This window comes from Chiloscyllium plagiosum, unplaced genomic scaffold, assembly GCF_037043375.1.
Source record: "Chiloscyllium plagiosum isolate Xiang-an unplaced genomic scaffold, Cpla_swu_hap1 HiC_scaffold_42, whole genome shotgun sequence".
Classification (NCBI taxonomy): domain Eukaryota; kingdom Metazoa; phylum Chordata; class Chondrichthyes; order Orectolobiformes; family Hemiscylliidae; genus Chiloscyllium; species Chiloscyllium plagiosum.
In genome coordinates this window covers 93,691,696-93,763,784 of record NW_028270180.1, presented here as the reverse complement: position 1 = coordinate 93,763,784, position 72,089 = coordinate 93,691,696, and positions in this window count along the sequence as shown.

Below are 72,089 nucleotides of genomic sequence, written 5' to 3'. Positions count from 1 at the left end.
TGGAGTGTGGGAAGAAACCCACGCAGGCGCAGGGAGAATGTGCAAACTACGCACAGGAATCAAATGTGGACCACTGATGCTGTGAGGCAGCAGTTCTAACCACTGAGCCACGGTGCCGCCCTAAAAGGGGATGGAGAACGCAGCTAGCAACCCTGCAATCTCTCGCATGTAAAGCGAGTACTCTCCCATTTGAGATAACTCCCACAGGCTGCTTCGGTTAAAACCAGCAACGAATCATTTTCTTCTGGTCTTAGGCTGCCAATAACCATTCTTCTCGACACATTCCCAACTTCTCAGTGGGAGATTTTGGCTGCAGAAAATACCTCACAATTCATGTTGCTCGCGCAGCTCTCCAGCGAAACCAAACACCTGACAACTCATGAACAGAAGCAGAACTGACAAAGAGAACCTATTTTCAGACACACGGGCTCATGAATGCTGTCTGTCAGGCAGAGCGAGTCGTCTGGGTCATGAGCTGCTCACACAAATTGCAGCGAGGCAATTCCAAATGGTGCTTTCAACGTACTGGCGCCTTAGTGCACCAATACTTCCAGGAAAGTGCTCAAGTAACATGAATCAGAACTGACTAAGAATGAACCATGAAAAGTGAAGATTACCAATTACAGTCTCGATTAGATGAGGTTAACAATTGGGCTGATGTCTCCACCGGATCGAGAGGACCAATCACCAGCCTCTCACATCAGGACAGAAATTAAGGAAATTAGGGAAAAGTAACCAAGTTTCACATCGCAATTTCCCTCCTTTTCGCAACAACAACAGAAAACTGCGAGCAGATTCAATGTAGAACCTAATTTCACATAAACAGGGAAATAAATATCTCCATTCACCTTCAGAGAAACGGTGAAAAATGCAAATTGTCTGGAATATGAAAGATTGCCGCAGCCTGTTTTTGAGTCGCATATTATGCTGGTGGCCTTTCGAGCTGGAGGGGAACGTGACAACTACAGCAGAAGGGGAAAACATGGGCACTGACATGTTGGTTGTTTTCTGCTGTGCCACATCACACCCAGGTTAGAAGAAATGACTGCTTTTTTTTCTGTTCAACTTTAACAAAACTCATCCCTGCAAAACGTTGCCAGCTTAATCCATTAGCACACGTGGCCGCGCAGGGATGCAAACACAAGACTTCTTAAGAAGTGGAATCTGAAATCAGAATCTCGGGTTGCTCAGCCACGCGAGCACACAGGCCAAAACCGGAAACCTAAGAGCATGTACCTGATGATACCCTGCAGCATACTCACAGCAACTCACCAGTTCTGCAGAATAAGCGGTGGGAAGGAATTGCTCTATCTGAGCGGTCGTGCTTGTTGTTCTCATCAGCAAATCTGGCTTTGAATTTGCTTGCCCATACCTTCTACCATGCTGAAACGGAATGCAATTCCGATTAGTCGCTGTGTGAAACTTTGTTCATTTTCTCTCCTCAGATAATGTGATCACTGGAGATGATGAATCAGCTATTACAAGGGGGCATAGCTTTAAATTAAGGGGGGGGGGTAGGTATAGGACAGATGTTAGGGGTAGGTTCTTTACTCAGCGAGTCGTGAGTTCATGGAATGCCCTGCCAGTAGCAGTGGTGGATTCTCCCTCATTATGGGCATTTAAGCGGGCATTGGATAGGCATATGGAGGATAGTGGGCTAGTGTAGGTTAGGTGGGCTTGGATCAGCGCAACATCGAGGGCAGAAGGGCCTGTACTGCGCTGTATTCTTCTATGTTCTTTGTTCTATAATTCTGCTCCTGCCAGAAACGCCGACTCTCCTGCATCTCGGATGAACTGAAAAACTGGTTTAGCACTGGAATCCGAGAATGGCAGAACACGTAGCAAGAGTATTCGAAACCCAGAGCCAATAAGAGTTCCAACTTTCCTATTCTTTCTCCATAATAGTGCACTATCCAGCAGAGCCATGAGCAACTGCCACCTGGCTGCAAGCTGAGTTGGAAACCTATGTGGGAATCAAGGACATGCGACTCACTTATTGTCGGTAAATCAAACAGTTCTCACTTTGAGGTGTACAAAAATTAGTTTCTATACATATTCAGGGAAGGTCAAAGACGATCTGAGGTGTCAAAGAGGTGGTCACTGTTCGTGATTGCTCTTTGTTCGAGTTGTGAAAAGGTTTCCCGCTTTAGTCGCATTCACGTTTCTTGTTGATGACTGAATCAGACAGAAGGTTTTTCACCGGAGCTGCACTTGACTTGCATTCCTCTCCCTCGCTGTCATACTTTCCTGGAACTCTGTGAGAACAAGAAAACAAAATACATACTGTGTCATTCGGCAGCCTGTCTGTGATTTCCTCATTTTCAGTTACAACATGGCTTAGACTTCAGGCCACACGGTAATATTAGTAACAGTATGAGAACAAGAGTCGATAGTTCGTCTGTGCCTGTAAATCTTTTCATTCCTGTTGTTGACTGAATGAACTGTATCCGTGTCTGCTGCTTCGAAACTCGAATATGTGAACTGCTCCAAACTATGATTGAGGATTTCTGGTTTCGGTTGACGCACGTTGAGAAACGCCAGACAGCGTTCAAATGAAGCTTTCAGAGCACATTTTCGGATGCATTTGACAGAGACTAACATCATGAATCCAGTGTTCGCTGTGACAGAAGGAAATGAATGTCCTCCTTGTTACTGATCCAGGCCACCTTCGCATGTCGAGCAAATGCGGTACTGTTGTTACAGAAAAGATCAGTGCCCGGTAACTGTGTCCTTAAAGAGGACATGATTGAAAAAAAATAAAGAATACGATGTTGAAATATCCAGGAAATATTGGCTGGAAAGGCGCAGACAATTTTCCCTGCAGCGCCAAGACAGAGGAACATATGTAACGGCACTCTTAAACAGGATGGCCAGCAGTGATATAGACATCGCCACATATGAAGGACCACTGCGAATAGAAATTTGAAAATGAATTTCACGCAGCAGGTATTCTGAATTATCTTCTTTTCACCGCTACAGTAGTATTGGGCGAGTAAATTCAAAACAAGGTTTGCTGATGAGAATACAATAAAGCCCCATCGATCATGATATGAAAGACTGTCGTCCGGAAAGAGGGAACAACAATGTTTCTTCTAAGCTTTGTACTGGGCCACGTTCGCACAAACTAATACTGCTACTCTCCAGAAAAGATCAGGGCCCGCGGCATGCACTCTTAGAAATGGTGACCATCAGTGCTGGAAACTCCCTGCATATTCAGAAAAGGAAGACACATATCGAATAAAAGCGTAGATGGCAATTAATTGGACTTGTATTCCCTTTCACCACAACAGCTAGAATGTGCGGGGATATGCAGAGTAAGGTTTACTGACCAGGTCAGAAAGCAATTACCTCCACATATCTTGACACACAAGCCTATCTTTCTTTCTGTCCGTTTTTTTTTTTGAAGCGCCGATCATTTCCGTAGGAGATGTAGGTGATTGCTGCTCCCCCGCAGGATCACAGTGGGGCCAGAGACCCGATCGAGCTGCTCAGAACAGTTCGTGTTTGCCGATAATCACTGAAACTGAGATTGATGTCACGTCGACATGGTGTAACAGCTGCCAACACATGTAGAGGGTTTTGGGACGGATTAGGACCCACTCTGGGAAAAAGACTGGATCCTAAGACTGGGGAGTAAGTGTTCAGGTAGAGGACTGGTGAATGGGGCCAAGAACGATATTAGCCAAGATCGAATGGCGGAACAGATTAGATATTCTGAAAGCGCTAACCGCTCCGATGTCTTCCAATCTCTGGCCGTCTGGTATCTAAGGAAATAGAAACAGAGTTATTTGTTCAGTTGGAAGTCCTGGGCAAAGTGAGAGATAGAACAAGCATGATACAGTTTTAGAGACTGGGAAATTGTTTGGAGAGGAAGCAATAAAAGTGAAGCTGAACATAATGTTTGAAGTCAGGACATATTCAATAAAAAGGAAGTTTGTAGAAAGGTAGAGGGACATGGAGATGGAAAAAGAAGTGTCACCAGTCCCGAAATCTCATTCGGTTTTCATTTTCAAGATGTGACCGGACCTGCTGAGATTTTCCAGCAAATTCATTTGTTGATTCTGAAACAGAAGATGGGAGTGATCCTGGACCAATCAGCTCTCCCACGTTCTGGGAATATTTGACTTGCCCGTTCGATCAGATCACGTCTGTCCCACACTGAAACCTCAGAATCCTTCCCCACCCCCATCCTCGTTACTGGCAATAAACTATTCATTACATAAACTTACATGAGCACACAACAAGAACAATTGCAAAACATTCAGGGATAGCTCCGTTCCGTTCCATCAGCACATTCTAAATCAGTTAATTTTTGTTCAGGACCCATGAGACATTAAGCCGTCTCTGTCAGACCACTAACAAATGGCCATTCGCGTTCTGTGTCTTTGAACACTTTGGTCGGTGCATGGATGTCGTGGAATCTCACGTTGTAAAATGGACATCATTCATCGCACTTTCAGCTGCACTGATAAAGTTGACTCTGGCGCTTCCAGTAAAGTGCAGACAGTTTTCACTCAGTAACCGAAATGTGATCAAAGCAGGAGGACATATGTTTCAGCGAAAGCAACAAGAATCCTTCACCAGCGTTGGCTTGCAATTCCGCATGTGGAACGAAGAGCTGGAACTCTATTAAACAGTGAAAACGACTATTATGGGGCTTGGATGCACGACTCTCTGATTACACACCTCACATTTCACCGAACTGAGATATCCAGGCTTGGGACACGATGAATTAGTTGGCTATTTTATTCTGAGCAGAATTCACCTGGCACAACAATTTGTAAAGATCCAGCTCATTCCTCCCAATTACAAATAACATCATTCACATTTTTCACTTTCGTTATTTCTTCAAAACATTACAATCTATTTAACACTTGTACCGGCATTTAAGATTCAACCCGAATATTTTCACATGAAGTGATTTCCAGTCACTCTGTCAGACGCAATCAGTCGGAAAATTACCTTAGAAAACCCAATCATTTCTGTTTACAGTATTGGGAATTTCCCATCTGCTGACAAGGCAGAGTCCTCACAATCAACATTTTCTTTTTTCATCCTGCCTAAAACGTTTACCACTTCTTATTTTCAAGATAGGAGTTTTGTTTATAACACGTTCCAATAACAGGAACAACCTTCCAATCTCCTGAAGCCGTTTCTAATTTGAAATGGAAGTTTTGTTCCTTTCCCACGGGAAGAGCAGTTAATGAGAAAGGAGTTTCCACGAGCTGTGTCCCAGGGTTTAGCAGGAAGCCCTGATTGAAGCTGCAGTGGCCACTTTTAGTTGGCATCGGGCGATTGGAGAACATGGTGTCGTATTTTGCTGCGTGTAAACATCTTGCTCCCCGTGGACTCGGGGTGAATCATGGATGAGTTTTCGGAATAACACTGCCTTCCAGTCTCTGGCCATCTGCTATCTAAGGAAATAGAAACAGAGTTATTTGGTCAGTTCGATGTCCTGGGCAATGTGAAAGATGGAACAGTTCTGATACAAAATTGGAGACTGGGAAAATGGTTGGAGAGGAAGTAATAAATGAGAATCTGAATAGAAAATTGGAAGTCAGGAGACATTCAATAAAAAGGAAGAGTGTGCAAAAGCAGGTGGAAAAGAAGTGCCACTAGTCCCGAAGTCTTAAATCGATTTATATTTCCAAGATGCTAACAGATCTGCTGAGATTTTCCAGTAATTTCATTTGTTGGTTTAGAAACAGAAGATGACAGTGATCCTGAACCAAACAGTTCTCCCGTGCTCTTGGGATACTTGACTTACTGTGTCTATGTCCCACACTGAAACCTCACGATCCTTCCGCACCTCCACCCTCGTTACTGATAATATACTGTTCATTACGTTAAACACAAGAAGAACAATTGCAAAACGTTGAGGGAGAGTTCCCTTCGGTTTCCATCAGAACAATCTGAATCACTGAAGATTGGTTCAGGACCCATGTGACATTGATCCGTCACTTTCAGACCCCTAGCAAGTGGCCATTCGCTTTCCGTGCCTTTGAACACTTTGGGTGGTGCACGGTTGGTTTGGAACCTCACGTTTTGAAACGGACATCATTCATTGTATTTTCGGCTGCACTGATAAAGTTGTCTCTGGCGCCTCCAGTAAAACGGAAACAGTGTTCACTCAGAAACCGACGTGTGATCAAAAGCAGGTGGACAATGAAAGCAGCAAGAACATTCCCCTGCGAAGGGTTGCAATACTGCACGTGGAACGAAGAGCCGGAATTGTATTAAGCAGTGAAAGAGCCCATTGTGAGACTTGCACCCACCACCCTCAGATTAAGCATCTCACACTGCACCGACTGAGCTAACCAAGCACAGTGCACTGTGGATTAGTTTGCTATTACATTGCGAGCATAATTCATCAGCAATTTGTTAGGGTCCAGTTCATTCCTCTTAATCACAAAAATATCATTCACACCTTTCACTTCAGTTATTCCTTCAAAGCATTACAATCTATTCAGCACTTGTCCCGGGATTTAAGGTTCAGCCTTAATACCTTCATATTTTTACCCTCATCTTTATGTCGCTGATGTGATTTCCAATCACTCTGGCAGACAGTAAATCAGTTGGGAAATTACCTAAGGAAACCCAATCATTTCCGTTTACAGTGTTGGGCATTTCCCATCTGCTGACGAGACAGAGTCGTCTCAATCAACACTTTCTTTGTTCTTTCTACCTAAAACCTTTACCACTTCTCATTTTCAAGTCAGGAGTTTTATTTATAACATGTTCCAACGACTGGAACGACATTCCAATGTCCTGAAGCCCTTTCCAATTTAAAGTGAAAGGTTTTCTCCTTTCACACGGAAAGAGCTGTTAATAAGGAAGGAGTTTCCACGAGTTGTTTCCCATGGCTTGGCAGAAAGTCGCTGATTGAAGCTGCAGTGGCCGCTTTCTGTTGGCATCCGGAACTTGGAGGAAGTGATGTCGTATTCTGCTGCGTGTAAACGTCTCACTCCCTGCGGACTTGTGGTGAATCATGGATGAAATTTCCCAGTTACAATGTCAATATATGGTCGGGGTAAATGCTTGTGATGAAATATTTGACGCTTATTCCCTGGGTGGGCTCGAACCACCAACATTTCAGCCAACTGCGCTGACCATTTGAGATACAGAAACTGGCAACGCAGATATCCAAAAGCAATGTTATCGACGGGATATGAGGATACGTCGGACAGCAGGAACTTGCGTTGTTTTCAGAGACGGCCGCTGATTTTATCACCGAGAGGGTAAGCAGACTGAGGAGCTGCAAACACTCAAATTAAGAGGCATCCACGCATGCGCACTGCGCTCACATACATCTCCACATAGTATTTGAAGCCACGATTCGATAGAAACTGAAGCTTAAAATCCAGCATATTAGACCGCTCGACCACGCTCCCACACAAAAGCCATCACTCAGATTTGTTTTGACTAGTGTTTCAGCATCGATTCACTTCAGGCACTTAGACCTCGCAAATTTTGTAATGAAATTGGCGTAATTTAAGAAGAAAGACCAAAGAAAATATACAGACAAGGAACAGGCCCTTCATCCATTCAAGCCTGAGCCGATCCAAATCTACTGTTTAAATCTGTCACCCAATTCCTAAGCATCTGTATCCCTCTGCTCCCCAACTACTCATACATCTGTCCAGACGCATCTTAAATGTATCTACCGTGATTACCGCTCCCGTCTCTGATGAGAACGCGTTCCAGACACCCAACACCCGCTATGTCAAGTAATTGCCGCGTGTATCCTTCTTAAACTTTTCACCTCTCACCTTGAAAGCGTGATCTCTCGGTATTTAATCCTTCAACTGGGAAATAAAACTTTTCTCTATCTACCCTGTCTGTACCTTCATGATTTTGTAAACCTCAAAAAGGTCCCCCTCAAATACCTTTTTTCTAATGAAAACATACCTAACCTACTCAACCTCTCTTCCTAGATTGCACCTTCCATACGAGGCAACAGCCGCTTAAACCTTTTACGCGCCCTCTCCAAAGCGTCCTCATCCTTTTGGTAATGTGGCGACAAGAAATTTACACAGTATTCTAAGTGTGGCCAGACCAATGTTTTGTTCAATTTTAACATGACTTGCCAGCCATTTTATTCAATACCCCATCCAATGAAGCCAAGCATACTATATGCCTGCTTGTCTACTCTATCCACGTGTGCAGCAACCTTCAGTGTATAATGGACCTGCACTCACAGATCTCTCTGTCCATCAACTTCCCAAAGCTCTTCCGTTCATTGTATAACCCCAGCTAGAATTAGACTGACCGAAATGCGTCACCTCACAGTTGTCTGTTTTGAACTCCAGCTGCCACTTTTCCGCCCAACTTTCCAGTATATCTCTATCCTCCTGTATTCTTTAACAGTCACTTATACTTGCTGCTAGTCCAGAAAACTTCGTGTTATCTGCAAACTTTCTGATCATTCCATCAGTGCTCTCTTCCAGATCATTTATGTATATCACAAACAACAGTTGCCTCAACACTGACCCCTGTGGAGCACTACTGGTCATCTTTCTCCATTTCCAGAAACTCCATTCAACTGCCATTCTCTGTCTCCTATTGCTCAACTAATTCTTTATCCACCTGTCTAGAACACCCTGCACACCATGTTACTTTACGTTCTGTATTTGGTTACCATGGGGAACCTTATCTAACTCCATACTGTAGTGCATGTATATGACAACAACAGCCTTTCCTTCATCTATCAACTTGGGCACTTCCCCGAAAAAACTCTGAGCCTCTCACTGATATGCACATTATTTTCTAAATATGAATAGATCCTATCCCTCAGTACCTTCTCCAGCAACCTTCCCAACACTGATGTTAGGCCCATTGTTCTGTAGTTATCCGGAATGTCACTACTATCCTTCTTGTACAGGGGACAATATGAGCAACGTTCCAGTCGGCCCGAACCTCACCTGTCATGAAGGATGCCACCAAGATATCTGTCAGGGCCCCAGCTATTTCCTCTCTCACCTCACTCAGGAACCAGGGATAGATCCCATCCGTTCCTGGGGATTTGTCCACATTAATTACCCCTAGCCTGCCCAACACAGCTTCCCTACTTATGGCAACATGTTCCAGACTAATCAAATGTTTTACTCTAGACTCATCATTCATCATGTTCCTCTCCTCAGTGAACACTGGTGCAAAATAATCATTCAGAATCTTACCCACTCTCTCAGATTCGACATACAGCCTTCCTTCATTTTCCTTCAGTGGACCAATCCTTTCTCTGGTTATCCGTTTGCTTCTTATATATGAATAATAGGCTTTAGGATTCTCCTCAATTGTGCTAGCGTGAAGTTGTTCCATGACCCCTTTTAACCCCCTAGATTCCTCGTTTAAGACTTGTCCTACTCTTCCCATGTTCCTCCAGGGACTATTATGTTCTTGGCTGCCGAGGCGTTATGTATGCTTCCCTGTTCCTCTTGGCGAGTCGTACAATTGTCCTGTCATCAACATTTCACGAATATTGCCTTCCAAATCCTTTGCTTTCAACGGGACATGCCTATCCTGCACTATATTTAACCTATCTTTGAAATCCTGCCACATATGAACTGTGGACTTTCCTACAAATAGCTGTGTCCAATCCACATTTCCGACCTCCTGCATAATTTTGATATAATTAGCTTTGGCCCAGTTTAGTACTCTTTCCTCATGACCACTCTCATCTTTGTCAATGAGTATTCTAACACTGACAGAATATTGGACACTTCCCAAAGACATCAGCCATGGCAACTGTTATCACCAGTCCTGGCTTATTCCCCGATATCAGTTCCAATATGGCCTATTCCCTCGTCGGACTATTGATATACCACTCCAAAAATCTTACCTGGAGGCTTCTTACAAATGGTATCCCACCCAGACCTCTGACGCTAAGAGTATCCCGGTCAATGTTGGGAAAACAGAAATCTTCAATCAACACTAAATAATTGCCTCTACGTCTTTCCATGATCTGTTTAACTATTTTTTCTTACACCTCACGCTCACTTTCATACAGCCCCAAAAATTTAATCTCACCCTTCTTATTTCACTGCTCCATCCATAGTGTCTCATGACCCAAGCCCTACATGGTGTCCTCCTTTCGCACAGCCATGATATCAACCCTGACCAGCAATGCAACTCCTTCCCCTTTTTTCCCTCCCTGTCCCGTCTGAAGCGTCTATATCCTAGAACATGTGGTTGCCAACCATGCCCTTCCTTCAACTAAATCTCTGTGATCGCAATAACGTCATATTCCCAGGCACCAACCAAAGCCCTAAGTTCATCTGTCTATACTCCATGAATTAAAGTAGATGCATTTCAGGCCACCAGTTCTTTTGCATTCATCTGTTCTTTGCCTACTCTTCCCATTATTAATGCTATCTTCCTGATTCTTAGCGTTTCCAGTTTCCACCGCACTGCCGACTTGCTTAATCGTGTGGTTCCCAGCCCTCTGCCACATTAGTATAAAACCTCCCCAACAGCAGTAGCAAACACTCCCGAAAGGACATTCGATCCCGTCTGGTTCAGATGTAGATCGTCAATTTTCTTATAGTTCCACATACCCCAGAACTGGTCGCAAAATCCAACAAATCTGAAACCCGCCATGCAGCACCATTCCTCAAGTCACGTGTTCATCGTGCCTTTTTTTATTCATTTCTACGCTGGTAGTCACATGGCACCGGCAGTAATCCCGAGATTACTACCTATGAGGTCCTCCTCTTTAATTTCTCTCCTAGCTCCCTGAATTCTCCCTGCAGATCCTCATCTCGTTTTTTTTTTCGTTGGTGCCTGTATGCACCAAGACAACTGGCTGTTCACGGTCCCCTTTTCGAATACTCTTCAGCCGATGGGCGACATCCCTGGCCTGAGCACCTGGGAGGCAACATAACTCTTCAGAATTGGTGATGTTCCACAGTGAGTCCACCCGCAGCTCCAGAGTGACCACGCGTTCAAACAAGTGCTGCAGTTGGACACACTTCTTGCAAGTGTAAGTTTAGAAAACCTTTACAAGGATTTGCAAGGTTTGCACTGCTTGGACATGAGAACGAAACTGAATAGGCTTCGTCAGATTCCCAGGAGCTTCAGTGCTGAGATATGGCCTCACAGAAGCTTATAAAATCATGAGGAAGACAGACAAAGTAAATAGTCAGGGAGCACTTTTTCACAAGACACGCGAGTTCAAATCTACATAGCAAACATTTAATGCGAAAGAGGAAACATTTAAAAGGGATGTGAGGGACACATGTTTTTCACACAGAACTTTTGTTTGTGTGGAATAAATTGCCACATTTAGTGGCAGAGTCTGGTGCACTCACAACATTTCAAAGGCATCTGAATGGGTGTATAGACAGGAAGACCGCGGAGAGATAAGGCAAAAATATTGGCAGATATGTATGCATTAATTTCGGTTATCTATTCAGCAAAGGCAAGTTGGATCGCGGGATTTGTTTCCATGCTCGACAACTTTGAGATGCTCCAGCCACCGGCAACGGTTTGAATACACCATTTGCAAAAAAACGCATGATGTTTCTTACTCAGTCAGCCAGTTTGGCTATTTAGTTTGGAGGGTGGATGGGCCCAACCGATCCAGAGATGAACGTTTTCCGGATATTTGCTTCAAATGACCATTCTTCTTGACACTTTCCCAAGTTCGCCATCAAAGATTTTGGCTGAAGAAAAATACCTCCCATATCGCATTACCCACTTTGCTCTCCAGCGAATCCAAAAACTGACAGCTCTTAACGTGGAACAGAATCAAAACTGAAAAGGCAGTACCATGATCAGACACACCGAAGCTTAAGTGCTGTCTGTGAGGCACTGTGAGTCGTCTCTGACATGAACTGCTCGCACAAGTAACAGCGAGGCAATTCCAAATCTACTGGAGATTTAGTTTATTGCCAAGTCTCAGAAAGTGCTCAAGTATCACATATAAAAAAAGAACAACAACGAACCATTAAAAGTGAACATTTCCAATTATATCCATGATTAAATTAGGCCATCAATGCGCCGGTGCCCCATCTGATCGACAGTGCCAATCACCTTTCTCCCTCACCAGGACAGTAATGAAGGAAATGAAGGTATAGCAACGTTTCACATCGCGATTGCCTACCTTTTCGACACAGCATTAAAAAACGGCGAACAGATTCAATGCAGGATCTTCTTTCGAAATAACGGTGAAATAACTATGTCTATTCACTTTCAGAGTAAACGGGGAACAACACAAGTTGTCTGGAATATGAATAACCAACATAGACTACTTGGGTCCCAGATTCTACTGATGCACAGACTTTCATATGAAAAGGTACCTTGGGTGATTGCCCTATACCCAGAAATCTTCTGGCTGCCTTCTGTTTGCCCTGTCACATTAAACTTGTGCTGTTCTAATCGAACTTGTAGTTCTTGCCATTTGTCCGTATTGCAACTAGGGATAGCTGGTCGTGGCAACTCGTGACTGCCACACAAATTCTTTGCCAAAATTGGATTGTCCCGCAACGTGATTCGCAGTGCACGAACTTCGCAGCGAGGATATGCCACGCGGCAAGTTAAAAAGCATGCTTACATCTATTAAAGTAAGTTTCTGGGAACTGACAACCAGATTCCTCCTTACACTCGGAATTATGACAACACATAAACCACCAGCCTCTCTCAGAAACAAGTGACCAATGCCCATCTTGTGCCGGACAAACATAGTTGACAAGATTGCACGCAGGGACTGCACAGAAAACTATAGAGGAGAAGCAGACAGACGACCATCGAGCTGCATTCATGCAGTTCTGTTACCCTGTAAACCCCATGCACAGCTGTTCCTTGTAGGTACACACAGGGCACTGAGTGTCTCTGACTCCAGGACTTGGAACTCGGATTATATGACCGTCTGCAGCACTGGTTACTTCCTTGTGTGAGGTAACTCCCGATGGAACATATGTAAAACATGATAGCTCATTGAGAAATACATCCGAAATAGTACCCAAGACCCGTATTTCTGTTGTGCTTCAGGTCCAAGAACACTCAGATCAATAGCTCCCTTGATTACCTCTGCTGGTCATGTTTGCAAAGAGATCTAGCAAATTGCCAAGTTTGATTTTCCTTTAAATCAACAATTTTGACTCAGTTTGGCTGCAAATATCTTTTCCTAACTTTGTGCTTTTCTTCTTTTACATTGGTGTCTCGCACCTTACAATTGACAGCAGAGTTAGGAGAGGAGATGGAAGCATTTAGCCCATCAAGTCAGCGACAGATTACAATGAGATCATGGCTGATTTGGTTAATGCTCAACTCTGCTTTTTAGTCAGTACTCATAGCCGACTGGTTAAGGTGATAGGTTAAAAATCCATTCAGGTTTCCCCGCGTAGGTCCGAATCCAGCTGACTCCGCGATGAATGACTTGCTGCTGGGCGGATTTTCTCTCAATGTTCAAAAAACCTATTTTGCAAACCAGGCCGGTAATTTAATTAGACGTTGGAACTCGGGTTCTTCATCAGAAATGTTCCATATTTAAAACATTATCTCTGTTTCTCTTTCCAGCTACACTGCTCGACACATCGGGTTTCTGTAGTTGTTATTGAACGTCCTAAGCAGAAGTGCTGCTTTTCATTAGATTCCTTTAATCCCTGTCCTCTGTTCACGGACTCGGGTCAGTGGCAACACTTCCTCCTGCTCGTCAAAGTGCTCATCCCCCACCGCTCCCTCTCCCATCATTATAAGCAACCGCAGGAAATTGCCACTTAACCATCTTTGTTCCAAAGTGAAACTCACCAGCCTCGGGAATCTCTCCACCAAACGGGACTTCTCATCACTGGACATGGTGCAGACCAGAGGTTTCCGAAGCTTTACTGTGAAAATATTGTCAATTGGCAGTTGGAAAAATGTTAAGGAGCCAAACCAATCCAGGCACCAGCTTTGGGAATCTTTAGAAACTCTTTGGGAAGTGCAATCAGTGGAGAATGCAGAGGGTGAACTGTCGGACCGAGCAGAGGCCAGAATATTGACTCTGATGTTGTCGGGACAGGAACTGGTCTGAGACATTGAAAAAATTCTCACTCCTGTACATAGGGAATAGAAACTTCATCTGGACTCTGCGACAATGAAAATCTCTGGAACACACAAGGCACTGAGAGGCAAAAGAGGAGATTATCCCTGATGGAGGTGAGCTGGTTCCCAGTGACATGGGTGTGTCTGTCTTGTGGGTATCAGACTGTTAAAATGTCTCCATAATGAATGGTTCAGTCTTTCATTTGGAAAAGTAAAACTGATAGAGGACAGTAGTAGTTCAGGGAATGGCACATTGAATTTGGAATTCAGTCACGGACTGCTTTTGAGGATCGTCGAATTTGTTAGGTTGGAAGTTTCAGCGCATTCGACTGTTAACTGAAACGTCCTTGTGGAACATAGTAAAGAATCTTTCCGTTGAATTAGCAGGATCTAGTATTGACTGATGGGGCCACAGCAGGCGGCAGGACGTGGTAACACGAAATAAAAATGCGCTGAGCTCAAACACAAGAAGCATGCTCTTTCGGTATGGTGGATCAACAATACAGCATTTTAAAAATGTTTAAGCAACGATCCTTCAATGTACAGGACATGCAACGCCAGGATGTGACACCATACTAGTCTCGTTATTACCAGGCGCTTTAACTAATTCATCAACGGTGTCAGCGCAGAAGATGCTGTTCATATCCATATGTGTATTTAATTAGCTGTTCAATCACAGTAACTTGGACATTTGTTACTTTATTAAAGTTGCTCCATAAGAATTTAAACTAATCTCTGCTAATACAGAAAAGGAACGTTCACACCTGGACATTCTCCAGTGCAAATGCACAGAAAGAGCCAATCGCGTATTGCGTTCATTTAAAACTGATATATTCATCTGTTTAAGCCGACAGGATAAAGAAGATACGTTCATCCTCTCGGGGACCATTAACCACGTTAATATGCACAGAGGGAATACAACGCCAAGATAACAGTATCATTGTGGTGAATTGATCAGCAGTGTTGTGTAAGTCAGTGTAAACAGTGGCCAGTATAGGTTGACCCATTTATGCCAACAGTGAGCCTTGCATCACCACTTCCTCTCTCACCTACAGCCTCACGCCCTCCAGTCATCATGGCCTTTCACTTTACTCAAACGCCCTGCTCCACTACTCCCTTCTCCCGATCGCTTGCGGCCGTCCACGTAGAATCTGCAGATGTTTGAAACTCATTCGTGGCGTATAGACGTCACTCAATGGCATTGGATTCACTGCTCATCCCTGATTACTGCAGTGATTGAGTTGATGAGCTACTGTACAGAAACTTGAGCGAACTTAACATAGAGGTACAGCCAAGATGCTGTTAGCGAGAGAGTTCCAGGATTCAGGAATAGCCAGATACTTCCAACTCAGAAAGGCGAGATCCCTGATAGGTGATTTGCGGTCACAGTTTTGTCTTGTTTCTGCTGCTATTGTCCTTAGAGATAGATGTAAACAATCACAGGATTGATTCTGGCAACCAAAATAAAAACCCTGCATCTACTGTCGTTTGTGGAAGTGAGTTTCAAGCCTGTCCCAAATATTGTGTGTCGAAGTGCTCACTAACATCTGTCCTGAATACTCTGAACCTCATTTTCAGACTCATTGCAGAATCCACAGCGAACTGAAACAGTTTATCGCTTCATTTTAGTGTCATGCATTACTTCTCTCAGGTCACCACTTAACATTCAAAGTTGTCGCAAAAACAGGCTTCATTTGTATATCAGAAACAGAAATGGCTCAGCATGTCTGTGGGATAGCAAGAGTTAATGTTTCACTTCCGTTTACCATTCTTTGCAACTGACTTGCCTGATTTCTTATCATACCTACAAACGGTATGAAACCGGAACGGATGACAGAACACAGAGATTAGGAAGTTCTGCATTTGCAGTGACATCGGGAGTCTCTATCACTGGAGAATTGTAAGGAGACTACTGCTCAGTGAACTGATATCGCACTTCCTGTATCTAAATAAGGAAACATGTCAGTGAATTGGAGACTTTATTGTTCAAAAGTTAAAACCAAAGAGCAGATCAGCAGCAGACTAAAACAAGTGAAATTGTCATAATGCCTTATAAGGAACGCCAATGAAGACCAGGATAGTGAGGATCACCTTCTCCACATGTTTGAATTGTTTGATGCAGTTTCCTGTGTGACGTTTTCTCTCCCTTCAGGCAACTGACAAGCTCCTTGTTTGAAAATCTGAGTTGATGCATCACCAAAAGTGTTGCATTGTACTGTGTGTAAGCAGCTTGTGTAGACTGAGACTGTAGCATTGCTCACTTTTTTTTTTGTTTTTTATTCAAATTTCTGAGAAATGAAGAAGCTTAATAACAACCTTAATCCCAGTTTTGGAGAAGCATTGCTCATCAGTAAATGATAATCAGCTCACGTGAAGATATTCCAGAATTGATATCAGAGACCTAATTCAAACCCTGCAACGATAGATGCCATGAATTCTAAGTTGAAATTCTATGTCTAATGCCTTTGACCCATTACAACTTACCATGGAAAAATCCCTTCCGATTCGCCTCAACCCCTTACGGAAGTAAAGCTGCTATTCTTATTTGCTCCAAGATACATGTGACTCCAGACGCACAGAAACTGGATTGGTTGTTGCAGGTCAGTTATCGAAACTCCAGGACCTCACTTCAGGAATTATTCAAGGTTCTGTTCGTTAATAAATGTCCAGAGTTCAGCCGCATTCTTAACTCCTCAACCCCTGAAGCATTCCATTTCACAATGCAGCAGAATTCTGGCAATGTGAAGGCCTGGGCAGACAAGTGAAATGAATTTCACGCATCCTGATTAAAATAATCTAATCAACACTTCTGGAAATTCAATGGTGTTGCCATTACCTAGTCTTCAACGATCAACAATCTGGGAGTTACTATTAACCCCAAAATGAACTGTCCTCCCTACATAAATAATACAAGAGTAGGCCAGATGGCAAGAAAACTGCCATCAGTCATGGGCTTTCTGACTCCAATCGCTTCTCTAATACCGAGAAGGCTCACGTCAAGTGTGTGATGGAATACTCCCCGATTGACTGAACAAATATATCGACAACATACCTCAAGATGTTGGACAGCGCCATTATGAAACATTCGTACAAAAGGATAATGCTGCGGACATTTAATAACTGAAATGAAAGCAGAAAGTGCTGGAGAAGTTCAGCAACTCTAACAGCATACTTGGAGAGAAATACAGTTAACTTTTGAGGCCAAAATGACTCTTCTTCAGAACAGTACTGAAGAGAGGACATGCAGGACAAGAAAAGTTACTTCTCTGACACTTTTCACAGTTGCTCACAGGTCGGCTGAGTTTCTTCAGAACCTTCCATTCCATGGCAATTGAGCCCGTTCGATTGGCACTTGATGTATAATTTCAATCCATTCACCACTGTCGCAGCTTTTTGATTCAACAACAATTTCCATTTGACAGCACACTCCAACTCTAGTACTACTATCGTCCTAAAGACGAAGGAAGTAAACGAATGGGAAAATCATTATCTGTGTGTTCCCTTCCAAGCTACTAAACATCACAATTGGATAGGTATTCCTTCAGTCAGTCCTTCACTGTCCCAGTGGATCAGAGGGTTGCTCTCCTCCCCCACTTCAAAACATCCAAATAGTTTCATGAACTGTTCAAATAAACTTTGTCAAACTCAATTGTTAGAAGGAGAAAGTGAGGTCTGCAGATGCTGGAGATCAGAACTGAAAATGTGTTGCTGGAAAAGCGCAGCAGGTCAGGCAGCATCCAGGGAAAAGGAGAATCGACGTTTCGGGCATAAGCCCTTCTTCAGGAATGAGGAAAGTTTGTCCAGCAGGCTAAGATAAAAGGTAGGGAGGAGGGACTTGGGGGAGGGGCGTCGGAAATGTGATAGGTGGAAAGAGGTCAAGGTGAGGGTGATAGGTCAGACTGGGGTGGGGGCGGAGAGGTCAGGAAGAAGATTGCAGGTTAGGAAGGCGGTTCTGAATTCGATGGATTTGACTGAGACAAGGTGGGGGGAGGGGAAATGAGGAAACTGGTGAAATCCGAGTTCATCCCTTGTGGTTGGAGGGTTCCTAGGCAGAAGATGAGGCATTCTTCCTCCAACCGTCGTTTTGTTGTGGTCTGGCGATGGAGGAGTCCAAAGACCTGCATATCCTTGGTGGAGTGGGAGGGGGAGTTGAAATGTTGAGCCACAGGGTGGTTGGGTTGGTTGGTCCGGGTGTCCCAGAGGTGTTCTCTGAAACGCTCCGCAAGAAGCCGGCCTGTCTCCCCAATATAGAGGAGGCCACATCGAGTGAAGAGGATGCAATAGATGATGTGTGTGGAGGTGCAGGTGAATCTCTGGCGGATATGGAAGTTTCCTTTGGGGCCTTGGAGGGAGGTGAGGGGGGAGGTGTGGGCGCAAGTCTTGTAACTGGAAAACCGCTCCACAACAAAAACACCAGAGGAAGGGTAACCAGTTCCGAAACATTAACTCTCATGTTCCTCCACAGATGTCCGCAGACCAGCGAAACACCTGCCCCCTTCCCCACGATGCCCCAGTCCCGTTCACCCACCCCGTCCAGTAACCCTTGCCCTTGCTCCTGGTTTACAGCATTCCCAGTTCTTCTGATTTTTATTTCGCTTGAATCGCATGTCGCGACTCAAATTATCAGTAAGCCAATATTGAACAAAGTGATTAAGGTAGAGAGACAATAACAACTTGTCACGGTGATGGTGTGAAAACAGAACAATAAGGAAGATTTCACAGATACAGAACAGTGTGGTGGGTCACATGTGGTGTGACATTAACCGAATATCATGGTTGATGCCATCACAACAACGAAAGCAGTTGGCGATCCAATTCTCTTTGGCGATTTTGCATTGTTGTGCATCTCGAAAGCCGCCTTGGCCGACATTTAGTCGAAGATTGAAAACTAAATGTCCTTGATTGCTGAACTCTTCCCCGACTGGGTGTGAATAATCCTGTCTGGCAATTGTTATGCCGTTACCATTCATCCACTGGCACACCATCTGCATGGTCTCGCCAATATACCATTACTGGGTATCTTGTGGTATCATTGCCTGCTGCATGTGACAAACAACATTGCCCGAGTCACATGAGTACCTGTCGTGTACGTGGTACCAACGGGTGATGGTAGTGTCCATGTCTTGCAAAGGTTGCGAAGGCATGGTGCTGTGGTGTTGTGGTTAATGCTATGTAGTTTACTGTAAACGGTCGTATGCTATAATTTTGCTGGGTGTTTGAAGGTGAGAATTGAAGTCATGGGGATGTTCTTAGTGAGATGCTCATTATCATCGGTGACATGCTGAATCCTGTGAAGAACGTGCTGAACTCCAGGAAAGTACTCACGATGAAAGATACTCTATTAGTCGCATCCTCTGTCTGTCTTCTGACGAGTTCACAGCAGATTTTCACTGTGGCACACCGGAACTGGCGATCAATCAGTTCAACATGTACCCCATCATCATGACGATATCCTTCAAAATCTTTAGGTGTCTGTCGCATTATTCCTCATTTGAGCGTTTCCTGTGCAGGTGAAGCGCTTGTCCTTACGGTATGGCTTCTTTAATATATTTAGGCTGGAAGCTGGAGAAGTGCAGTATCGTGCAGTTATCCTTGGGCTTGCGGTGGAGTGAGATGCTGAGGTGTTATTTCATAATTTTGGTTTGTGGTGGGTAAGGTTGTATCATCCTTATAAATGGAATAGGCATTCAGTTAAAACCACGAACAGAAATACCAGGAGAATCTCAGCAGATCTTACAGCGTCTATTCAGAGAGAATCAGAGACAAATATTTCAAAACTTCATCAGAACTCGGTAATCTCCCACAGGCACTGCCAAACTGGTTAGTTTCGACAGCTGTTTCTGTTTTTGCTTCAGATTCCCAGAATCCACAGTTCTTTACATTAACCATTAAAGCAATGCAGAAACTTTTTTTTTATCGTTCGTCATCCCAAAGGTTTCTGTTTGAAAACATTTTCCTGACCCCATTAGAAACACGAAACGGTGCTGCACAGAAAACAGATGCATTATGAACATCAATCGCTGTCGCCCTGGCGCTATTGAACCAGTAACATTTCAGTTAACAGTCGCATGAGCTGATACGTCCAACCTAACACATTGGACGATCTTCGAAAGCTTTCTGTGATTGACCTCCCACTTCAGGCTGCCATTCCCAGAACGACAACTGTCCTCTATCAGTTTTACTTTTCCGAAATAACGACTGAGACATTCATAATTGCGACATGGGAACAGTTTGATCCCATCCACGACAGACACACCCATGTCACTGGGAACCAGCTCTGCTCCAATCGGGAACATCTCTCTCCGAACCTTTCAGTATCTTGTGTGGAATCGAGTATTTTCATTGTCCCAGTGTCCATATAAGGTTTGTATTGCTCATGTCCACGACCGAGAATTGCTTCAATGTCTCCAATCAGTTCTTGTCCTGAGAACATCAGAATCAATGTCCCGTCCACTTAAAGAACGCGAAGTTGTCCTGACTGTTTCCGATCAGTCTGACAATTCACCCTTCTTCATTCTCCTCTGAGTCCTTTTCCCAAAGAGTTTCTGATGATTCACAAAGCTGGAGACTGGGTGACGTGTTTTGACTTCTTAACATTTTTTCACCTGACAAGTGACAATATTTTCCCAAATTCTGTTCACAATCGTCTGTATTTTACCATGCCCAGGGATGAGAAGTCCCGTTTTGTGGAGGGATTCCCGATGTTGGTGAGTTTTGCTTTGGAGCAAAGATGGTTTGTCAGCAATTTCCTGCGGCTATTTACAATGATAGGAAAAGTAGTGATGGGGATTGTCTCTTCGACGAGCGGGGGAAAGTGTTGCCACTGACCAGAGTTAGTGAACGGAGGACTGCGGTAAAAGGAATCTATTCAAAAGCAGCACTTCTGCACAGTACATTCAAAGAATACTGCAAAATCTCGATGGGTCTGGCAGTAACTGTGAAAAGAGAAACGGAGATAATGTTTCAAGTGTGTTGCATTTTTGATTAATAACTTGAGTTTGCTAAGTCTAATCAACTGACTGGTCTTGTTTGTTGAGACGAGATTTCTGAACTGTGAGTGAAAACTCGTCCAGCATGACATCACTGAAAACTGAACCAGCAGAATTCGAACCTGTGGAGGGAAGCCCCAATGGATTTCTAATCCATCACCTGTATCACGCGGCCATGACTACACACGTGCAATGCTGTCTTAGTATGTCTTATGTAACGGAAAGTTCCAACCTGAAACACCAGGATTTGGCTTTTCCTGGTACCCCAGTATTCGCTGTCAGACTCTCTTGCTTTCGAAAGGAGGAGGATGCTGGGGTGCCAAGAAAAGCCAAATCCTGGTGTTTCAGGTTGGAACTTTCCATTACATAAGACATCCTAAGACAGCATTGCGCGCATGTAGTCATGGCCGCATCAATTTGAATTGCACACATATTGATGAGAGATAAAGTGGATGGGTCGGATCCATTTTCATGCGCAGAGAGGTGAATAAACACAGCACTGGATCGCGAAAGAAAACTGTCCTTGCATTAGGTCGGCACGGTGGCACAGTGGTTAACACTGCTGGCTGACAGCGCCAGAAACCCGCGTTCAATTGCTGCCTCAGGCGACTGACTGTGTGGGGTTTGCACGCTCTCCCCGTGTCTGCGTGGGTTTCCTCCGGGTGCTCCGGTTTCCTCCCACAGTCCAAAGATGTGCAGGTCAGGTCAGGCGAATTGGCCATGCTAAATTGCCCGTAGTGTTAAGTAAGGGGTAAATGTAGGGGTATGGGTGGGTTGTGCTTCGGCGCGCCGGGTGGACTTGTTCGCCCGAAGGGCCTGTTTCCCCACTGTAAATAATCTAATTTGTCTAGCCCTATTCACTGCCAGTAGAATTACGCTCAGCGAAGTCTTCTTGAAAAAATACACCACTGGCAAATCTGATGTGCAAATTATGTCTACTATTTTTAATCAAAATCTGAAAATGTTTCAAATACACGGAGCGGCACTGGACAGTGCAGAGCTACCTTCAGGGGCTTATTCTGCTCTGATGTACACCCGCGAGAAATTGGGACGAGAGTGCGTTCTCACAGCTGAAGGGATCAAACATTTAAGAAAATGATAAGGAGGATATTCACTCTTTCAGAGGGTAGCAAATCCGTGGGTTTCCTAACAACAGAGGGCTGTGAAGGCGAGGTGTATTCAAGGCTGTGATAGACAGACATGGAGCATCACGGAGATGAGGATAAAAACGGGGGTTGAGAATTAACCAAATCAGCCATGATCTCATTGAATTTTGTCGCAGACTTGATAGGCTAAATTGCTTCCATCTGCTCTCGTATCTTTGCCGTTATTTGGAAGATACCGTACACCATTTTAAAAGAAGTAAAGCACAACTTTAAGTCGAGGTGGTTTCAGTCAAACTGAATCAAACTTATTTATTGAGCGAAAAATCAGACTTGGCATGTTTCCAGATTTCCTTGCTAGCATGACGAGCAGAGTTGATCAAGGTCGTCTGATTGTACTTGGGCATGAAACAAACAAAGATTAGTGACATAATCTTCATTTTCTTTATGTCAAAAGTAGTATGTTTCCTGATGGTCACAAAAAAGGAGATGGTTTCCAAGAAAAGACAGATACTAAGTCAGCTGTAAACTAATCGATGACCAAAATATGGCTCAAGTTGTTCTCTGGGACAGATATGATTTATTGATTATTGTCATCCAAACTTTTTTTTTACCATTGAACCGTGAGTGGGAGATGGGAAACTAAGATCACCCGTAACTATTGCCATCTTTTATCACTCACATGTAGTAATTTTTTCTTGTACGTAGTGGTTACTGCAAGTGCACTTGTAAGCTACACCTGCGGATGACTTCTTTCCTCACTGGTCCTCATTTCTACACAAACACGTTTTATATCCTTATCTCCTGAATCAAAGTAATATGCAACCAATTGATAAATGTCACTAATACCTTGGCATTTCACAAGGTTTGTCACCTTCCAATGTAAATTAATAATTTGCCGGGTTGCAATTGCACACAATAAGAGATAACAAAATACAGGGAGGTGTACCAGGTTTGCAAACGCACGTTATTGAAGCTAAAACGCAGGTTTCTGCCCAAAATACGATCACGGAAGCATGCACCGAACCGTCAGGAAGCACACAATAAGTCCAGTTCCAGAGGGCATGACAGGAACAGCACCAGAAAAACCACCAAAATACTTCTCTCGGCTAATATTTTGGATGTACATCTCAATGAGCAATCGAGTTTTACATATGTTCCAACAGTAGTTACAACACAAGGAATTAACCAGTGCTGCAGACGGTCCAAGCCCCTGAATCAGAAACACTCAATGCCCTACATACAACTACAAGAACATCTGCCCGTGGTGGATACGGGCTGGCTGAAGTTCATGATTGCAGCTCGCTAGTTGTCTGTCTGTTTCTCCGATATAGTGTTTCGTGCAGTCCCTGCGTGGAATCTTGACAACCACATTTGTCCTGCACAAGATGGGCATTGGATATTGTTTTCTGGTGAGCTTTCCCTCAGCGACTGTTTATGTGCTGTCCTAAATCCGGGTGTTCAGAGGAGTCTGGCTATCAGTTTCCAGAAATTTATTTTAAAAAAGGGAAGCATGGTGTTTCAATTGCTTTATGGCATATCCTAGTTGACAATTTAGTGTGCCAGACATCTGGGAATGCAGTTGTGGGATACATATTCTTGGCAAAGAATTTGTGTGGCCGTCAGTAATTGCCACGGCCAGCTGTCCCGAGTAGCTATACGTACAGACAGCAAGCATCGTCGAGAGCAGCACAACTGTGATAGAACATGGCAATCAGAAGGCAGCCAGAGATTTTCTAGAAGCAGGGCACCCAAAGATGGATTCCATCTTTAAACACATTGATCAGGATCCAATCTGCAACACCAACAACCGGACCCAGTGGCAATGAAACTAAATCAATTCCAACTGCCACAGGATAGTAGGCTTCACAACAGGCTCTGCAACCCTGAGGATGTTACCCAGAACTGTGAGGATCCCACTTCCCAGCACGGCAAAACATTCCAATAACATCTCCATGAAGCATACGAGCTTCGCATCTTTCTGCTCCAAAGCACTCCAATTTTTCACAGCAAAGAATTGTACACTGAACCCCCGCGTGCACGTTGAGGATGCCAAACCCAACATAATCAATAATGGCAGTGAGAGCGAGGGCAACAATTTCCATTGTCATATGGACAGCCACAAACACTCTCTTTGAAAGGTACCTTTAAATATGAAAGTCTGTGCAGCAGTATAATCGGGGAACCAAGTAGCCTGCGCTGGGTATTCATATTTCAGACAATTTCCTTTGTTCACCGTTTTCACTGAAAGTGAATGGATATTACTATTTCATTGCTGATATGAAACCAGATTCTGCATTGTATCTGCTCGCCGTTTTTGTTGTTGCAGTGCCGAAAATGTTGGCAATCGCGATGAGAAATGTTTTTTGTATTTCTCGCATTTCCTTCATTACTGTCTTGGTAAAGGGGGCTGGTGATTGGTCCTCTCGATCAGATGGAGTCATCCGCGCATTGTCGACCTAATTTCATCACGAGTGCAATTGGTAAACTTCATTTTTCATGGGTTATTGCTGTTCCGTTTTGTTTTATGTTTGTTGAGCACTTCCTGTGACTTGGCAATGCACTAAATCTCCAGTATGTCCTGAATTGCCTCGCTGCCGTTTCTCTGAGCAGTTCATGACATAATCGGCCTGCACTGCAACAAAGGCAGCATGCATGCTTCGGTGTGTCTGACAATGGTCCACACTCTCTGTTTTGCTTCTGTTCCACATGAAGAACTGTCAGTTTCTGGATTGGTTAGAGAGCTGAGGGGGGTAACATTATCTGTGCCGTATTATTCTTCAGCCAAACTCCTTGATGGCAAAGTTGGGAAGGTGCCAAACGAATGGTCATTGGCAGCAAAAGTCCGGAAAGACCCTCATCGCTGGGTCAACTCGTCCCATCCACCCTTCAGAAATATAGGCAAACGCGCTGACTGCGTAACAAACAGAGTGCATTTTTTTTTGCAAATGGTCCATTAAAACTGGTGTCAGCTGCGGGAGCACATTAAAGATGCCGAGCACGGAAAAAGACCCTACTATCGAAACTGACCCTGCTGAACAGATAACCGAAATCAATTGAACCATATTTGCCAAAATGTGTTCCTTATCTCTCCGAACGCTTCCTGTCTATATACCCATTCGGATGTCATTGAATTTGCCTTAAATGTGGCAAATCATTCTGCACACACAAAAATGTCTGAGTGAACTCGCTGAGTTTCTGCATGACACCATGACCAAACTTTGGGCCAAATTTGGAAACTGCGACTAGAATAGATGGCTCTCTGATTAGCCGCAATGCACATAGGACGGAATGGCCTTTTCCTACTTTGTAAACCTTCGAAGACAAGTTGAAAATAATCTGCAACGAAAATGTTCTTGTGAGGATTTACTTGTGAGGATTCGGTACTCTCAGCACCGTGGCCCGGATCGTATTCCCGCTCATAGAATGGTTGTATTGTTCAGCAAACATATCGGTGTACCAGTACTTCTGCCGATTTTCCGATGCTGGCATGTCATTGGTTTTGTCCAAAACATTATGAAGGTTAACATAAAACAAATAGCTGCAGTAGCTGGAAATCTGAGCCAAAAACTAAAATTGTTTGCGGAGCGCAGCAAGACTGGCAACAGAAACGCCGACTTTCCTGCTCCTCGGATGCTGCCTGACCTGCTGTGCTTTTCCAGCATCACTGTGATCTAAAATCAGGTTTCCAGCATCTGTAGTCCTCACTTTTACATCGTTCCTTCAGTGTCGCTGGCTCCCAATGCAAGAACTCCATCTCTAGCGGTTTCATGTCTGTACCTCCATGCTGAGGAGTTGAAGCGTGAAGAAAAGTAACTCACCCCCTCCATCTCTGGGGTAATTAGGGACTGAAAATGAATCGTGTCACATTGAAATATATCGAGATGCGACTTAATGTTTGTCTTTTATTGGGAACCATCTCTTTCATTGTAACCATCAGGAAAGAACATTTCGGTCGCCAGAAAAAGAAATGAATATGTCACTAACCTTTGTTTGCTTCAGGTCCAAGAATACTCAGATCAATATCTCCCTTGCTTACCTCTGCTGGTCATGTTCGCAAAGAGATCTAACAAATTGCCAAGTGTGATTTTCCTTTCAATAAATAATTTGACTCAGTTTGGCTGCAAATATCTTTTCCTACCTTTGTGCTTTTCTTCTTTTACATTGGTGTCTCGCAGCTTACAAATGACAGCAAAGGTATGAAAGGGGATGGAAGCATTTAGCTCATCAAGTCAGCAGGAGCTTTCAATGAGATCACGGCTGATTTGGTCAATGCTCAACGCTGCGGCGCTGTCTGTAGTCATGGCCGCGTGGTTAAGGTGATAGATTAGAAATCCATTGGGGTTTCCTCACGTAGGTTCGAATCCTGCTGACTCCGTTATGAATGCTTTCGTACTGGAACAATTTTCGCTCAAAGTTCAAAAAACCTATTTTGCAAACCAGGCCGGTAATTTGATTAGACTTGGGAAACTCAAGTTCTTCATCAGAAATGTTCCATATTTAAAACATTATCTCTGTTTCTCTTTCCAGATACACTGCTCGACACATCGGGTTTCTGCAGCTGTTATTGAACGTCCTGAGCAGAAGTGCTGCTTTTCATTAGATTCCTTTAATCCCTGTCCACTGTTCTCTGACTCGGGTCAGTGGCAACACTTCCTCCTGCTCGTCAAAGTGCTCATTCCCCACCGCTCCCTCTCCCATCATTAGAAACAACCGCAGGAAATTGCCACTTAACCATCTTTGTTCCAAAGTGAAACTCACCAGCCTCGGGAATCTCTCCACCAAACAAGGACTTCTCATCCCTGGACATGGTGCAAGCCAGAGGACTGTGAAGAGATACTGTGAAAATATTGTCAGTTGGCAGTTGGAAAAATGTTTAAAAAGCAAACCATATAATTTAGGCTCCAGCTTTGGAAATCTTGAGAAACTCTTTGGGAAATGGAATCAGAGGAGAATGAAGAAGTGTGAACTGTCGGATCGACTGGAGGACGGGACATTGACTCTGATATTCTCGGGACAGGAACTGATCTGAGACATTGAAAGAATTCTCGCTCACGTACGTGAGGAATGCAAACTTCATCTGGACTCTGCGACAATGAAAACTCAAGACAATATCCAAATATTGACTGGGATCACTACAGTACGAGTACTATAGATGTGTCCGTTTTTGCCCAGTGTGTACAGGAGGGCTTCCTGACACAGTATGTAGACATGCCTTCAAGGGACAAAGCCACTTTCGATTTAGTACTGGGTTACGAGCCTGGCCAGGTTTTAGATTCGGAAGTAGGTGAGCACTTTGGAGACAGCGATCACAATTCTCTCAGGTTTACTTTCGTGATTGAAAGGGATAGGTGTACTCCACGGAGCAAGAGTTTCAGCTGGTGGAAGGGAAATTACGATGTATCGAGGTAAGATTTAGGAAGCGTAGAATGTGGTAGGAAACTGCAGGGGTGAGCACATTAAAATGTAGAGCTTATTCAAGGAAAAGCTCCTGTGTGTCCTCCTGGCGAGGAAGATACTGCGATACTTGCATCTAGAGTAGTAGAGATTGAGGTTCACAAGGATTAGGTGATGGAAATACTGGAGATTGAGATAACAGACAAGTCCCCTGGGCCGGATGGGATCTGTCCGAGGATCCTCTGGGAAGCAAGGGAAGAGATTGATGAGCCTTTGGCGTCAATCGTCACATCATTGTTGTCTACAGGAATAGTGCCTGTGGAATGGAGCATAGCATATGTTGTTCCCGTGTTCAAAAAGTGTCGTAGAGACAACCTTGGTAATTACAGACCAGTGAGTCTTACTGCAGTTGTTGGTAACGTGTTGGAAAAGGTTATTATAGTTAGGATTTATGACCATCTAGAAAAGAATAATCTGATCAGGGACAGTCAGCACGGTTTTGTGATGGGTAGGCCTTGCCTAACGAATCTTATTGACTTTTTTGACAAAGTGACCAAACCGGGAGATGACAGTAAACTGGTTGATGTGGTGTATATGGGTTTCAGAAAGTTGTTCGATAAGGTTCCCTACAATAGGCTGTTATACAAAATGCGGTGGAACGGAATTATGGGAGAGATTGCAGCTTTGATCATTATTTGGCTTGCCAATAGAAAACAGTGTTGTAGTTGATGGAAAATGTTCTTCTTGGTGTCCAGGTACTGGCGACGTACCACAAGGGTCGGTGTTAGGTCCACTGCTGTTACATGAGATCTAACCTTGCCAATCAGTCTCCCATGGGGAACATTGTTGAACGCCTTACTGAAGTCCATATAGATCACATTTACTGCTCTGCCCTCATCATTTTTTTGTGTCTGGTTCTCCAAACGTTTTTACAATGGAACCGAGAGTTTTAGATGGGAAGTTAAGATCACGCATGACTATTGCCATTTTTGTCACTCACACACAATATTTTTTCCTTGTACGATTTATTTCGCTTTGTGGTTACTGCGCGTGGGCTTATAAACGACACATGCTTGTGAGTTCAATTCCTCACTATTCCTCAACCCCAGCCAAACAGACTTTACATCTTTATTTCCTGAGTCAAGGTAATCTCTAATCATTGCATAAATGTCATTAAAACTTCGATATTTCACAGGCCTCTGTATATCATCTTACAATATTAATTGATCCTTTACTGTATTGCAGTTGCGCATAAGAAGAGAAAAATAGCATCGAGAATGGTGGACCTCCGTTTCACACACCCGTTATTGAAGCGAAAATGCAGATTACTGCCCATAATACAATCGTGGAAGCATGTGCCAAACCCTCAGGAAATACAGAATAAGTGCAGTGCCACAGGGCATGTCAGAGACAGCACCAGAAAGACAACAGAAATGCTGCTATGAGCTCCTATTTTGGATATATTTCTCAATGAACATTAGAGTGTTACATGTGTTCCATCAGGAGTTACCTCACACAAGGAAGTTACCAGTGTTGCAGACGGTCATATCATCCGAGTTCCAAGCACTGGAATCAGAGACATTCAATATTCTGTGCATAACTGCAAGGAACAGCTGTCCGAGGCGTTTACAGCCCAGATGAAATTATGAATGCAGCTCTCTAGTTGTCAGCCTCTTCCTCCTATGTCGTGTTTCGTGCAGTCCCAGCGTGATATCTCGTCAACCACGGTTGACCTGCACATGATGCGTATTGGGCCTTGTTTTCTCATGAGTTATTGTCTGAGTGAGGCTCTCGGTTTCTGTGCTGTCATAAGTCCGAGTGTTCGGAGGAGTCTGGATATCGTTTTCCAGAATTTGTTTTTAATACAGGGAAGCATGATTTAAAAATTACCTCAAAGCATATCCTCGTTGCGAATTTTGTGTGCCATGCATCTGCAAATGAAGGTGTGTGGATATTGGTCCAGAAGCATCCGAACTTAACATCTCTCTGCTCCAAAACACTCCGTTTTTCCACAACAGAGAATTGCAAAGAATGTGGGTGGGCGTCAGTCCAGCAGTCCCTAGTAGCAATACGTACAAACGGCAAGGGCCACACATTCGACTAGAATAGCACAACAATAATAGGACAGGGCAAGCAGAAGACAGCCAGACAATTCCTGGAAGCAGGGCACTCATCCACGGATTCCATCCGTTGGACCCAATCTGCAATCCCAACAAACGGAAGCAGGGGGAATGAAACCAAATGAATTCGTACCAAACCATGAGAGCAGCGCTTCACAGGAACCTCTGCAGCGCTGAGAATGTCACCCAGACAGGCGACGAAAAGTCTGCAAACCATCTTCCTCGCGTCACCGAACTTTTCAACAAGAACTCCAGAAGCAACCGAACTTCACATCTCTCTGCTCCAAAATACTCCGTTTTTCCACAACAGAGAATTGCACACTCAACTACCGCGTGTAAGATGAGAATACCAGCCTCTACACGACCAAGGGCGGCAGTAAGAGCGCGGGGAAACAGCTGCCACTGTCATTCCACAGCTACAAACGCTGTCTTTGAAAGGTACATTTTCGTATGAATGTCGGGGCAGCAGTAGAATATGGGAACTAAACAGCCTGCGCTGTGTATTCATATTCTGGAAAATGTGAGTTGTTCACAGCTTTCTCTGAAAGTGAGTGGCCGTCGTTATTTCACCGCTGTTGTGAAGCCAGATCCTGCACTGAATCTGCCCCCTCGTTTTTTGTTGTTGTGGCTAAAAGGTGGGCAACCGCAACTTGAAACTTTTTTATATTTCTCTCATTTCCTTCATTACTGTTCTGGTCAGGGAGGCTGGAGATTGGCTCGCTCGATCAGATGGAGGCACCAACGTATTGTTGACCTAATTTAATCGAGAATATAATTGGTAATATTCACTTTGCATGGTACATTTTTCTGTTTTGTTTTATGTTACTTGAGCACTTTCTGTTACTTGGCAATGCACTAAATCTCCAGAATGTCGGGAATGTCCGTTTGGAATTGCTTCGGTGCTATTTGTGTGAGCAGTTCTTGACATATGCGTCTCGCACTGCCTCACAGACAGAAGTAATGAGTTTGTGTGTCTGATAATGACTCTGCCTTTTGAGATCTGCACCTTGTCCACATTAAGAGCTGTCAGTTTTTGGATTCACTGGAGAGTTGAGGGGACAACACGATTTGTGAGGTTTTTTTTAGTCAACGAAATTATTTGATGGAGAACTTGGGAATGTAACAAGGAGAATGGTCATTGTCTGTAAATGTCTGGAAAACATTCCTCTCTGTGTCATTTTAAAACATTACGTCTCAAGAAAAAATAAAATTCAAACACGCTGACAGAGTAAAAAACAGCATGCGTTTTTGCAAGTGGTCTATTCAAACTGTTGTCAGGTACTGGAGTGTCACAGAATTGCCGAGCACGGAAGCAAACCTTCCTATCCAACTTTCACCTGCTGAACAGATGACCGTAACTAATCTAAACATATTTGCCAATATTTGTCCCTTATCTCTCCGAACACTTCCTGTCTGCATACCCATTTACATGCCTTTGAAGTGTTGTGAGTGCACCAAACTCTGCCACTAAATGTGGCAATTTATTCCACACGCACAAAAATGTCTGTATTAAAAATAAGTGTCGCTCACATCCCTTTTAAATTGTACTGCTCTCACATAAAACCTATGGTATCTCGCTTTAAACTCACGTGACTTCTGAAAAAGTGTAGATTGACTATGTTCTCTGCTCGTCTACCTCATGATTTTGTAAACTTTTCTAAGAACATCCCTCAGGCCTGAAGCTCCGGGGAAAACTGTCGAAGAATATTCAGCTTCTCACTAATATCCACACCGTGCAAACCTTTCAAATTGTTGTAAATATTTTTTTTAATTATGCGAAAGTATTCATAGAAAGTGCCAGGGGAAATTGCCTGAAGTGAAGCGATGCTGAAAATTAGTCTTGACAGGTTTGGCGCTTAGTTATCGTCAGGGAGTGTCGCTGAGGGTTTTAATGTAGGTAAAAACAATGAATGCAGATGCTGGAGACAAGATTGAGGATTAGTGGTGCTGAAGAGCGCAGCAGTTCAGGCAGCCTCCGAGAAGCAGTCAAATCGACGTTTCGGGCGAAACCCTGTATTCCTGATGAAGGGCTTTCGCCTGAAACGTCGATTTTACTGCTCCTTGGAAGCTGCCTGAACTGCTGTGCTCTTCCAGCACCACTAATCCAGAGAGGTCTAATGTGCTGGGTTTAGGGTCCAGTCTCTATTGCGTCGTGGGTTTGAAATCCAACTTTGTAATAGAATAACTGCAGGCAGCTTTTTATGACAGAACTACACAGGTCCTGATATTGCTTTATGGGTGTGTTTGTTACTCCTCGGGTCTCTCACCCTCTCTGCGGTAAAGACGGGAACATAGGCAACTGAATCTTAAAATAATGAGAGCTACTGCTGTCCACATCCTCTCGAGCACTGTGCGTTTGGATGTGTACACGCACAATTTTGCTGCCAGTTGCTGTGTCTCAAATGACCAGAGCATTTGGCTGAAATGTTGGTTGTCCTAGCCCAAAAAGAGCACAGAGCCTCAAATATTTCACATCAAGTGTTGAGACCGACCATATACTGACAATACAACCACGAGAACTCATCCATGATTGACCCTGAGTCCGCAGTGAGTGAAACGGTCACGTGCAGCAGAATGTGACCCCACTCTCTACAAGCCCCCGCTGCCAACAGAAATGGGCCACTGCTGTTTCAATCAGCGGCTTCCTGCCCAGCCCTGGGACACAGCTCATGGAAACTCCTTCCTCAGCAACGGCTGTTACCGTGTGAAAGGGTAAGAAATACTAATTCAAATTGGAAATGGCTTCAGAAGATTGTTCCTGTTTTTAAAACATTTTATAATCAGAACTCCTGTCTCGAATATTAGAATTGGTAAACTTTGTAGGCAGGTAGAATAAAGAAAGTGTTGATGGTGAGCACTCTGTCTCTTCAGCAGAAGGGATTCCCTACACTCTAATCAGAAATGATTTGATTTCCTGAGGTATTTTCCCGATTGATTTGCAGTCTGCCAGATTGTCTGGGAATCACTTCGGCGACCTAAGGATCAGGGACAAAATATGAAAATATTAACAGAGAATCGTAAATCCCGGGGCAAGGCCTAAATGGATTGTAATGGTCTGAAGGAATAAATCTGAGAATTGAAAAACTTGAATAATGTTATTTGCAATGGGGAGGAATGAACGAGATTTTTGAAAATTGCCGTGGCAGATGAATTTAACTCAGTATGAAATGATAAATTAACCAGCACCAATCCTGTCCTGGCTCGCTCAGTCGGTAGAGCTTGAGACCTTTAATCTCAATGGTGTGGGGTCGAGACCCACGCAGGGCGCTGTTGTTTGTTAATAGGTTTGCCGCTCTCCATTAATGTTGCAAGAGCGAATTCGCTGGCTGAGGCAGGTTTTGTTGACACATTGTTTCCTCCGTTTTTGATCATCTCTTGGTTTCTGAGTGAAACCTGTCTCCACTGTACTGCAGATGCAAGAGACAAGGTTATCAGTTCAGCCGAATATGCTATAAACGATGTCCCTTCCAAAACGTGAAGTACCATTCCAAACGTGCCCCAACCAAAATGTCCAGAGACGTCGAATGAGAATGGTCACATGACAGTGACAGCTGCATGTCAAATGGTGCTGCAATAGAATTAACTGAATGAGAATGCTCTGATGGAAACCGAATGGAACTCTCCCTGAAATTTTCCCAATTCACTCGGTAAATGATGCTGTTGTGTACCCATATCGGTTTACGTCATGAACAGCTTATTGTCAGTAACACGGGTGGGGGTGATGCAGGATAGTGAGGTTTCCATGTGGGTCCAAAGTGATTTGTTCGAACAGGGAATTAAAACGTCCTCAGAGCAGACATAGCCGATTGGTCCAGGATCACACTTCTCCCTTCTGTTTCAGTACCAACTAAAGAAATTGCGGGAAAATCTCAGCAGGTCTGGTAGACTCTTGGAATAGAAAACCGAGTTAAATCTTCAAGACCAGTGACACTTATTTCTCCATGTCCATCTCCGTCTACCTTTTTATTGAATATCTCCTGACTCTCAACTTTATACTCAGGTTTTCTTTTATTACTCCGTCTCCAAACATTCACCCAGTCTCAAAATTTAATAGCAGAACTGTTTCATCTCTCAGGAGAAAGTGAGGTCTGCAGATGCTGGAGATCAGAGATGGAAATGTGTTGCTGGAAAAGCGCAGCAGGTCAGGCAGCATCTAGGGAACAGGAGAATCGACGTTTCGGGCATTAGCCCTTCTTCAGGAAAGAAGGGCTAATTCGTCTCTCACCTCGCCGAGTTATGAGAGGAGGACTTCGAAATGCACGATTAACTCTGTTTCTATTTCCTTAGATATTGGATGGCCAGAGACCAGAAGGCATCGGAGGACAGTTAGAGCTTTCAGCCTATCTGGTCTGCCACCATTCGGTCATGACTCATATCGTTCCCAAACCAATTTTCAGCCTTCTATCTGTGACACTTAGCTCCCCTGAATTTAGGATCCAGTCTTTTTCCCAGAGTGCGAATGAAACCATCCCAACCGTCTCCACATCTGCTGGCAGCTGTTACACCGTATCTGTGTGTGATTGAGCTCAGTTTCAGTCCCACACAGCAAACACGTCTGTTCTGAGCAATGCAATCCCTGCTGCATGACAGATCGATCGGGTCTCTGACCCCACGGTTTTTCTGCGAGGCAGTAGTTAGCTCCTTCACCACCCACGGCAAGGACCGGTGCTTCAAAATGTGGGGACATAGAACGATAGGCACAAGAGTTTGTACAGGTTCGGTCGAAAGGGTTGTTGTCAACTTCAGTGGAGTCCGACCAAAGAACTTGAGAATTTGATAACTGGGATCGGTTTATAGCCCTGTAAAGTGAACTATGGGTGTTGGTTTCAATTGCATTGAAAATTATGTGAAAAACTTCAATAAGTGGAGGGCTTTGCACGGGTTAAGGTTTCCACGACAAGTAATAGGACAGTAACTATGGAAAGGGGAAGGAATCTATTTCCAGAACAGCAATTCAGGGTACAATTCTGAGAAGAGGAGCAGTCACGGCATGCGTGAGGGTGTTGTACCGAAACAGACACAGTATACGAAAAAATGTAAACGAGTTTGAAGCACAGTTTGAAAGTGGCATGTATGTTATTATTGTGTGTATCACAGAAAGGTGGTTGCAAGGGGATCATCTAGGAAAAAGTGAGGACTGCAGATGATGAAGATGCTGCAAGGGGATCAGGCCTGGAGACCACTACCAGTGCAACGGATCGAGTAGATAGCATTTGTTGATCACGATTTGGCCTCCCCTACATCGGCAGACAGAACACCAAATTATGGATCGTTACAGGGAAAACTCTGGGACACCTGCACCAACCACACCACCCTGTTACTGATCAATTCAAATCCCCTTTCCACTCCACCAAGGACATGAAGAGTCGGTGCCAACTCCATCGCCAACCACTAACTACCTGACACTTGGACAAAAGAAGCCTCGTCTTCCGCTGCTCCATCCTGCAACCCCACGGGATTAATGTAGATTTCACCTGTTTTCTCAATTCCATTCCCTGCAACGTATCCCCAGCGTCCACCTCGACACCGCCGTTTTCACTTGTTCATCATCTTTCACATCTATCTGCTCCACCCTCCTCTCCACCCATCACTTTCTCCCGAACCCTCATCTACTTTCTGCATTCTCAGCTATCTTTTCCACAGTCCCACTCGTGTCCCAATTATTTCCCAGCTCCCCTGCCCAGAAGCTTTATTCGTGATGAAGGGCTTATGACTGAAAAGTCGACTCTCCTGATACTCGGATGCTGCCTGACCTGCTGCACCTTTTTCAGAGCCACACTTTTGATTTTGATCTCTCGGATCTGCAGTCCTCACTTTCCTCCTAAGATTTGCAAAGTGCAACACACAATGGACAGTCATTGTAGCTGATCTATTCGGAGTGATGAGTATACCAATTTAAACAGGAAAATCTGTCTTCAGCACCAACATTGAGCTTGGCTCCACTTGGCCACCTTCACCTCTGACAAACGGCCAATGACTTTCCTTTTCCTGATGTCTGTTCTGTTCTTGTCTCAAGCCGATTGCACATCAGGTAATTGCAGCTGACACTGATGATGTCGGACTCTAACATGCAGGGAAGTTATTCCGATGCTTTCCTTTAATGGTCAGGGCAGTAAGTACAGAATAAAAAGATTATCTTGCAGCAGTGCAGTGAGTATACAGTAAAGTGGTCGTTTTGCGGCGTACAGGACGTGGGTTTTACTGCATTGTAACATTGTGTGCAACTCCAGTCTGCCTCCTGCAGAAATGATGAGCAAACGTTGAAAGAGTTCCAAAATGATTTGGAAGGATAATGCCAGTGTTGGAGGGTTTGAGCTATAGGGAGAGGATGACTATGCTGTGGCTGTTTTTCCTGGAGAGTCAGAGGCTGAGGGATGCACTTGCAGTTATTCATAAAATCATGAGGTGCATGGATGGGGTAAGTAGATAAGTTCTTATCCCTGGGGTAGGGCTCGTCGAGAATTAGAGGCCAGAGATTTAGGGAAACATTTAAAAGGGATCTAAGGGGCAACATTTTCACGCAGAAGGTGGTAATTGTATGGGACTAGCGGTCAGAGAAAATTATGGAGTCTGGTACAGTTACGCCAAACAAAAAAAAAAACGCATCTCAATAGTTACATGAGTAGGAAGGGTTTGGCGAAATATGGGTCAAGTGCTAGTAAATGAGACGAGATTAAGTTAGGGTATCTGGTCGGCATTGACAAGTTGATCCGAAGGATACGTTTCTGTTGTGTAAATCTCTATGACTCTGTGACTAATCCACTGCGTCATTCTGCTTCAAAATATCATTTTGCTTCAAAATGATTACCTTAATTCTTAGCCATTAACATTCCATGGCACAGATAACGCTAAATCTTAATTACTAGACAACCAGGGAAGTTCTCTGTTGATATCAGATTGGGCAATATCTGATTCAATATTGCATTCCCTCATATTTCAGTACATGATTCATTGAGCTCTGTTACAGCTTGTTTGAAATACGCAGACAATTCAGTCATCTATTAGACTGCAGTATTTATGCCATGAGACCCCACCTTACAGCTATGCTGCTGTATCACAGTGATTGACTCATTGCTTTTGTAAGCCTGTGGTTGTGAGTTTGTACCACCCTGAACCACGTGTGAAATTTGACAAACCTGCCGCATCTAACATCCAAAGGAGCACTTTGCAGCAAACGGATTCTGCTGTTCAACCCTGAAAAGGAACAAGTATGCCAAGCCGGTCAATTCCTACTTCCTGGATTTGGTCAGTTCTGAGGCCGATGTCACTCTTGGAGGGATGTCACTGCATGATTCTCTCTGTCGGTGAAAATGAGTCTCAGTTCCACGAGGGAGCAAGAACACATTTTATCAATCTCAGGCAAAAGCAGACGTTGCTGAAAGACCTGGTTCGGAGGAATTGCCACCGAACCCGTAACTTTATCTCTGATTTAACCTCACAGATACTACCAGAACTGGTGAGCGTTTTCAGCAACATCTACTTTTGTTTCCCATCTCAAATTTCAGTCCTGATTGTTGTGTCGTTGAAGTGCAAACTATTCCAGTGAAAATATCATTGAGATGACCAGTCGAAACTTCAGTGCAAATAAGGTGAAAGGCCAAGTGCTGAAAACTGGGATGATGGGCCCTTAATGGTGAAATAAAATACTCGTTGACTCCATCAGACTAGAAGAGAAAGTTGTCTCCAAAGACCAAAAACGACTAAAGCTGTTTTGAAACAAATGATAAACGTGCTCTTGCTTATATCCCTGGTGGCAGAGAGAGGAGGAATCGGTGCTTCTACCACTTTTGCTCGTCTTCCGGTTCCTAATTTGAAAATTCGAATTTATTGTTGTAGACTGTTGCAACAGCAAAATCCGAGCAAGTATGACGGGAATCAATCAATTCCAAGGAGAACATCAGAGCTTTTTTTGAAGGAAGGGGACATTACCAGACTGTCTTTGTTCAGTTGGACAGTTCACTCTTCATTCTCCTGATTCCGCTTCGGAAAGAGTTCTGAAAGGTGCACAAAGTTGAAATCTGAGATTTTAGATGGCGAAAACGTCCGCTGCTCGCGCAGTGAGCTATGCCACCAGGCTATCACTCAATACTCATCGAGTGTCATGGCATTCAAGGGTTTAGTTACGTGGTTGAAATCCCGGACAGGTGCATATGTCCTGTTTGCACTTACACGAAAATATTCGATCTTGTTTCTCAAAAAATAGGCTGTGTAACTGACGTTGAACAGCCGGAAGTCGAGATGGAGAAGAGCTGCTATTGCAGCAAACACATAAAAAGGGAAACTATTTGTCAAAGTGAAAACCTGTGTTTCAGATTGTTCACTGAGTCAATCCGACTCTGAATGAAACTACCAGCTGCATTATTTGAAAATTCAGCTCGGGAACTTCAGGATTTGGGGAAAATACGTGATTCAAGAAAGCAATGAACAGGATGCTGTGAATGGTGCTGCGTATGTGCAATTTCAGCTGTGAAGGTAGATTGGAAAGTTGGGGCAGTTTTCCTTAGAGAACAAAAGTCTGAAAGCTGGCCTTCCCTTTCCACTGCAGCGGGTGAAAAATCTGCGCCCTCAGCACTCACCTCACCTCTGTCTGTCGCACCGAAGGATCCTTCCATATCCAGCAGAGATTTTCTTGCAAATGCAAACACCTTATCTCCAGTGTCCGTTGTTCTTGATGTGGTCTCCTTGACACTGGGAAGACAGGACATTAATACCTAGAGCCTTGCAGAGAACATCTCTGGGATACACGCACTAAACAATCCCATAGTACTGTTGCTGACTATTTCATCTCCCCCTCCCAAAGACATGCAAGTCCTGGGCCTCCTCCACCTTCAAATACAAGCTAATCGATGAGTGTCGGAAGAATACCTCGTCTTCCTGCATGGGACCGTCCAACCACTCGGCATCAACGTTAGCTTCACCAGTTTCCTCATCTGCCCTCCCTAAACCCTCATCACAGGTCTAACGTTCCAACTCGATATCTACCCCTTGACTGTCCTATCTGCCCATCTTCCAGCCCACCAGCAGCTCCACACTCCGCTCTGACCTATCACCATCAACCTGCAGCCTGCATCGACTGATTAACTTCCCAGCTCCAATCCCACTCCTGTCCCCCACATACCTATTTATCTCTCAGCACTTTAAACCTCTCCTCATTCCAAATGAAGAGCGAACGTCTGCAACGTAAATTTTCCTGCTCCTGATGTTGCCTTACCAGCTGTGCTTTTCCAGACTCAAACATGTAGCATCTGCTTGACCTTTCCAAAGTCATGAAGGTTCTCGTCAGCAGAAATAAGGGAGTGAAAATGCTCCAACGCATGAATGGAACTAAAATGGCTCGGCAGAGACTGAAGGTCATCAGGAAAAGAAGTACAACTGACATGAGGAATAATACGTTTGCGCAGGGACTGACACATATCCGCAATTCACTGTCTGACAGTGACAAAGATTCAGATTCGATGGACAAAAAGGGGAACTCGATGTTTACATGAAAAGAAACAATGTTCAGAATTACATGGAGAGAGCAAAAGAGTGGCACTGGACAGCCAGCAGAGAGAAGGTGGGCTCTCTGGCCTCCAACTGCACGATAAAACACGTTGTGATTGTGAGTGAAATCGGCTTTAGTACAACAGAATGTGGGACATTTGACAATGTGTATATTTGCCCAACAGCATATTACACAACAGCAATGAAGGAGTTATAACATCATTATCAACGTTACATGCTACATGCCAGATGGAAAACTGAGTATTTCTCTCCAATCATTGAGATTTGTCTTTACAGATATTGACCTCAGGTATGTGGCATGGCGCATTCGGAGATAAAGGTGTGAAACCCAGTGATCATTGAATCAACGCCGTCTCCTCCTGTGTGGCAGTTCAACAAGCACTGCAATTTGCTGTGCTTCCAGTAATAGATACAAACATATATTGCGTAAAACATTGGTGAAGTTGGCACAGAGGAGTTGATACGCTTGTGAAGGTCTGAATGGCTTTATCCTGTTCTCAGTCGGTCTGCTATGATCAACATCATACCGTCTCTCTTCTGTGAGATGGGAATAAGCTCGTGAATTTGTAAAGAAAATGATCAGTTGCGATGTGTTTCATGCACAGGACTCCGCACAGTAATTCCCCATGCTGTTTCACACAGCCACGTCCTGGCGGGCCATTAAACATATTGCGGACTGAACCAAGTAAATGTCCGTAATTGGATTTTACCAACACCGCGTAAATTTCAGAATCACCGTTAATGTGGAGAGGGTCCGCTAGACTTCGCTTTTCGCTCCTGTTGTTGAGATAAACATCACTTTAACTGTGCCCAGTGAGAGGAAAGAATTGCTGTTGCTGCGAAACATTTCTTTGCGAAACCTCTGTCACTCTGCTGTAACGGGAGGAGGTGGAATTTCCTGATGGATTGAAGCATAAAATTGGGTATATTAAGTAACAAAATATCATTATATGTTATTAACACCATGCTGTCGCCAACTGAAAGAGGCGACTGCCCAGAGGGATGTGTCTGCGTGTTACCCAATGACGAACACTTTGTGCTTTACATATCACACTGGGGGAACTGAGCATTTAGCCAAACAATGGGAAATCCACTTCCCTGAACCATTGTTCACAGATACAAATGCCAGGAAAACATCTCGTCTGATTGAAAGGAGCTGAAAAAAAAACACTTTGCCCAGTGAATATCGCATACAGCAAAATCTGTTGCCAGGTAAAACTCACGGAGGTAAATCCTCAAAACGCACTGGGAGCCTGAGGTGGTTTGAACACGCAACTTTCTGTCTCTTTGTCTCTCGAATCACTGTACCCCTCTGCCTGTTTGCTTCTTTTTTACTCTGCGTCCCCCATTCCTCCCTTCTACAATTCATTGTGTCAACTCTGCTCAACTTGGCCGTTCCCTTCCTGCTTCATAGATTCGGCTCTAAACTTGTCTCTGGGAGCCTGATTCGAGTCTGTACGTCACAGTGTGGATTCAGGACAGAGACAACGAGAGACAAAGTATCTGCGTGTGGTTAAAAAAAAACATGGACTGGGTTCCATTCTGATTTTTCTGTTATTGTCCAGGCTGCAGCATTATGTTTTGTGTATCCACATGCAAAATCGTTTCCTGGTGACATGGATGCATTTGCAGTGACTGGGATCAGGCTGGCCTCGTCTCTGCGCAATGAAAGTCTCAGCCTGTATTTTGGTAAAGTAAAACTCGTCGAGGACAATTGCGGTTTCAGTAACTGCAGTCTGAAGATAGAACTCGCTGACACACAGGTTTCAGAACCTTGCCGATTTCTTTCCACCTCAGACTCTGTGGTGCATTTAGTTAGCACGTTCGGCTGTTCACCAAAATATTAGTGAGTTACCATGGCTCATTCTCGAAGCATTCGAGGTGCATCTTCCAAAGCATGCAACACACTGTGTTTGTCAGAATTTTGGAACACACTTGTGCAAGCAGAAGCGGATACAGGATTATTTGTTAAATATAAATCTGAGACAGTCATTTTGGTATTGCAGAGGAGACAGTCACACTCCTTAGATTAACTCCGTCATATCGGTCAGTGATCAGTGACAGAAGGGTGTGACTGGGAATGAGGCAGGTAGAGGGAAACAGAGGGTAGTACTGAAGGACTCTCAGCCCTTCAGCCACTCCAACAGGTTTGAGTTACTTCCTCCCTGTGTGGATGAAAATGCTGGCTGTAGAGAGGATGAGGTTGAGGTGGTAATTCAAGAGGAGGGAGAAAAGAGAAATATCGGTATAATCGGGGACAGTAACTGCCAGGAAATAGAGACTGTTCCCGATGGCCCGACTCAAGGGTCCTGAAAGCTCAATTGTCTGCTTGATGCGCATTTTCAGGTTACTCATTTGGGCTGTAGATGAACTTGGAGTGGGAGAGGAATGATCCAGAGATTGATGTAGGTGGAAAGAGGAAAGAATTTCTGTTGATGGAATTTAAGTTGGTGCTAAATTAGAAAACATGCACAAAAAGTAATAATCTCTTGATTACTACCTGGTCCATAAACAAATCGGCACAAGATCAGCAAAAATAACGAGGTAACTGTGTGATTGAAAGACTGGTGTGGGAGAAATGCATGCTATTACATTGGATTTTGGGGTCAGAACTGGCGAAGGATTGAACTGTCTCGTGGGACAGTCTCCACCTGAATGATGCTGGGGCCAAAGTCCTTGGAAAAGCTGAAAGCTTTGGTCTGTCAGTTGGACTTTAAGATAAATAATGTGTGTTTGCTTTAATTGCATAGAAAATTGTGGAAAATGTTAAAAAAGTGGAAGGCTCTGGACAGTTTAAAATTTCCTCCACAAGTTCTTGGACAGAACGTATGTAAAGAATAAGGAATCTACTTCAGGCAAAGCAGGGAAGGGGACATCTCTGAGAAGAGGTGAGCTCTCTGCAGGAGCGATAGTGTTACACCTAAATAGAAGCAGTGTACGAAAAAAGGGAAACAAGCTTGAAATTGGTAGGTACGTTATTGTGGATATCACGGAGGCATGCCTGCAAATGGATCAGGGTTGGGAGTTCACAAACAATCCAACGGATACTGTGATTATATTTGTGCATCCTTTGCATCTCTGCAAAAGTCATCTACTGTGTCCTTTGCATCTGATGATGTCTCCTCCATATCAGCAGATAGGACGCGAACTTGCAAATCATTTCAGGGAAAAATACCTGGGCCACCAAACCAACCCCACTGCCGGTTAGATGAGCACTTTAAAAGCCCTGCCCCCTCCAATGTAGGTTCTGGGTCCTCCATCGCTAAACCCTAGCCGGTGAATCCTGGAGGAGTGAAGCCTCATCATCCGATTTGGCACTCTGCAAACCCACGGGATTAACGTGGATTTCACCTTTGGCCAAAGATCCCTTGACCCACCTCATGCCAGTTCCAAGCCTCAAGTGGAGACCGCTCTCTTTCCCTGTTCAACATCTTTCCCATCTATCCGCTCAACTCTCCTCTCCAATCTAACACCTTCTCCCCGCTTTTATCTACCTATTGTATTCTCAGCAACCTTGTCCCCAGCCCCAAACTGTCTGCTATTTATCTCTCAGCTCCCCAGCCCACCAGCTTCAATCCTGATGAAGGGCTTATGTCCGAAACGTCAATCCTCCTGCTCCTCGGATGTTGCCTGGCCTGCTGTGATTTTCTAGCGCCACACTCTCGATTCTGATCTCCAGGATCTGTGGTCCTCATTTTCCCCTGAGGTGTTAAAAGGTCAACACAGAATAGACAGTCATTGTGGTTGATACATCTGGAGTGAAGTGTATCCCAAAATAAACAGGAAGGCACGTCTTCAGCACCCACATGGAGCGTGGCACCAATCTGCTCACCGACACCTCTCACAAACAATGAATGTCTTTCTTGTTCCCTGATGTCCCACCTGTTCTCGTTTCACCCTGATTTCACATCAGGAAATGCATCTGACACTGCTGATGTGGGACTTTAACATGCAGGGAAGGCGTTCTGATGCTTTCATTTATTGGTCACAGCATTGAGTATCGTATTTGGGAGATCATGTTGCGGCTGTGCAGAAAGTAGGTTCAGTCAGTTGTTGGAATATTGTGTGCAATTCTGGTCTCCCTCTTCTGGAATGGATGTTGTAAAACAAGAGAATGTTCCGAAAAGATTAACAAGGATGTTGACAGAATTAGAGGATGCGAGCTACCGGAAGAGGCCAAAGAGAATGTCAGTTTTCCCTGCATGGCATGTAGATCGGGTGGTAAAGGAGATGTTTATGATCATCATTCCGTTAAGTATAGGAGTTTGGGCGTCATCTTTTGGGAGCACATGACGTTGGTGAGGCATTGTCAGGATTAATGTGTGCTGTCGTGATTTAGGAAGAATACTGTTAAGCTGGGGAAGGTGCAGTAAAGATATGTCAGGCTTTTGTTAGGGGTAGAGGTTTGGTATTTCCTGGAGAAGTTGGAAAGTCTGGGACTCGTTTTCAGTGGAGTGTAGGAGATTGAGCGGAGACCTTATAGCAGGTTATAAAATTTTAAACGGTATAGATAACGTGAATGGCAGGTTCATTTTTACCTTGCATGAGGGATTTCAAAATTAGTGAACAGACTTTTAAGGTGAGAGGAGGAAGATTTAAAATGACATAAGAGAATTTTTTAAAAAGACTACTTTATAAAGAGATTGTTTCATGTGTGGAATGAACTTCCTGAGGGTGTGGTGGATGCGAGTGCAGTTACAGCATTTGGAAATTGGTTTAGCAATAGAAAAAGCTTTCATATGGACTTTATTCAGGTACATGAATAAGATTTTTTCGTAGTGATAAGGACACAGCAGAGACAGATGGGACGAATTCAATTTTAGATTCTGGTTGGCATAGACTGGGTGGAAGAGTCTCTTTCAATGTTGCATAACTGCATAGCTCTATCTGAGCCGGCCTGCAATGAAATAGATTATTTGACGAGTCTGCACTCCTGTGCAGAAAATTGGCAATGATTAAATTGGCCGAATTACTTCTTTCTGTGCCATACTGAATTTAAGCCTGATTTCTGCAATCTGTGTTCGCCATAGTGAAAGTCAATGACTGGGATTGATGGGAAAGTCTCTCCGCGAATATTTGTGCATCTGAATTGGCTGCCAGTGTGAAAGAAGCTGAGAGGATGGAGCAGGAATAGAGCTGAGAAAGATGGGTTTGGAAATTGATTTTGTTCTTCACACAGCAACACACTGCAAACCTCAGCTCATTGTTTCTCTCATTGCTCCTCTTCACACACTTGGTCCATCTTATCCCAACCACCTTTGCCTTACAAAATTTCCAAAGATGTTTACTTATTTCCGATATACTGCGTTTATTTCTCAGAATAGTCAACTGTTTGAGAACTGAATCGAAACCAAGAGAGAGCGCGGTCAGTCCAAAAGCTTTGAAAATGATTCTGCATCTTCTTGACCATCATGACGTGATGCAGTCCGTGTGGTGAAGCTTATCACAGATTGCCATTCATTGAGGGGTTATAGGATTTTCATCCAATAATATCTGATATCTGTGCTGATATATGTGTCAAGTACTTTTGCACATCACCTTTAAAGGTATATAAACATAGAAAATTGAAACAGGAGGAGATTGTTGTTGTGTTGATCCTGCTGCAATGTTCACTGTGATCAAGTCTGGCCATTGCATTCAGTAGTCTGTTATTACTGTAGACCCGTAGTGTTTGATCCCTTTAGAAAACGGAACTATATTTTCTTCATGGAAACATTCCGTGGTTTGACTTTAACACCTTTCTGTGGCAGAACATTCCACAGGGTCACCCGCCTGAGAGAACTAAATGGCCTGCCCGATATCTTAAAACTGTGAACCCCACACCTCTGGGTCTGGACTCCATGGTCATGAGGGAATCCTTCCTACATTTAACATGCTTATCATGTTAGAATTATATTAGTTGCTGTGACGTCCTACTTTTTTCTTCTAAAGATCAGTGGATTTCATTCGAACCAATTCGAATTGTTCCCAAAGTTCAGTCCTGCCATCTGAAGAATCGCTTTGTTAAAACGTTGTTGTGCAGTCTCCACAAGCCAAACGTGCAAATAATACTCCACGTATGGCCTCACCAAGACACTGTACAATTTCAACAAGACATCCCTGTTCCTGCACTCAAATCCTCTTGCTACAAAGGTCAACATGCCATTTGCCTCCTTTACCTCCTGCTGCACCTGCATGCTTACTTTCAGTAATTTGCGTACACAGGCACCATGAGTAGTTTCTCATTTCCCTTTCGTAAATCCATGCTGGCTGACTGTCCAATCCTATAATTGGTCTCCAGTTTTAGGCTAACTGTTCTATAATTCCATGTTTCATATCTACCTTTCTTTTAAAAAAAAGTGTCGTCACATCAGCGATCTTCCAATCCATTGGAAATTGTTCCAGATTCTACAGAATCTTGAAACTTGAGATTACTCTATTTAGGTTCAAGCTCCTTGTTTCATATTAAATCCATTAACTCTTGCGCCACTTTGTAAAGTATGCTTCGGTGGAGAGTAGCATTCCTGTGATATCTTTGCTTTTAATCCTATAAACTTCCCCAACACTATTCCCCAACAAATGCTGATGTTTTCTTCAGTTCTCCCTCCACAGCAATTTAGGGATATTATTTGACGTCCTTTGTGATGACAGAAGCAAAATACAGTATATAGTTAATTGATCTGCCATGACTTGAACCCACATTATAACTTCCCCTGTTTCTGATTATAAGGGATTTGTTTCCATTAATGTTTTATTCTTTGTCTTCATCTAATGTCAGGAGAATCTACAATTACGTTGTATTTCGCTGGCTTACTTATATACGTTATTTTCCCTCTTAATCACTCCCTTAATCGTGCTGAAATCTGAAATGCACTCAGTCTTCAGGTCTTTTGTTCTTTCCAGACACTTTGTACGCCTCTCACGTGAATCAAGTACAATCCCTAATATCCCTTCTTCGACATGGTAGAGTCACCTTTCCCGTTTTATTTTATTACAGATAGGAAAGAAGAACAGCTGCAATTCCTCCAAGAGATCGATAGATGTTTGTCATGCAGTCAAGTTATGTTCCCCTATTTATTGAAACCTTCTCCTCCTTGTACCATCGTGATTTCCTGTATTCAGATTTTATCCACTCGACTCAGTCCATCTCCATGTTAATGATTATTTCTATCATTGCATTCTTCAAGCTCCCACAAGGGACCTCACACAGCTAGATTGCCAATTATTCCCTTCTCATTACACAAATAAAGTTTTGTAATTCAAATTGGCGTAGCCCCAGAGACTAAAGGACCACTACCTCACTTTTCAGAGAGAGAGACGACTGATGGTGCTTTACCCTAAAAGTCACTGAGCCTCAAGCAAGGGACCACGTTAAGAAAGTGAGCACTTCAGGGCGACATTAGCTGAGACGGGGACTGAATGTGTTCGTGGTACTCTGAATCACAAATCAACCGTTCATCCAATGAGCTAACTCATTTCCAAACAATATGCATTACTGCGTGGAGAAGGCTGTTGAGGAGCAGGAAGTGCCGAAAGTTAAGTGATGCTGAAATACTAGTCATGACAGATTTGGCGTACTTCTTTCGTGGGGTAGCGTGGCAAAGCGGTCTGTGGCGCTGAATTTAAGCGCCAGTCTCTATCGAGTTGTTGCTGCCGATATCACAACTCCACTGCGGTCAGCACTTGCATACGAAAGGGCTACGCGAGTTCTGACGGTTTTGTTTTGAGTATTTGCGACTGTTGACCTCTGGGTCGTGGACATGAACTGCACAATGGGTGCTTTCATTTTCTTACTGGATCCCAGCTCTCCATTCTGCTTTCACTGTGGGCAGCCTCATTCTTTCGTTGATGCATCTGTACGAGGGAAAAGTCTCTTCACTTCACTGCAAGTAGCCGAGACAAGTCGATCAGTGCAGGCGAATGTACGATGCATGATGTCCCTTTCAAAGGTGCAGGTTCCACTCCAACCGTGCATTAAAATGGCCACTTGTTGGGGGAGACGGTAAGTGACGGTTCCATTCCAAATGTTGCTGAACCGAAATTAACTGATTGAGAGGGTTCTGACGGAAACCTTCGGGACATCTCCCTGAATGTCTAACAATTCACATGGATAATGATCTTCTTGTGTGTCCATGCGGGTTGACGCAACAAACAGCTTATTCTCGGCAACTGGCATGTGGTGGGGTTGGGCAGGGTTGTGAGTTTTCAGTGCTAGACGAAAGTGATCTGTGGGAATGAGGCAGTGTAATCATTCCAAGAGCAGTTAGAGCTGATTGGCCGAAGATAACTTTCCCATGTTCTGTTTCAGAAACAAAGATAGAATTTGCCTGAAAATATCAGCAGGTCCGGCAGAATCTTGAAAATAGAAAGCAGATTTAACATTGCAGGGCCAGTGACGCTTCTTTTTTCATGTCCATCTCCCTCTGCCTTTCCGCACCCTCCCTGTCAATTGACTATGTCCTGACGTCCACCTTTATCCTGAGCTTCTCTTTTATTATTTCCTCTCTGGCCATTTTGACAGTCACACGATTTGTTTCAGCCATATCCCATCTCAACATTTTTTTCAGCTCTGACGGGAGGTCCTCGAACTGAATAAATAACTCTGTTTCTGGGTTAGTGGTGCGGGAAGAGCACAGCAGTTCAGGCAGCATCCAAGGAGCAGCGAAATCGACGTTTCGGGCAAAAGCCCTTCATCAGGAATAAAGCGAGAGGAGGGTGGGGGTGGATAGAAAGTAGCATAGAGTACATTGGGTGAGTGGGGGAGGGGATGAAGGTGATAGGTCAGGGAGGAGAGGGTGGAGTGGATAGATGGAAAAGGAGATAGGCAGGCAGGACAAGTCCGGAGAAGTCATGGGGACAGTGCTGAGCAGGAAGTTTGGAACTAGGGTGTGGTGGGGGAAGGGGAAATGAGGAAACTGTTGAAGTCCACATTGATGCCCTGGGGTTGAAGTGTTCCGAGGCGGAAGATGAGGCGTTCTTCCTCCAGGCGTCTGGTGGTGAGGGAGCGGCCGTGCAGTAGGCCCAGGACCTCCATGTCCTTGGCAGAGTGGGAGGGGGAGTTGAAATGTTGGGCCACGGGGCGGTGTGGTTGATTGGTGCGGGTATCCCGGAGATGTTGCCTAAAGCTCTCTGCTAGGAGGCACCCAGTTTCTACAATGTAGAGGAGACCGCATCGGGAGCAACGGATACAATAAATTAAATTAGTGGATGTGCAGGTAAAACTTTGATGGATGTGGAAGGCTCCTTTCGGGCCTGGGACAAAGGTGAGGGAGGAGGTGTGGGTGCAGGTTTTACAGTTCCTGCGATGGCAGGGGAAAGTGCCAGGATGGGAGGGTGGGTTGTAGGGGGGCGTGGACCTGACCAGGTAGCCACGGAGGGAACGGTCTTTGCGGAAGGCGGAAAGGGGTTGGGAGGGGAATATATCCCTGTTGGTAGGGTCTTTTTGGAGATGGCGGAAATGTCTGCGGATGATTTGGTTTATGCGAAGGTTGGTAGGGTGGAAGGTGAGCACCAGGGGCGTTCTGTCCTTGTTACGTTTGAGGGGGCTATGTCTGAGAGCGGAGTTGTGGAATGTGGACGAGATGCGTTGGAGGGCATCTTTAACCACGTGGGATGGGAAATTGCGGTCTCTAAACAAGGAGGCCATCTGGTGTGTTCTGTGGTGGAACTGGTTTTCAGCATTGCGTTTGATAAGGTTCCCCACAGTAGGCTATTGTTCAAAATGTGGAGGAAAGGTATTGTGGGAGATATAGCAGTTTGGATCAGTAATTGGCTTGCTGAAAGATGACAGAGTGTGGTGGTTGATAGAAAATGTTCATCCTGGAGTCCAGTTACTCGTGGGGTGCCGCAAGGGTTAGGTCCACTGCTGTTCGTCATTTTTATAAACGGCCTGCATGAGGGAGTAGAAGGGTGGGTTAGTAAATTTGCAGACGACGCTTAGGTCGGTGGAGTTGTGGATAGTGACGAAAGATGTTGTAGGTTACAGAGAGACATCGATAAGCTGCAGAGCTGGGCTGAGAGGTGGCAAATGGAGTTTAATGTGGACAACTGTGAGGTGATTCACTTTGGTCCGAGTAACCGGAATGCAAAGTACTGGGCTAATGGTAAGATTCTTGGTTGTGTAGATGAGCAGAGAGATCTCGGTGTCCAGGTACACAGATCCTTGAAAATTGCCACGCAGGTTGACAGGGTTGTTAAGAAGGCATACAGTGTTTTAGCTTTTAACAGAGGGGTCGAGTTCTGGAACCACGAGGTTATGCTATAGCTGTACAAAACTCTGGTGCGGCTGCACTTGGAGTATTGTGTACAGTTCTGGTCACTGTATTATAAGAAAGATGTGGAAGCTTTGGAATGGGTGTAGAGGAGATTTACTGGATGTTGCCTGGTATGGAGAGAAAGTCTTTCGAGTAAAGTCTGAGGGATTTGAGGCTGTTTTCATTGGAGAGAAGAAGGTTGTGCGGTGACTTAATAGAGACATATAATCAGAGTGTTAGATATTGTGGACAGAGAGAGCCTTCTGCCAAGAATGGTGACAGCGAGCTCGAGGGGACATGGCTTTAAATTGAGGGGTGACAAATATAGGACAGATGTAAGTGGTAGTTTGTTTACTCAGAGAGTAATAAGGGTATGCAATGCTTTGCCTGCAACGATAGTAGATTCGCCAACTTTAAATACATTAATTCGTCATTGGACAAGCATATGGATGTACATGGAATAGTGTAGGTTAGATGGGCTTCAGATTGGTATGACAGGTCAGCGCAACATTGAAGGCCGAATGGCTGTAATGATCTATGTTCTATGTTCTACGAACACCCTGCCTACTGACCTTAAACAGATATATGCAAAAACGCACATGCTTACACAACCCTCCACCACCACCCTGTCTCCTGCCAGTAAGCACATAGACACAGAAACACAGACACTGTACTCTTCACCACCACCCTGTTTCCTGCCTTTAAGCAAATATATACACAAACACACATACACACACACATTCCTCGACCACCACCCTGTTTCCTGCCGTTAATCAAATATATACAGAAACACACACGCACAACCCTCCACCACCACACTCTCTCCAGCCCTTAAAACAGATACACACAGAAACACGCACAAAACCCTATACCACCACCCTGTCTCCTGCCCTTAAACAGATATACACAGAAACACACATACATACAGAACGCTCCACCGCCACTCTGTTTCCTGCAATTAATCAGATACACACAGAAACAGACACACACAACCCTCCACCACCACCAGTCTGTCTTCTGTCATTAAGGAGATACATACAGAAAACATAAACAAACCTGCATCATCACCCTAACACCAGCATTAAACAGACAGACACAGAAACACACACACACACACACACACACACACACACACACACACACACACACACACACACACACACACACACACACACACACACACACACACACACACACACACACACACACACACACACACAAACTTCCACCACCACTGTCTCTTATCAGTAAGCACATGGACACAGAAACACAGACATCTACCCTCCACCACCCTGTCTCCTGCCATTAAAAGGATATACGCAGAAACACCCACATACACAACACTCCATGAACATCCTGCCTCCTGCCATAGGACAGATATACACATAAACAAACCCACACACCAAACTGTCTCGTGCCATTAAGTACATATACACAGAAACACACACGCACACTCACTCAGACCTCCTTGACCACCCTGTCTCCTGTCATCAAGCAGTTATATACGGAAATGTACACAACAACCATCCACGAACACCCTGCCTACTGCAGATATATACAGAAACACACATGCACAAACCTCCACCACCACACTCTCTCCAGCCCTTAAAACAGATATACACAGAAACACGCACACAACCCTAAACCATCACCCTGTCTCCTGCCCTTAAACAGGTATACACAGAAACGCACATACATACACAATCCTCCACCACCACCCTGTTTCCTGTCATTAAATAAATATACACAGAAACACACACACGCACAACATTCCATGAACAACGTGCCTCCTGCCATTGAGCAGATATATGCAGGAATACCCACACAATCCCCCCATGACCACCCTGTCTCCTGCCATTAAACAGCTATACACAGAAACACACACACACAACCCTCCACCACCACCCTGTTCTCCTGCAATTGAGCAGATATACACAGAAAGACACACGCACACGCACACAACCCTCTACCACCACCCTGTCTCCAGCCATTAAATAGATATACACAGAATCACACGCACACCCCTCCACGACAACCCTATCTCCTGCCATTAAACAGATATACACAGAAACACACACACGCACAACCCTCCACCACCACCCTGATATCCTTCCATTGAGCAGATATACACAGAAATACACACACGCAGCCTTCGACCACCACCAGTCTGTCTCCTGTCATTAAACAGATATATGCAGAAAAACAAACACAATCCTGCACCACCACCCTATCACCGACCATTAATCAGACATACACAGACAACCCTCCTCAACACTCTGTTTCCAGGCATTAAACAGATATACACAGAATTGGCAGGCTGACAGAAGGCAGAGAGTGGCTGTAAATGGAAAGTATTCTGCCTGGACAACAGTGTTGGAGTGGCGTCTCACAGGGCTCTGTATTCGGGCCTCTGCTCTTTGTAGTTTTTATAAATGACTTGGATGAGGAGGTTGAGGGGTGGGTTAGTAAATTTGCAGATGACACAAAGCTTGAAGGTGTCGTTGATAGTATAAACGGCTACTGCAGGCTGCAGCGCGACATAGACAGAATTCAGAGTTGGGCTGAGAAATGGCAGATTGAGTTCAAGTTGGATAAATGCGAAGTGATGCATTTTGGAACTCGAATGCTGAATATAGGATTAAAGACAGGATTCTTGGCAGTGTGGAGGAACAGAGGGATTTGCGTGTGCAAGTATATAGATCCCTCAAAGTTGCCACACTAGTGGGTAGGGTTATGAAGAAAGCATATGGTGTTTTGGCTTTCATTAACAGGGGGATTAAGTTTAAGAGCCGTGAGGTTTTGCTGTAGCTCTGCAAGTCCCTGGTGAGGCAATACTTGAAATATTGTGTCCAGTTCTGGTCGCCCTACCACAGGAAAGATAAAGAGGCTTGGGAGAGGGTGCAAAGAAGGTTTACCAGGATGCTACTCGAACTGGAGGGCTTGCCTTATGAAGAAGGGTTGAGTGGGCTCGGACTTTCCTCTCTGGAGAGATGAAGGAAGAGAGGAGACCTGATAGAGGTGTACAAAATAATGAGAGAAATAGATAGAGTCAATAGCCAGAGAATTTTCCCCAGGGCAGGATTGACTGGTACAAGAACTCATAGTTTGAAGATATTAGGAGCAAGGTATAAAGGAGATGTCAGAGGTAGGTTTCTCTTACACAGAGAGCTGTGAATGCATGGAATGCGTTACCAGTGGTAGTGGTGGAAGCAGAGTTATTGGGGACATGTACGCGACTGCTGGACATGCACATGGATAGCAGTGAGTTGAGGGGTGCGTCGATTGTTATTATATTTTACATTAGGCCTAAATCTCGGCACAACATCGTGGGTGAAAGAGCCGGTTCAGTGCTGTACTTTCTATGTTCTATGTTTTCTGACAAGGGTGAGTCGACCTCTGTCAACTAATGCCAACTGCAAAAGATGTTTAAAGACTCCATTGAGTTGCAAAGGTGTCAGCACTATAAGTATGCTTTGGTCATTGTTGATTTTCTTTTCCGAGATGGGTTGAAGCTTACCGCACTTCCAACGCTACTGCTAAAACTGTTGTAAATATTTTACTCAAGGAGATTATTACCTGCTTTGGTATTTGCTTTTGTCTACTTTCTGACAATGCCCCCCACCCCCATTTTATTGGAGATATTAATGAGGAATTATGCTCTTATTTTGGGATCCACCACCAACTTCATTGTGCTTATTGCCCACAGGCTGAAGGGCTCGTGGAACATGGTGATCAGACTCTGAAAACTAAACTTACCAAATGGACTTCTGAGACAGGTCTTTCCTGCGTTCAGTGGTGCTGGTGGTATTGTTCCACCTACAATGATCTCCTGTGGGGAAAATTCGCTTGTCCCCAGCCGAAATAATCGAAGGTAGAGCTGTCATCTCGCCTTGGAATGATGCTTCCTCCCCTATTCCTTTCAAACACATGACTGAGGATATGTCCTTCTGTATTCTTTCTTTGACCAATGTTTTGTGAGGTCTTCACTCTAAGGTCTGTGCTGCTTATGAGAAACTCCCCTTCCTCAACAATATCCCAATTGTTGAATGTCCTAACTCTTTTATTCTCATTATGATTTGGACAAGCCGCAGCCTCCAACCTCAATGTCAAGGGCCCTTCCAGGTTCTCCTCACCAGCCTAGCTGTTAAGGTCACCGGGCATTCAGCCTGGGTTCACCTTCATCATTCCAAGATCATTAGATGAGCCGCTTCCGGGGTGGGGTGTGGATTGTGGGGGTGGTGATGATGGAGATGGAGACAATGGGGAACTGGAAGACGAACCGGAATCAGTTGGTAACAAACCAGACTACCTTTATATAGCTACATGTTTCGAATCGTAATTCTTCTTCTGTTTTACATACCCTAATCCTTAATGCACAACGACCATTATGATGAAGATCGAACTTACCATGTTATGTGGACTCGTCGCCGGCATTAGTGCTGAAGAGGGGGTTGTTTACCCGTGTGATCCTGAACACCCAGAAACTGTGTACCGTTCAAGCTGAAATGATGTCATTATGTGCCAGAGAAACTGATTCCTTCGATGCATGGAATGTTACCAAGAATGACTGCCGCAATGGTCAACTGCACCAAGAAAAGCGGACAGTTCATTTACAGAATATGTCTGAATGGTCTTCACCCTGTCAAGGTGTTTTGTGCCAGTTTGATTTCAGTTGTCCTTTCGGTGTTCCTGGTAAGTGTTGTCTCTACTCAATGAGGCCTAAATCGGCACGTCGCAAAAGAGAAAGGGAGAAATGTCGTCCTTCACTAACAATTTGCTTTTGCAAAATCATCATAAAATATTCAGCCAGCATGAAGTCGTCTGTTACGCCCTCACATCAGCAAAGGGCTCTTTGAACCCTTTCCTCCTCCTGGATCCCGACTACTGAGTATCGAATAGCTGTTAGGCATTTATCGGATATAATCTTTCCTTTGATTATTACTTATCCCCACCTGCTAGCCTGTGGAATTCCTAGAATAAGTCCTGGGAAGTCTATCCAATTTGTTACAACAGGATGGAGATGCACTTAAGTGAATGTGACTATGTGTATTCCATGTGCCTTTGTCCAATGTACCAACTGCTACTGCTTCCCTGTGGCGCCTCTCATCTCATGCATATTCCTACTGGAGGAGTGTGTCTCTGTTATTGTGGATATTCAGGCTCTTTGTGGTATTTAATGGCACACACCTTACTATGAGACCCCGAACAGCACCTCCATCTTCTCAATTGTGGGATGGAAGGAACTAGTCTGGGACAATAATCACATCTCTTACTGAAAGACTCACCACTTTCTATTGAACAGCTTTCACCCTAAGAGCCCAGGGCGACCATATTTTGCAGCTATGGACTACCCATACTTTCAGGGTAGTCACAAAGACAGGCCTGCTTCATATTGGGAAGCCCCCTCCATTATCTAAACTAAACCCGGATATTATTTTTGTCAGCCAAGACAAAGCGACTGTCTTCATTGTTCTTAATGAAATTGGTAATCCTTGTGATGTAGCTTTAGGGACAGATTTCATAACTTCTGTTCCCTGCCCAACTACCTGGGAATGGGGTTGGGGTTTCCCTACTAAACGTTCACTTTGACCTGTATTCTGCGCACATTGGAGGGGTGGTATGGCTTTGGGTAACAGTAAAGCACCGTTTCTGGCTTATACATTTCTCAGTACCTTTTCCTGAGGAGGATCTGCAGGAATTATTAGACATCAAAATTGAAACTATCTTATTTGTGGTTTAACCCGATTGGGCAAGGAGATCGCTTGGACTTAGCAGGATGTAAGGACATGCTCTTCGAATTATGTCTATCTCCTCAGCAAAACTGGTATGCCCTCGACTACCTACACGGCAAAGAGGGTCGGGCTTGTTCCATAGTAAAGGTAAAGTGTATGATGGGGATTACTGACCTCATAGAGAACATTTCCAAGCAGGTAGGTAACATCTTCACCTACGACAATCAAATGATAGAAGCCACTGCATGGCGAGATGATGTGGGCTGCTCTATCCACGAGTGTCCCCCGAGAGCAATATGGTGTGGGATGGTGTATCCCAGAGTGTTCCCTTGACAGTGACATGGTGTGGGCTGTTGTACCCGGAGTGTCCCCCTGACAGTGACATGGTGTGAGCTGATGTAGCCCAGAGTGCCCCCTGACAGTGACGTGATGTGGGCTGGTGTAAGCCGGAGTGTCACTGTGTCACTGACTTAAATGGAGTGTCATTGAGTCATAGAGTGATCGAGCATGGAAACTGGCCCTTTGGCCCAAACCTGGTCCGAGCTGACCATGCTGCCCACTCAACTAATTCCAATTGCCCACATTTGAACCATATCGCTCTCATCCGTTCCCATCTATGTATCAATTCATTTTTCAACATGTTGCTATTGTACTTGCCTCAACCACATTTTCTGGCAGCCCATTCCATTTCAAAAACATTCTCTACATAATGAAGTTGCCCCTCATGTCCTTCTTAAATCTTTACCCTTTCACCATAAAACTATGCCCTGTAGTTTTCAGTCCCTCATCTCTGGGAAAATGACTCTACGCATTCATCCTATCTATGATATTATGCATCTCCATAAAAACACCCCCTCATTCTCCTACATTCCAAGGGATGATATCCGAACCTGGCCCACCCCTCCTTATAACTCTGGCCTATTAGTCCTGACAACATCCTTGTCAAACTTCTTTGCACTCTTTTCAGGTTAATAGGATGACCAAAACTGTACACAATACTCCAAATGTGGCTTCACCAACGACTTACAGAATGGTAGCATAATGTCCCAACTCCTATATTCAATATTTTTAACGATGAAGGCCAGCATGCTAAATGCCTTCTTTACCGCCCATTCTACCCGTGATGCCTCTTTCAGTGAAATATGGACTTGTGGTCCGAGATCCCTCTGTTCCACAACACTCCTCAGAACCTAAAAAATTACTGTATTAGCCCTATCTTTGTTTTACTTTCCAAAGTGTAACACCTCCCACTTATTTGTATTTATTTGTAATCCTCAGCTCACTTCCCCATCAGATTAAAATCCCTCTATTATTTCTGATAACGTTCATCGCTATCAGCGATACCTCCTAATTTTGTATCATCCATAAATGCAGTAATCTTCTTGAGAATACTTGGAATATGTTGTGCAGTTTTGGGCCCTGTATCTCAGAAGAGATGTACTGGCCTTGGAACGTGTTCATAGGAGTTTCACGAGAATGGTCCCAGGAAAGAAAAGCTTGACATATGAGGAAACTTTGAGGACTCTGGATCTTTACTCAATGGATTTTAGAAGGATGAGGGGAGATCTAATTGAAACCTACCGAATACTGAATAGTCCGGACATAATTGAAACCTACCGAATACTGAATAGTCTGGACAGAATAGATGTTGTGAAGATGTTTCCATTGGTAGAATAGACTAGGACCCGAGGGCACAGCCTAAGAGTAAATGGAACAGCTTTTAGAACGGAGATAAAGAGAAACGTCTTCAGCCAGTGAGTGGTGAATCCATGGAATTCAATGCCACAGAAGGAACGTTAATGAGTACATATAAGACTGAGATGGACAGGTTCTTGATTGTCAAGGGGATCAAGGGTTAGGGCGAGAAAGCAGAAGAATGGGGTTAAGAAACTTACCAGCTATGATTGAATAGTGGAGCAGACTCGATGGGCTGAATATTTCAATTTCTGCTCCTATGTCTTATGGCCTTAACATGCCTTATATATTCACATTAAGAACATTTATGTAAATAACAAATAACAAAGGTCTCAGCACCGACACCTGTGGCACACCATTAGTTATAGACCTCCAGTCTGAGAAACAATCTTCAACCATCACCCTCTGCTTCTTACCATCGAGCCAATTTTGAATCCAATTAGCTAGCTCTCTCTGGATCGCATGTCACCTAAACTCACTGACTAACCTGCCGTATGGGACATTGTCAATCGTCTTACTAACTTCCGTATACAGATCATCCATTGTCCTACCCTTATCCATTCTCGCGGTAATCTCTTTGAAACAATTTAAAAGTTTTGTCAGACATGATTTCCCGCACACAAATCCATGCTGACTATTTCTAATCAGACCTTGCATTTACAAATGTTGGTTCATCCTGTCTCTCATTATCGTCTCCAATATCTTGCCTAACACTAACATTCCGCTCACTGACTAAGAGCTCCCTGGCTTGTCTTTGCAACCTTTCTTAAACAATGGAACCACTCCAGTGGCAAACGATGAAGCAAATATCTGTGCAAAATCCTCTGCAAGTACTTCCCTAGACTCCCATAACATCCGAGGATGGAAATGTTCTTGCCCAGGGGATTTATTCACCTTATTGTGCTTTAAGGTAGCAAATACCTCCACTCTGGTAATATGTATCCGGGCCAAAACATTCCCACTTCTTTTCCTTATTTCCTTAGAATGCATCATTTGCTCCTGAGTAGACATGGAGGAGAAATAGTCATGAAACAATTCCCCCCACCTCCTGGTGATTCCACACAAGCGCAGCCATGCTTATCAGTAAGGGGACCTATTCTATCCTGAGTCACGCTACTACTCTTAATATGGCTAGAGAACCTCTTGGGATTATCTTTCACCTTTTCTGAGAGATCCAAGTCATGTTTTGGGGCTTCTGATTCCCCTCTTAATGGTGCTTCTACACTTTGTTTAGTCATCTAAGGATTGACTTAAGCCCGATATCTTAAACCCAATGTATGCCTTCTTTATTGTCCTTAACAGATCCTCAATATCCCTCGCCATCCAAGGATCAGGTTCCCCCTCAACCACCGTCTATCTAATGAAAATAATCCTAATTTGTTCACTCTCTTCATGGCTGGCACCCTACATACCAGGCAACATCCTGGTGAACCTCCTCTGCACACTCTCCAAAGCATCCACATCGTTTTGCTCGTGTGGCGACCAGAGTCTATGCAGTATTCCAAACGTGGCTGAACTAAAGTCTTATACAACTGTAACACGACCTGCAAACTCTTATATTCAATACCCGGTCCAATGGAGGAAACCATGCCGCACACCTTCTTCACCACTCTACTGATCGCCTTGCCACCTTCAGGGAACAATGGACCTGAACACCTAGATGTCTCTGTACATCAATTTTCCCCAATACTTTTCTATTTACTGTATAGTACGCTCTTGGATTTGATCGTACAAAATGCATCGCCTCATATTTGTCCAGATTGAACTCCATCTGTCAATTCTCTGCCCATCTCTCCATTCTACCTATATTCTGCTGTATTCTCGAACAGTCCCCTTCACTGTCTGCTACTCCACCAATCTTCGTGTCACCTGAAAACTTGCTAATGAAACAAGCTACACCTTCCTCCAAATCATCTATGTATACCACAAAAAACAATGTCCCAGCAAGGGCCCCTGTGGGACACCACTAGTCACAGATCTCCATTTTGAGAAGCTCCGTTCCAATATTACCCTCTGTCTCCTGTTGCCTAACCAGTTCTCTATCCATCTAGCTAGACCACCCATGCAATTTCACCTTCTTCATCAGCTTACCATGGTGAAACTTATCGAACAGGAGAATCGACGTTTCGGGCATAAGCAATTCTTGGATTCTCCTGTTCCCTGGATGCTGCCTGACCTGCTGCGCTTTTCCAGCAACACATTTTCAGCTCTGATCTCCAGCATCTGCAGACCTCACTTTCTCCTCAAACTTATCGAACGCCTTACTAAAGTCCATCTGTATGACATCTATATCCCTTCCCTCATTAATCAACTTTGTCACCTCTTCAAACAATTATATTAAGTTTGTAAGCCATGACCTTACCTGCAGAAAACCATGCTACCTAGCACTGAGAAATCATTTTATTCCAAATGGGTATATATCCATTCCCTCAGTATCTTCTCCAGTAGCTTCCCTACCACTGATGTCAGGCTCACAGGTCTGTAATTTGCTGGATTATTCCTTAAACAAGGAGACGCCATTAGCAATTCTCCGTTCCCCCGGGACCTCCCCCGTGTTCAAGGAAGCTGCAACAATATCTGTTAAAGCCTCAGCTACTTCCTCTCTCGCTTCCCGTAACCTTGGGTCGATCCTATCCAGACCTGGGGCCTTATCCTTCTTGATGTCTTTTGGAAATCACAACACTTCCTGCTTCCTTACGCAGACTTGACCAAGTGTAATCAAAGATCTAACCATCTAATCAAACATCTACCAAGCCCCTCTCCTTGGTGAATACTGGTGCAAAGTACTCATTAAGAATCTCTCCTGTTTTCTCTGCCTCCAAGCATATATTTTCTACTTTGTCCTTAAGTGAGCCCTTTCTCTAGGTACCCTCTTGCTCGTTATATATGACCAAAAAGCTTTAAGGTTTTCCTTAATCCTGCTGGCTAAGGATATCTCATGACCCCTTTTCGCCTTCTTAATTCCTCACTTCAGATTGGTTCTACATTCACAATATTCTTCCAAGGCTTCCTATATCTTCACTCATCTAGATATTATGAACACATTCTTTTTCCATTTAGCTCGTCTCACAATATCACTTGTCATCCATGATTTCCCAACCTTTCCATTTCTATCCATAATTTTCATAGGAACATATCTCCCCTCCTGAACACTAATTAACCTCTCTCCAAAAGCCTCCCACATATCAAATACGGATTTCTCTTCAAACAGCTGTTCCCAATCCTCGTTCCCCAGCTCTTGCCGAATTTTGCTATAGTTGGCCTTCCCCCAGTTTAGCACACTTCCTTTAGGACCACTATCATCTTTCTCCATGACTACTGTAAAATTAAAGGAATTGTGATCATTATTCCTAAAGTAATCCCCCACTGTAACTTCCACCGCCTGGGTGAGCTCAGTCCCCAACACCAGGTCTGGCATGGCCGCTTCCCGAGTTGACCTATTTCTTCACTGCTCTCGAAAATGCTCCTGGATGGTCCTTACAAATTCTGCTCCATCGAGACCTCTAACACTAAGTGAATCCCAGTCAAGGTTGGGAAAATTAAAATCTCCTATCACCACCATCCTGTTGCTCCTACATCTTTCTACACCCTTACTATTTTTGAGCTCTGCCCATATTGCCTCACTGCTCGAATCTTCCATGGTGCACTCCTTCAGCACAGCTGTGATATCTTCTTTGACCAGTGATGTTTATAATCCACCCCTTTTCCCTTCCTCTCTACCCCGCCTGAAGCATTAATGTCCTGGGATATTTAGTTGCCAATCACGCCCTTCCCTCAAACAAGTCTCAGTAACATCAATAGCATTATATTCCCAGGTACTATTCAGAGCCATAGTTCATCTGCCTTACCTACTATACTTCTTGCATTAAAACTACAAGTCCCTCTGTGTTCATCCTCCGCTTCCTGCCTCCTCTTCCCCTCAGTTATGCTGATTTCATTATCTAATTACTTAGGCTTTAGTTACTACCTCCTTTCTGTTCACCAAACAGATTTGTTTCCTGATCCCCTGCCACATTCGTTCAAACCCTTCCCAACAGTGTTAGCAAATGCACTCCATCTAACATTGGCTCCACAATGTCGATGTTGACCATCTACCAGATGTAGACCGTCCAATTTGTAATAGTCCCATCTCCCCCAGAACCGGTCCCAATATCCCAAACATCGGAAGCCCTCCTTCCTGCACCATCTCTCAAGACACACATTCTTCCTGATTATTCGATCATTCCTACGCTGACTAGCACTTGACACTGGTAGCATTCCTGAGATTACTACCTCCGTGGTCCTACTTTATTAAGTTGGCTCCTAACTCCCTATTTTTTTCTTGTAGGACCTCATGCCAACGGCACATTAATGTGGGGAGAGATCATTCAGGCACATAAAGTATGCTATGTTAGACTGATGAATGGACTCTGTAACCCCAAATAATGATGAGCTTGTTCATGTTAATCATGTTTTTTTGAATGTCCTGCGCATGGTAACCTGCACGCCTTACTCTGCCCAAATTTATTTTTCACCTTGTGATCTGTGTGTCCTTGCTTACTGTCATCTGCCTGTACTGCTCGCAAATAAAGCTTTCACTGGACTTATGCACATGTGACAATAAATCTAATAAATTCATTATTTCTCACCCTAACAGTGTCTCTTTTAGAAATATGTGATCGTCGCTAACCCTCACGTTTCAGCGCAATCATCCCTCTTTGTCTCCTAGCACGACAGATTAAATACTCAGTTACATTACTGTCTCCTCATGGACTCATCACCTCATGGATTAGCCTGCTAATACTTGCTTGAGTTGTGTCTGTGTTAATGCGATCGTGCCTTACAAAGGAGATCATACCTCTTCACAGTGCCCCAAATACTCTCTCATCAAGCCCTACAAATACGGGAAGACGGCTTTACTTATGCACTTAAATCATATTACAATGAAAGGCAACATACTATATAAGCTGCTAATACTTACGGTCTTGGATGTGCTATTTTTGGTGACTCATGATCAAGGACTTTCAGGTCCTTTTGAAAAACAACACTTCTCAACCTTGTACTATTTAATCAATACAAAATGAGATGCATGCTGTTTATTTCTCACATCCAAATCATTTCTATGCCTTGCAAATTATTGTGGTTTAAACACCGAAACTTGTGATATCCCATGAGTAACCGCCTTCAATCCATAAAAGTGCAAGAAGCTCAGCATTGCTTCCACTGACCAATTCTCAATCCAAGTGGTATATCCTGATCACCCCGTCTGCATCTTACCAATGAACTCTAACTTCCTTTGCTCACTTGTTAGCAACAATGTAAAAAAAGTATTCTGCAAATTCAAATACACCACTCCCACTGGTTCTCTTTTGTGGATGTATCAACTAACACAAACACCACAGGTTTCTCAACGATGATTTCCGGTTTCTCAGTCTAAGCTGACTGTACCAAGTCACATCATGGCTTCCCAAGTGTCGAGTTATAAAATTTCTCATAAAAGGTACTAATATTTTCCTCAGACCTAACGTCAAGGTACCTTTTTTGTTTTACCTCCCACACCGGTTTTAAATATTTAGGATTACAATAACTACTTTCCAGTCTGCAGGAACGAGAAATTCCAGAGTCTAAAGAAATTTGTAGGGTAATCAATACTTCTTTCTTGTCGTTACAACATTTAAAAGACGTTTGGATAAGTACATGAATAGGAAAGGTTTGTACGGATATGGGCCAACCGCGGGCAGGTTATACTAAGTTAGTTTGGAATTGGAATACTTAGCATGGACTGGTTGGACCGAAGCGTCTGTTTCTGTCCTGTATGACTCTATAACTCATTCACTTGCTGTAATTCCACTTCCCTGAAAACTCGGATGGAACTCATTTGGTGCAGTAACTTGCCAACCTTCAATTCAATTTGTTTTTGAGTAAGTTCACTTTATTATTTCTAATCATGCTTTTATTTTCACCAGTCAATCTGTCCCATATTATATGTAGAAGACTTTCAGTACCTTCCATTATGGAGACAGCACGAAGGTATTACCCTCAGCAGCAGGAAGAGATGGATTCCGTCACTGTGTGAATACGTTGGAACACTGCAATTGGGAGATGATGGACGTGACACCCACTCCTGCTCAGAAAGTTCCCGAATCAAGACAGTTCAATGAAATTGTCACTTCCTGGTCACTGACAGCACAATCCTCTCCCTCGTGTGAGGTTACAGGTTATACTGAAATTCATTTTAGTATCAAACTGACTTCACACTTTGCACCTGGCATAGGTCCATGTCGAGGTAAGAAAAAGTTTGTGATCAAAATATGTGTAACGAGAAGAGTTGCCAGAAGAGAATTGTAAATGGAAAGGTGTGGATGATGGTTTATTCAGAAGCAGTGTTGAGGCAGAAGTGAAGACTGGGGATATTGTGAAGATGGGAGTGGACAGGTTTTGAGGTAGACGGAATATTGAGATATAAATCAGTTCAGTATAAAATGGGGTAATCGTCGTTATGAACACTTTCGTTTCTCCTCAGATGTTATAAGTTCCTGCTTCTGGTGTTCCAACTTGTTTCAGTTAATCCATTTTCTACCAGGAAACATATGCTGGGTTCTGTCAACAGTTGGTGCCTGTCATATTGATGGAGATAAAAGTTCTGGCATCAAATCCAGGATTTCACCAGATTAATCTGTTGCACATATACTGTACAAAGGACCACAGCACAAAGGAATTGTCAAACCAAATACAGAAGCACATCTAATTTTATCAATCATGTCGACTTCCCTATTTTTACATCTCCACGTCCATATTCTGTCTTTTTGTCACTGTCTTTCCATCTAGTTAATAAATCCTCCAATCGTTCTTCGTGTTCAATGTCTCAAACCTCCCTCCTTCAGTTTACATCTAATGCTCACTTTTGCATGAGATGGCTTATAATTGAGTAATGTAACAAAAAAGACATGAGGGTGGCGTTGGCCAGAGTTAGTCGGAAGGGGAGCTGTGCACGGGAATATGGTGAAGCAGCAATGACAGGAGTTTCTGGAGATAATTCAGCAGCACATCAGAAATTAATCCCAAGTAAGAAGATAGATATTCAGCGAAAGACAAGGCAGCCGTGCGTGATAACAAACTCAGGGACAGCATAAAAGTAAAAGAAAATGCGCACAATGTGGTGAAGATTATTGGGAATCTCGACGATTACAAAGCCTATAACTTCCAGCACGGATAACTAAGAACAGCAAATGGGAGGAGAGGGTGAAATCTGATATTACGCTTGTTAATCATGTAATAGAACATTGAAAGAGATTTTTAGACATATACCAAGGAAGACAGGGAGTAAAGAACAAACAAAGGAATGTTGGAAAATGAAGCTTGAATAGTTATGGGAAGCAATGGAATGGCAGAGGAATTGAATACATTACAACAGTCTTAACGGTGAAAGACACTAGCAAAATGTCAGAACTTCAAGACAGTCAGAGAGTAGAGGTGAGTATAGTGACCACCCGTAAGGAGGAGCCGGGGAAGATGAAGTTGGATCAATCAGCGAGACCAGTTGGAGAACACACCGTAGTTCTAAAGAGATGCCGAAGGTGATTGTGGAGGCATTGCTGGTGATCTTTCAGGAAATTTTGGAGTGAGGGAGGACTGGTAAATGTAAGGAGAGAGGGACACAAAAGACTGGAAATTACAAATGGTCAGGCAAGTTGAAACTGTTGTATAGAAGGACTTAATGGATCCTTACGTTTATGAATAGATGTGTGGAGTATAAGAACAAGGAAGTTGTGAAGTATATTGGGCGTGGTGTGATTAAGCAACAGCATAACAAGAGTTAAATTTACAATGCTATTGCGAACAGCAGACTTTAAAGTACGGTTAAAACAAAGGAAATCATTTCGAAGCGGACAGGAGCATTCGTGACAAAGAGACTGTTTCCTTGACCCTGTAGTGAGAATGTTGAGATAAGCTTGTCAGTAAACAGACTAATATAAAATGTATAAAAAGCATAATAAAATCTGTTGCTGCGGATATAGCAATACATATGAAGCTGAAAAAGCACAGCAGGTCAGACAGCATCCTTGGAACAGGAAAGTCAACGTTTCAGGCTGAAATACTTCATTAGGATTGGGCCGGGGGAAGGGGAGCCGGGAAGTAAATAGAGGGACGGACGTGTGGCTGAGGTAAGCGTAGATGGGATGACGATAGGGGAAGCAAGTAGGGTGATAATGTGATTGGTCAGTGGGAAGGGTGCAGCGGATATGCGAAGAGGAAGATGGACTGCTTGGGTCAGGTCAGGGAAGGGGAACATGGAATAAGACTGTGGGTGGAGAGATTTTGAATGCAGTGAAGTCAGTATTGAGACCAGTGAACTGTAAGCTCTCAAGCTGAAAGATCATGTTGTGTTCCCTAGTTTCTATTTGCCCTCAATCTGACAGTAGCGGAGGCCAAGAATGGACGTGTCGCTGGATGAGCAAGGGGGGGGGGGGGGGGGGCGGGGGTGGTGGATGGGTGTGAGCCAGTAACTGAAATGAATGGCAACTGGAATGTAGGGTTGGTTAAAGCGTGCAGAGAGCAGATGCTCCATGAATATATCCCTGAATCTCCCTTTTGTCTCCCTGATAGAGTGGAGACCACATCGGGAGTTGGAGACGTGCTTGGTGGAGCAGGATCAGGCTCTGTATGGAGCACCAGTGCTCTGAACACAACAACCAACCCGTTACCTTCCATTTTAATTCTCCCTCCAACTCGTCCGTGGACATGCCCATCCTCAACCGGTCCACTGTCAGAGGAACACCACCTGAGAGTTTACCTTTGGAACTGATAGCCCAATGACCTCAATATTGACAGGAACAACATCAAAATCCCTCCACACGCTGCCTTATCCCATGTCCCTTCTCCTTGACCAGACCCACCTGTTCATCTTCTCACTCACATATCTGCTCCAACCTTCCCACTGACCAATCACAGTAACCTCATACCTGCATGTATGCAGCACCATCATGCTTACACCTCGCCCTTCCATATCCCATCGCTCGATTTCTGGGCTCCCCTCCCCCTCGCCAGTCCTGACAAAAGGTCCAAGATCAAAATATTGCTCCTCTGATTCTGTCTAGTCTGCTGTGTTTATCCAGCTCCAAGTTTATTAACTCTGGCCTCTCGCACCTGTAGTACTTACTCTCTCCACGTTGTGGAACTGTGTAGTCTACATGTAAGAAGAAATGCATTTGGACACTTGAAATGATCGCTTACTCTTTCCTTATTTCTTAACAACCCAACACACACCTTCCAGAAGAAGCAGCATTTCACTTGTAATCTTTCAATCCAGTCTCCTGTCATTGCTGCTCACAATTCAGTCTCCTTTAAATTGGGGAGACCAAACAGAGACTGCATTGAGGAACACTCCCACTCTGTCTGTAGGAAGAGCCCTGACTGTCTCATTGTTTCCCATTTCAATAACCTACCTTGCTCTCATGCTAACATTTCAGTCCTGGGCTACTGCAATGTTCCAATGAAGCACAACCTAGGCTCGAGTAACACCTCACATTTCACTTTGGTTCGTTACAGCCTGTAGGAGCTAGTATTCAATTCCATAACTTCACAGCATGACGCCTTTATGGCTGTTCTCAAATCTTCATACATTCCTTCTCTTGGTCTCCCAATGAACTTGCCTTGTTTGTGAATCGTTTGTCTTGCACTCAATTAAGGAAGCCGATTCCCCCCTTTACAATCTAATGTATACTCATTTCCATAACTATCTTAAATCAAAGACAGTTGTGGTCACTGGACCCAGAATGCTCTCCGACTGACACTTCAGTCACTTGGCCGACCTCTTTTTCTGAGGGGAGGTCTCGTGTTGCATCCGCCTGAGTCGCACAGAGCCCACTACGTCTTGATTTAGGAAACTTTCTTAGACATATTTGACAAATTCCACCACGGATGGTCCTTTTACACTCTGGGTGACCCAGTAAATCCATGGGAAGTTAAAATCTCCATCCAATACTACTCTATTATTTTTATAGGAACCTGCAATCTCACTGCGCATTTTCTCCTCTCGTACCCGCTAGCTATTTGGGGTTCGAGAACACCATCCCAACAGACTGTCAATTCCCTTTTTGTTTCTAACTTATAAAAATATGGCCTCACTTGAGGAGTGCTTAACAATATTGTCTCTCGGCACTGTTTTTACATTCACCCTAATCAAAAGGACAACCCCCCCACCCCCTCACTTACTTGTCCTTCTATCACGCCTGTAGCTTCTGTATCCTGGAACACTGCGCTGCCATTCCTGCCCTTCTCTCAGCCATGTTTCTGTTATGGCTATAATATCCCAGTCCTCAGAGCTAATCCATGGTCTGAACTTGTCTGCCTTACCAGTCAGGTCTCGTGCATTGAAATTAATGCCCTTTAAACTAAAAGTCTTTTCCCTCCCGAAACTGTGCCCTGGATAGGAAACGTGCTCTCGATGGCCTGACTAGTTGATGAGCCCTGTCTTATTCAGAGTCTCAACTCCCTGCCAAACTAGTTTAAATCCTGCTGGGTAACACGAGCAAATCTCCTTCCAGTGATACTGGTGCCCCTCTGCTTCCAGTGCAAACCATCCTCCTGGTACAGGTCACCTCTACCCCAGAAGAGATCCCAATGACCTAAGAACTGGAAACCCTGCCCCCGACACCAGCTCCTCAACCACACATCCATCTGGCCGATATTTCTTTTTCTATCCTCACTGGCGTGTGGACTGGGAGTAATCTGGAGATCATTAACGTCAATATCCTTTTTTTAAAATTTCTTACCTCACTCCCTGTACTCATTTCACAGGGTCCTATCCCTTTGTCTACCTCTGTCATGTGGACCTATGTGCACAAATACCTCTAGCTGTTCACCCTCCCCTTCAGAATATTCAGTAACCACTCAGAGACATCCTTGACCCTGGTACCCGGGAGGCAGCACACCATCCTGGGGTCACTTCTGCAGCCACACAGTCTCCTGTCTGTCCCCCTCACAACTGAGTCTCCCATCAGTATTGCGATCATTCGAGAGGATCTGGCAAACAGAGACAAGGAGGAACTCCATGCAATTGGGTGCATATTAGGAAAGTGGAGTATTTTAAAGTGATGCAGTGAGAACGCAGGGCTGGTGTGTTCCTTGAAGAGTGAATAGTAAAGACAGCAAGTCCAGGGAATACTGATCAAGTGATATCGTGAGTTTGATAAAAAAGTACAGTGTAATAAAATCAGGTGAAGACCTTCACAAGTATAAGGAGTGCAAGGGGATTGTGGAAAATGAGGGACAAACAATAGTCATGAAATATATTTGGCAGATATGATTGTGGAAAAGCCACAGGTACTTTATCAGCATCGTGAGAGTAAGAGGATTCCCAGCGATAGAGGGAGGCCTGTGAGAAACCAAAGGGACAATCTGTGCATGGAGCCAGAACAAGTAGGTGATGTCTTCAATGAATACTTCCCATCTGTATTCACACAGGAAAAAAGACATTGTGGATGGGGATTTCAGTTGGGATTGTGAGGTTCGAGAATATGTTAAGGTCAATAACGAGGAGGTATTAAATAGTTTCACAGGCATAAAGGTGGAGAAATCCCCAGGACCCAATGAAATGTATCCCAGGATGCTAAGGTAAGGGAGGAGACTTCTGGGGCCCTGGTCGATATATTTAATACTTTGCTGGCCACAGGTGAAGTGCCGAATGACTGGAGGATCGCTAATGTAGTTCCTTTATTCAAGAAGGGCAGCAGGGAGAGGGCAGGTAATTACAGAGCAGGTAGTCTGACAGCAGTGGGGGTGGAGGGGGAGGGGGGGGGAATTGGGAACAATTCTGAGGGACAGGTTTGATCAATAACTGGAAAGGCAGGGACCGATTCGTGATAGTCAGCATGGATTTGGAAGAGGAAGATAATGTCTGATGAAATCAGCTGAGATTTCTTTGAAATTATGATTGAAGATATTGATGAGGGCAGTGCAGATGATGTGTGTTCCATGGAATTCATTAAGGCCTCTGACAAGGATCCACGTGGAAGGCTGGTCCGAAAGGGAAGAGACCATGGCATCAAAGGCAAGTTGGCAAATTGGATCCAAAATTGTTGGAGGGTTGGTTTTGTGATTGAAAGCCTTTGCCCAGCGGGTGTACCACAGGGATCTGTGCAGGAACCATTGCTGTTCCTTATGGGCATTAATCACTCGGATGTGAAAGCAGAAGTTATCATTAGTAGGTTTGCAGATGACATGAAAGGTGAGGGCGTTGTCCACAGTGAGGGGGATGGTCTCAGGCTGCAGTCTGAAGGTTGAGGCTGGGACAGAATTTCAAGAGAGTCATTTCAATCGACAAGCCAGGCAAAAGCACAGCAGGCAATGAGGGAAAACTGATCACTTAAGCTGCATTTACTTTAATGTAAAAGGCGTAACAGGTTATACAGATGAACGCATGGCATGGATGGGAGCATGGGACAGGGATATCACAGGAATTACAGAAACACAGCTGAGGGAGGGGCAGGACAGGCAGCTCAATGTTCCCGGGACAGATGCTACAGGAAGGATAGAAGGGGAGGCAAGACAGGAGGGGGATCGGTGTTTTTGATCAGTGAAAAAATCACTGCAGCGCTGAGAGAAGATATTCCCGGGGATCGCCCAGTGAAGCTGTATTAGTAGAACGAAGAAATACGGCTGGATGATCAGTTTGATATGACGGTACTACAGGCCCGCAGTAGTCAGCAGGAAATTGAACAGCAAATATGTCGGAGATCTCAGATATCTGTAAGAATAATAGGGTTGCAGTGGTCGGGGATTTTAACTTTCTAAACCTAGACTGGGACTACCATAATGTTCACAGCTTGGATGGGAGGAATTTGTTCAGTGTGTTCAAGAAAACTGTCTCAGTCAGTATGTAACTGTTCCGACTGGAGAAAGGGATGAAACCTGACTCCCCTTCGGGAAACAAGGGAGAGAAAGGAGTTGAAGTGTTTGTGGGGCAGCACTTTGGCAAAGTCACCACAATTCTATTAGTTTGAAAATAGCGATGGAAAAGGACAGGCCTGGTCCACAAGTTAAATATCGAAACTGGCCTTGCCCCAGTCCAGAAGCTATTAGGCAAAACTGTCAAAAAGTTGATTCGTGGAGGCTATTTGCAAGTAAACGGACGTCGGGCAAGTGGGATTCTTTTAAAAGAGAGATTAATTAAGATTTCAGGGGCAGCATATTCCTGTTACTGTGAAGGACAATGCTGACGCAAGTGGGAAACACAGGATGCTCTCTGCTCTATGCATGTTGAGTGATCTTACCTCACTGCAGGATTTATTGAAGGCTCCAGATCTCCCTGCTCTTTGTCTGTCTGGCTGACTAACCATATTCAATGTGGTGATGGATGGGAAACCCGGCAGCTGGGAAATCTATTGAGTCAGGAACATCCTGAGTACCTGCAGGAGACAGAGAAATAGACAGAAAGGGAGCTTAGACTGATGCAGTGAGGGTTACGCATGGAGAATAGTACTGTTTCCCACAGAGATCTGGAAAATCCCAGTGTCCATCCCTGGTCTGTGCTGCTGCGTCTCTCTGGAGTGCTGAATTCTGCAGGCTCAGGATCTGGAGTAGCTGCAAGAGTGAGAGACGCTGACAGAGGCAGCAATTAGACCGACACAGTAAGAGATAACACATGGAGAGAGACTGAGTGATATCACCAGAGTGCTGGAAGGTATCAGGATCAAACAATCATGAAGGAAAACAGGTTTAGCTTCATGATGCACTGGTATCAGTGTTCAGTGATAAATAGCCTGTGAGCAGACAAAGTAACGGCCTAGTGATGTTGTTGCTAGAGCATGTATCGCAAACCTCAGCTAAAGTTCAGGAGAGGCAGGTTTGAACCACATCATCTGAAATGGTGGAATTTCAAATAAATTATTTTTAAAATAGTAATTGAAAATCTATAAATCCAAACACTGATGTACAATAAATCCAAACACTTGCCGTTCAGAGAAGGACATCTGCCCATCCCCACGTGGTCTGCACGACATACCCACAGCAAAGTGTTTGCCTCCGAATTACTCTCTGAAATGGCCAAGCAAGTTACTCAGCGTTAGGGCAGCGAGGGCTGGGCAAGAAAGGCTGGTCAGCCAGAGATACCCACATCCCATACCCTGTTTTTTAAAAAAAAAAATCAATTAGGATGGTTTCAGTGGAACTGAGCTGGGACCAGTATCTTGGCCAATCATGTCGGTAGGTTTATGGACAGAGCTTTAAACTGACAGAGGGTTCAGGTGAAGGGAGGTTTCCAAATCCAAATAGAAAAGATGACGCATGTGAACAGCACGGATTGTAGCTGAAGACAAGCAGAAAGGAACAGGAAGGCACAAATTTTAATTTTACTGTACATTAGTGAATCGATTTGTGACAGGAAATTTTGGGAAAGAGTAAATTATGTTTTTTTTGGAATGGACAAAGTCTCTGCAACAGGGTAGACTAATTTGTGACACAGAGATAAAAGAGATTTAGGCACCAGGGAGACGTAGTTACCGGGCCAACAAAATTTGGAACATAAATATTCAATGTTTCACAACCATGCGGAAATTCAGTCAAAATGGGCAACACTAACAATAATGGATAACAAAGCCATTACAGAGAACGTATTTGGCCGCAGATCATGAAGTAGATCAGTCTGCATGTCACTTCTGGCTACTACTTGCCAAAGACACAAGCAGCAGAACAGTTTTAGCCACCGAACAGCATTTCATTGCTCATCACTGCATTAAAGAGGAATTCATTGGAATTTTCAATAAAGGCATTGTGATAATTTAGTGAAACTTCAATATTCATATAATCTTGATAATCATACTAACAAGAGTGATATTTGGAGAGGAGATTATAGAATTTTTTTCAGTGCTTGTTTGAAGAAGGTCACCGAACAGGGACAGGATTGGCTGTTGCAGGTTCCAGTGTTTAAATGTTTTAGTAGGGTCAGAGGTGGGGGTAAAAGAGAGGGAGGTGTGGCATTGCTTCTCAAAGATAGTATTACAGCTGTGGAAAGGACGATGGATGAAGACTCGCCATCAGAGGTAGTTTGGGCTGAGGTTAGGAATAGGAAAGGTGAGTTCACCCTGTTAGGAGTTTTTTACAGGCCTCCTAATGGTCCTCGAAACGTAGAAGAAAGGATTGCGAGGATGATTCAAGAGAAGAGTGAAAGTAATAGGGTGGTTGTTATGGGGGACTTTAACTTTCCTGATATTATTTTGGGAAAGCTATAGCTCAAGTTCGTTAGATGGGTCAGTGTTTGTCCAATGTGTGCAGGACGGTTTCCTGACACAATATGTAGATAGGCCAACAAGAGGTG